At 36.9% G+C, this 72,089-nt stretch overlaps 3 protein-coding genes across 4 annotated transcripts in view; 1 reads left to right on the plus strand and 2 right to left on the minus strand.

Annotated features, from left to right (window-relative positions):
- LOC117314549 (alpha-(1,3)-fucosyltransferase C-like) overlaps positions 1 to 6,262 on the minus strand; it is a 10,771-nt gene extending 4,509 nt beyond the window's left edge. Inside the window, exon 1 of the mRNA XM_033868617.1 lies at positions 6,130 to 6,262. Within this exon, the coding sequence (XP_033724508.1) occupies positions 6,130 to 6,134 (5 nt within the window). The 5' untranslated portion in view covers positions 6,135 to 6,262. The remainder of the gene's footprint in view (positions 1 to 6,129) is intronic.
- Positions 6,263 to 14,214: 7,952 nt separating this feature from the next.
- LOC117314693 (alpha-(1,3)-fucosyltransferase C-like) lies at positions 14,215 to 25,435 on the minus strand. Its single transcript, XM_033868780.1, has 3 exons — positions 25,297 to 25,435; positions 19,820 to 20,905; positions 14,215 to 14,877 (listed from the first exon to the last, which is right to left on the minus strand). Exons 1-3 carry the CDS (start codon positions 25,353 to 25,355, stop codon positions 14,799 to 14,801), a joined length of 1,224 nt encoding a protein of 407 aa, XP_033724671.1. The 5' UTR covers positions 25,356 to 25,435; the 3' UTR covers positions 14,215 to 14,798.
- A 9,007-nt stretch (positions 25,436 to 34,442) lies between these two features.
- Positions 34,443 to 44,956, plus strand: LOC117314782 (alpha-(1,3)-fucosyltransferase C-like). Of its 2 annotated transcripts, none has more exons than XM_033868881.1 (2): positions 34,443 to 34,674; positions 43,255 to 44,956. In XM_033868881.1, the coding sequence occupies exons 1-2, from the start codon at positions 34,670 to 34,672 to the stop codon at positions 44,351 to 44,353; spliced, it is 1,104 nt and encodes a 367-aa protein (XP_033724772.1). In that variant the 5' UTR covers positions 34,443 to 34,669; the 3' UTR covers positions 44,354 to 44,956. The 2 variants fall into 2 exon arrangements, with proteins under 2 accessions (XP_033724772.1, XP_033724771.1); XM_033868880.1 differs by lacking the exon at positions 34,443 to 34,674 and adding an exon at positions 42,401 to 42,737.
- Positions 44,957 to 72,089: the final 27,133 nt, after the last annotated feature.

The following is a 72,089-nucleotide window of genomic DNA, read 5'->3' on the forward strand; positions in this document are numbered from 1 at the left end:
TAAATGTGTCATCAAAATTAATCCTTTCATCAGTACTTAACTTTGTAATTATTGATTATAAATTCTTTCAAACTTATCAACCACGGATTTGATCCTTTTCATTTTACTAACTAATTATTTCTTACAGCAATTGCTATCACACTCTACTGCACACCAATCCTTTCATGGTCAATGCCATATACGAAAATTGTGAGTGCAATGGAGTGTGGTAGAGAGTATTTTGTCAATTGTGGAAGGTGGGAAGCATGCAGTGATGCGTGGTATAAAATACACATATGACGGTGTTGAGTCCAAATTGTATATTGCATGTATGCAGTACAGACAAGAAGTGGTGTGACCAATACTACCAAGCTATTGTCTGTCTAAATGTAATGTACTTTATTTCTCATGAGCGTACAGTTAAAATATTATCTGCTCTTAAAACATCTTTTGCAAGATATTTCATACATTACATGCAATTTAAAATATTTTCTGAAAATACCAATCTAATTAAAATCTAGATGGTCATTATCACTACGTTACATGAACATCTAACAACATCCCATAAGGGGGTCACGTCAGGGTGACCTTTTGGATTAGCCAATCAAATGACTACTTCCAGAATCTTGGAAGTGATTCTATATGTCCGAATTAGCATGACAAGAGTGCATAGCTTGTATAAGCTGTCAATTTGTTTCAAGTCATTTCGTCCCAGAAAGCATATAGCTATATACTGTGCCGAAATGGTTTGCTTCAGATGTATTATGTGACGAAATGTCTTGCTTCGATGACATCGACAAAATGCCAATTCGCCCTGAAAGTGAAATACACACATCTCACAGGTCATCAGAACGTGACCTCTTATGGGATGTTGTTAGATGTTCATGTAACGTAGTGATAATGACCATCTAGATTTTAATTAGATTGTGAAAATACATGAACCTCATAATACTCCCTAGATATAATACGTGTTCCTCAAAATACTCCCTAGATATAATACGTGTTTCTCAAAATACTCCCTAGATATAATACGTGTTCCTCAAAATACTCTCTAGATATAATACGTGTTCCTCAAAATACTCCCTAGATATAATACGTGTTCCTCAAAATACTCTCTAGATAAAATACGTGTTCCTCAAAATACTCCCTAGATATAATACGTGTTCCTCAAAATACTCCCTAGATATAATACGTGTTCCTCAAAATACTCCCTTTACCTATAAAGGTGACAAAGATTAATAAATGATTTCATTAACAATTTAAAAAGGACCGATTCGCCAGATGTCGTATGTGTTCATCAAACTTGAATGTTTCCATGGTATAATGCGACACACCCTCTTAAGTAGTTTTTTAACAATCGAGTACGGGTTGATCTACGTTTCAATTTCAATTTCAACATATTTTATTGACATGATGTTAAGTCAATAGCATTGGACATCAGGCATAGCCTATCTTAGTCCTTTCCTTATACCAAAGCAAATATTTTTTGTGCATACCAATTATAAAATTCTATCAAACTAGCAGCGGATGTGTTTCTTAATGAAGTAAAGCAACGTTGCCACGAAGAAAAGTTTTTGCTATTCCAACTTTGACGATGATGTTAGTGTGATGATACAAAACATATCTGTATAATATCAGTCCTTAAACTACGCGATTCAAATGATTCACCCTCTCTTTTACATCTTTTACGTGTTTTAAATCAAAATTAAATGATCATAGTCTATATTACATGTTTTGTACACAATTCAACTTACCTAGTCTGGTATGTAGGCATTAATACATATATTTTTATTCAAATCTGTACATAGCCTGCTTGATCGAACTTTTACAGGACAATTTAACTTTTTTAGTTCCACACCTTTTTTTGACTAGGTCGAGTAGCTCAACCCTGCTTTATCCCTGTAAATGCTGGATTGTAAGAAATTGTAAGGTTCTTAAAAGAGTCCTAATTAATTAAAACTACGTTTGTCATATTCCTGACAGTTTTTTAACGTCTCACTTGAGAGATTTATGTCGGACGAAGATTTGTTTTCAGAATTAAGTCTCTTTTTTACTGTTCATAACAAGACTAACTTGATTATCTGGATGATTTCTATTTAGGACATCAGTTCTATTTCACATGTGTATGCACTTTACATACCGTATTTGCTCTTACTTTGTAATTAATTTACTCTTGTTATACTTTATCAGAGACATACATATATATCACATATGATCCGAAGATATAGATTTGAATTTCCTGTCGTAGTTTTACCGAGAGAAATATATATCACATTTATACGGTCTCTGATTTTATCAATTTGTTATCAATTTTGTGATTAGACCTTTGGGTTTTAAAACTGAAATAAATAATGAATAACTCCGTAGATCACGATGACATTCTCATTAATGTTGGAAGCCAAGTTTTATGAAGCAGTCTATATAGCCTTACCTGTAGGTCATAATTATCTCTTATTGTTCTACCTTTCACACCTAGTATCACTTGGTCCACAGAATACCGTACCTTTAGTTGACCAGTGTACAACATGCTGTGTTGTTTGTATCATCGCTGACAATTAAGTCTAACTACCCTAGTTTACCTGTGTGATACTGTCTGGACCATTTGTACCCTATACATGTAGCCTGACCAGTGCATATTACATGGAACTATTTTAAAGGTTTGACAATAGCACAGTAAAGGAAATATTGTTTATTTGACACGATCTTCATCTTAGTTTCCATCGTAATGCGTCGACTACTATAGTAGGATCCGCCATTTTTTTATCACACTAAGATCGATGGACCATGTGACTTGACTTGTTTTTTGTGAGAGTGTTATTTTTTCTAAACAAAGATACAATACAGAAAGATGTATAACCATATGTATTTAATTCTCACCTCCTTATTAAAATATTTGCTGTCGCTACTATGCTTTAGTGACGTTCGGTAAGTATATTTAACTAAATTTCGTTTCGATAAAAAATACACTCCGCAAAATTTTCTACCGAACGGTTATGAGACGGTCAGCGAGTGAAAATAGGTAAACGCAAATGCTACGGTAATGCTACGGTGAGTGGACGCAAACGCTACGGACATGCTACGGAAGTGCTACGGAAATGGTACGGTAATGCTACGGTAGTGATACGGAAATGGTACGGAAGTGACACGGTAATGCTACGGAAGTGCTACGGAAACGCTACGCTTAAATCGGAACTGCGAACGTACACGGGTCTGTACATAAAATATTATTAAATTCATTCGTATCATGCATATTGATTAAATTATCCCAATCCTTCTCTAAAATATGTCTGTTCATCTTATCAAAATCAGCATCTTGATATATAAAGATTTTTTTACGATAAGATTGTTTTTTGAAAACTGAATAGGAGATAGTGAATTGAACCAGTCAATGGTCACTACATATTGGAGGAAGTACGGATGCATTATTAATCAGACTTGTATTATTAGTAAAAACAATATCAATTGAAGTTGATGAAGTTGGGGTGATACGAGTAGGGTCCTTTATGAGATTTGAAAGATTAAATTTAGTCATCATTCTAGCCAGATTTGAATGAGGTTGAAGATTAAGCATGTTGACATTGATATCACCAGTTATCACTATGTCAAGATTTGTGTTAATGGCTTTTTCAATGATGGTGTCCAGAATGTCCCAATATCTAACTGGTGATTCCGGTCGATATAAACAAGCCAATAAAAATTTTCGAGATTCAATGTGGACCTCTACCCATAACATTTCAACTTCATCTTGTTCAAGATCATGTCTTCTTTTAGTTACAATATTATCTTTATGATATATTAAAACTCCACCACCGGGGCCAGTTTTCCTGTCTAGTCTGTGAATATTTTCATAAGATTGAATCATTAGTTCAGAATCAGGTATTTCAGGAGCGAGATGTGTTTCAGTTAGACAGATAATGTCACTATCATATAATTCAGCTTCAATAATATCTATTTTATGTCTTAGTGATCTTATGTTTAGGTGGGAAATATCAAGGTTGTGTAAGGGACCTGGATTTAGTTCAACATCACAACTAATTATTATTAACATACCAATGATATGTAGAACAATAATTAAGTTGTTAACTATTGGTGTAGAATACACGGGTAGATAACATGCTATATTGTATGCAATACTTTGTACAGTTAATTTATAATTAAACACAAATAAGTACACGTTGCCCCCGGTGATTCTACATGCCCTACCACAGAACAAGTATATTACTCTACTAGTCATTATCAAATAACCATATCTTTATAATATATTTGATAGGGCATGTGATACAGCTGGTATTCGTATGTACCTGTACGAGTGAAAATGTATACATTGAGACTGGGCAAGTCTTAAAATTGTTATAATAAAACAAAATGTGAAAAAATAAGCGATTTGTGGGCAAAGTCCACAAAAGTAATACATATATACAAGTAATTACCATACATGGATGAAAAATCATAGAAGACATCCCTCTATTTACATGGATGGACATTTTCAAAACTGTAAACAAAACGTACAGCTATTTATATACAGACCACGTGAAAGCACTCTAGTGATCACGATCATATATTCTCATCATAGTCTCTCAAACACTTAACCAAGCTTCAGTTTGCTTACCATTTACTGTTCAGTACAGTTGGATTGTATTATTTTCAAAGTATCAAACAATGGGTCAGATAATTCCTTTTGAGTAAAGAGATTAGCAATAATGAATACATGACATAAATAATTAAACTTACATTTGAGAGACTATATACATAACTAAGTGTAATCATATTCAGTTGAGAGGTGTGCTCTTTCATAAGAGTATTATGATAGCCATACGCATAAAAGCAGGCACGCCGATTTGTAACATTGAGTGTGCACGTGGATTTACATTGGATATAACTATCATTTACTTTTGGAATACATTAAATAGAAAAATAATTAATAAGAAACCTCAGGAAACGCGGTGAGGTATACAATATGAGTGTCATTTCATATGTATTTTGCTACAAGTATTATTCATATGGAGAAGAGGTATAGTATGTTCATGTATATATACGAGACACGTACGTATACACGTGTATAATTTGGATCTACAATTTTACATCTCTGATTGTAAAGGTGGAGATACAAACATTGCGTCATATTATTTTTTAAATATTACCATCAACCTACCTAGGACCTGCCTTGTGTGGAAAGTACAAAACAAGCTTATTGTAATAAGTATACTTATTTTCTTTAAAAAAATCATGTAGATACACACATTATTTCAAGCAGTACTCCGGGAGAAATCAAGTGCATGTACATTCATATGATCATTCACATTAATACATGGGTTTTTTATTAGATGTTTAGATGACACTGATTAATATGCATGTAACTGCATATCAACAATATAATATGTAAAACTAACTGTACCATTTAAAAATGAATAAAAGATTAACTAGATTAAATGTACATGTGTATCTTAGTAATTCCAATACCTGAGTATTCATATCAGTATGGGAAGCATACATGTATATACCAATTAGAAATAGAAATATTACTATATTGAGTTGCATTAGATAGAAATAAATATGGGATCTTGATTTACTTCCCATATATATACATGCACATGAGTGTGAATACATGCTAATCGTTTCTTGTATAGACTATGCTAAGGAAAAATCAGAGTAATTAGTATAATCAGGATAATAACCATACATATACACTGTACGCATTATGCTAGCAATGCAGAGCCCATTAGAATTACAATGTAGTGGGTTTCATGTGATCAGACTTAACACACATAGGGCTATATATAGTGGACAAACAAAATATACAGACAAGGAACACAGTTTATTTATTAGGTTCAATAGGTTGGGTTCTCGGTTTGGCACGTGCACCGGTATCAGGTGTACCAGGAATCCAATTCTTGACTGTACGTATTCCAGGGGTTTTGGGAGGGGGGTTCAGGATATGCCGAGAGCTCGTCAAGACGGGTAACCTGAGATTTCTCGCCACTCGAATTGCGGATAACAATACGTCCGTTATTTGTCCATGTACCAGATATGAGATCTACGTTTCCTTAAAATGAGTAAGATTACTTGTATCATGAGGAGATGTATATATAAGATCAATAAATTAACATGTTAGCAATGCGATTTGTACTGAATAAAAGAACGAGTACTTACTTCATGTCGTTCAAATGTGTCACCACTGATATCCTGTTTTCAAATACGGAACAGCATACACGAAAGGGTCTGATGCACACTATTTTTAAAAGGTTATTTCTCGGTATGATATACTTACTCGGTCTTGGTTACATGCTTCGCCGCCCACTGAAATGTTTAAACATGTCGCTTTCTTGACGAGGGGTTATGGTATTATGATGTCTCGGTCCCGGTCCCGTAGCTCTCCGTACCTTTCCTTTTTCGAGAACATACACCAAGGATTGGTTTGGTTTATTTTGTTTAACGTCCTTTTAACAGCTAAGGTCATTTAAGGACGGCCTCCCGTGTGTGCGATATGCATGCGTGTAGTGAGTGCGAATGTGTGTTTTGGGAGGCTGCCGAATGTTCGTGCTAAGTCTCCAAGTGATAGGCCGGAACTTACACCAATGAAGACTAAATGCTGTTGGTAGCAGAGTACAGCTAAAAATACCAATTCCGAAAAATAAGGCACATGTTACAGATACAATGTATATAAGTATAACCAGTTAGCCCTACATATTACCAAAAGTATATATATTTGTAATCTGTACATTTGCTTTTTTAATACAGCTGTGAAGGATAAGTATACTTATTTTTCGTCTTATGAAAATCATCGGAACCACTTCAAAAAAGCTTAAAAATTGCAAAATATCATGATTTTTGACCCTAAATGACACAATTCCAAACACGATGGTTTTTTAAAAACATATTTGAAAGTAAATGTATCTATCCCAAAGACAGAAATAATCTTGCTTTGACTCCTATCTTACCTGGTCTGCTGTAGGCAAAACTAAATATCCTGTGTAAAAACACTTTTGGAAAATCCGAAATTGAGAACAACGAATAATTTTTTTGAACAAGTGTGAAGCCTGTATATACTTCTTAATAATAACATTATTTGCTTATACTTCTTAATAATAACATTATTTGCTTAAAAATACACCCATAGCCAGGTTATCCTACTGTGGTCTGCTTCCGGTATTGAACCTACGCTTTATGTAAGGATTGCCCTATAGGTGGGGCATATAAATGATACCTGCTGTCCCCATTGTATGATATTGAGAGCCAACTACAAATGTAAATCTTTATCAAGTTTATTCTTCTTAATGTCTGCCTTGAGACTGCCTCACTTTTAGCCTTTAGTTGAGATTTCGCGCATGAGGGTAGGCTTTGGAGTCTGTTTCCTGGCCAAGACATACCGGAGTCTATTAAAAGGATAACGCTGTTCTTCCTTAGCGCATAGCATTTTAGGGAATGGAGCGACTGGTTTGGCCGTTTTCAGTATAATGTGACTAGGTGAGGAATTCATCTGGATGTCTTCGGCAGTATGCTTCATTGAGGTAGCACTATAAATTCAAAATAATTTTCATGCTATTACAGGGAGGCAGACACATAGGGGAGGCCGTCCTTAAATTTGTTTGTTTGTTTGTTTTTGTTTAACGTCCTATTAACAGCCAGGGTCATTTAAGGAGGTGCCAGGTCCTTAAATGACCAAAGCTGTTTAAAATAAGACTTTAAACAATACTAAACCAAACCATTACTGAAGGATAAAATTTCGATTTTGTTAAGGATATCGGGGTATAACTTCAACAAAATTCAAAGTTATTAATAGTTTTACGGGAACACGTCGGTGTCGGAGGAAATGAACAAGCTGACACAGCAGCCAAGAATACTCTGACAACACATGCAGCAACCAAACAGTCAACTAAATCTGCCATTGCAAGTCACACCATTCAAATTCTAGCAGAAAGGAAGATATTCTCACTCGAATTCGCATTCGACATACATTTCCCATCTAATTTAGTGAACTTGCTCGATTTCTTAGTTGGTTGTGGAGAATGTTTAGGACCATAGCTAATAAACTGCTTGTTACATATATTATTTGCTGCCATATATGTCTTTACATAATGTAGTTGGACAACTGCAGTAGCAAAATATAGATCCGGTGGAGACAGGTAAGGTTGCAGATAGCTATTTTTAAAAAAATTCAAGAAGTCATTGTTGAAGACAAAGGTGACTGGTATACCAATCTAATCAAAATTAAACTTGTAATTTCCATTCGATACACAGCAATACAATATCTTACAATACCCCGTTGATGGTAATCCTAGCATGACGTTGGAGCTTCAAGTATAAGCCAATGAAAACTACTCAATGGCAAGGAGCCGTATATGAGCCTTAAGATCATGGGTCAAACAGAAAAGTTTGCTGGGGGGGGGGGGGGGGGGGGGGGGGGGGGGGGGGGTTGAGGGCTGTGGGAGCAGTTTGCTAAATGGTGCCCTTAAGGAAGAATTCTGTGCTGTTTTCATGGTTTATTGTGTTTTCGGTTTAACATTTGCGTTGAGTGTTTGGTTTGGTTTATTTTGTTTAACGTCCTATTAACATCAAAGGTCATTTAAGGACGGCCTTCCGTGCGTGCGACATGTATGCGTGTAGCGAGTGCGTATGTGTGTTTTGGGAGGCTGCGGTATGTTCGTGTTATGTCTCCTTGTGATAGGCCGGATCTTTTGCTGATTTAGAGTGCTACCTCACTGAAGCATACTGCCGAAGACACCAAGCCGCACACCCCACCCGGTCACATTAAACTGACAACGGGCCAACCAGTCGTCCCACTCCCAATATGCTGAGCGCTAAGCAGGAGTAGCAACTACCATTTTTAAAGACTCTGGTATGTCTCGGCTAGGGGACAGAACCCAAAACCTTCCTCACAGGGGCGAACGCTCAACTAAAGGCCAAACGTGAGGCATTGTCAAGGGAGACATTAGGAAGAAGAAAGTTGTTAAGAAAGAAGAGAAAAGATGTTCATGTAACGTAGTGATAATGACCATCTAGATTTTAATTAGATTGTTAAAAAGAAGAAAGAGAAAATACAAGGAAAGAAGTCTACGGGCTTTGGCAAGTCCAGCGGCGCTGTGGGTATGCGTGGTAATTTTCCTAATTTCCAGCAGCCCTTTCGTGAACCCCAAGGCCAAGAGCCTTGGTTCAGTGGAGTCCCTATGTTCCAGTTCGGCGGTACAGGCGGCGGCACACACGCGCACGCATACGGACAACGACGAGGCCGGTATTCGGGAGCATGCTACGGCTGTGGATCTTTCCAGCATTGGAGGAACGAGTGTCCTGATCAAGGAAAAGGTGTCCCAGCCATCGGGAAAGAATGAACTGTTGACAGATGAGTATAATGGCATTTTCCTTACTGACGATTATTACGAATATGAGTTAGGTCAAGTCAATATAAGAGTAAAGGGGCGTTTGTGTGATCGTTTAGAGTATTGTGTATTGTGTATTGATAAAGGGATGGATTGCTTTTTCATACTACACGTCACAATTTACAGGACTTATGGCCATAGTACATTTAGCTTTATATTTATTGAGACCTGATGTGATATATCTTTCTCATTTATAGCCTAAGGGGAAGTAATTCCGTTCCGGATATTGAGTTGTTTATTATTTTATACGTAGGTCCGGATTAGTTAACCGACAGCCGTTTTATAATTACTTTGGTGAAGATAAATCATTTCCCAAACCTCGACATATATGTTCGACATTACATTTTAAGTTTGGTTTTATATTGTTTAACGTCCTATCAACAGCTTGGTATAAATACAAACACGTGGTGCATTCAATTAGCATGGGAAATACTGGTACTATGATTATTGCAAAAATCCCTTACAACATCAGACTAGTAATTACATATTAAAAAGTAAACTTTGTTGTAAGAATTCTTTTAATTGTGAAGATTATGTACATATACTGACCAAGGTTGAATGTTCATTATAAGCCTGTATAACGTTATATGTAGTTACTGCCTTTTCGTCAAATTTTATCGAAGTAAAATGTATGCTCCATGTATTTACGATATGTACAGTAATAATACTTTCTTAAGGAAATGGGTATCGCCGCGTTGTATAAATGTTACATCTTGTTCTAAAATAAATGTTACATCTTGTTCCAAACAAAATGTGGCCGAGTGAAAATCAAAATATTATTGATTATGTGAAGTTGAGTTTTACGTCACAACAAATTGCTTCTCCAAGGTAAAGATGTTTATCCCGACTGAAGGTGTTGATCCTAGCTATAGATGTTGATCCAAGCTGTACATGTTAATCCTAGATATTCGTTGTAGATGTTAATCCTAGCTATAAATGTTTAAGTCAACTATATGTGTTAATCTGAGCTATATATGATTATTTCGGGTGTAGGTGTTGATACTGTCTACAGATACTTATCTCAGGTATTAATCCTTTCTATAGATGTTTATCCTAGCTATATATGTTTATTTCAATTGTAGGTATTAATCCTAGCTATAGATGTTTATCTCAGATATAGGTGTTAATCTTAGCTATAATGTTTATCTGAGCTAAATGTCTTCATCCTTTAGTTCAGGTTTAGGTATTCATACCAGCTATATATGTTGATCCCAGCTGTAGGTGTTAGTCCTAGCTATAGATGTTTACCCCAGCTGTAGGTATTAATCCTAGCTATATATGTTTACCCCAGCTGTAGGTATTAATCCTAGCTATATATGTTTATCCCAGCTGTAGGTATTAATCCTTGCTATATATGTTTATCCCAGCAGTAGGTGTTAATCCTAGCTATAGATGTTTATCCCAGCTGTAGGTGTTAATCCTAGCTATAGATGTTTATCCCAGCTGTAGGTGTTAATCCTAGCTATAGATGTTTATCCCAGCTGTAGGTATCAATCCTAGCTATATATGTTTATCCCAGCTGTAGGTGTTAATCCTGGCTATAGGTGTTTACCCCAGCTGTAGGTATTAATCCTAGCTATATATGTTGATCCCAGCTGTAGGTGTTAGTCCTAGCTATAGATGTTTACCCCAGCTGTAGGTATTAATCCTAGCTATATATGTTTATCCCAGCTGTAGGTATTAATCCTTGCTATATATGTTTATCCCAGCAGTAGGTGTTAATCCTAGCTATAGATGTTTATCCCAGCTGTAGGTGTTAATCCTAGCTATAGATGTTTATCCCAGCTGTAGGTGTTAATCCTAGCTATAGATGTTTATCCCAGCTGTAGGTGTTAATCCTGGCTATAGGTGTTTATCCCAGCTGTAGGTGTTAATCCTGGCTATAGGTTTTTATCCCAGCTGTAGGTGTTAATCCTAGCTATAGATGTTTATCCCAGCTGTAGGTGTTAATCCTTGCTATATATGTTTATCCCAGCTGTAGGTGTTAATCCTAGCTATAGATGTTTATCCCAGCTGTACATGTTAGTCCTAGCTATAGATGTTTATCCCAGCTGTACATGTTAGTCCTAGCTATATATGTTTATCCCAGCTGTAGGTGTTAATCCTAGCTATAGATGTTTATCTCAGATATAGGTATTACTCCTAGCTATGTTTATCCTAGCTGTACATGTTAGTCCTAGCTATATATGTTTCCCCATGTGTAGGCTTTAATCATAGATACATATTATGTTTGTCCCACTTAGGTATTAATCCAAGCTGAGCTGTAGGTTGATATCCTACTTATAGATATAGACCTAAATCAAGGTAGAACTTTACAACCCTCCAGTAGCTATTTCTGACATAGATCCCACCTTCATTAACATCTTGCCAATGGTCAACTCCAAAACAAAACCTCAAAACCAGGTACAATTAAGGCTAGCTGGAGCAAATGTAAGATGGACATGTATCCAGAATCACTGGTTACTGATTTCCCATACGAAATCAGTCCTGAAAGGGGGGTCTGATAAATCTGGGGAAAAGCGCTACACAAAGCCGGAGAGGCCTCCATACCAAAATACAGGGAACGTATCATACTAACAACGGAGCATTTGCCGAAAATGCAAAATAACACCATTATGGAAACCCATCAAGATCCATTCTATATCTGAAGCTATCAAAAGCCACAACTCTGTAAAACGAACTGTGTTTTCAAAGATGTGTTTGTGAAATACGGTGACTTGTGCAAGTGATTGTAACATGTCTTTTATCTTGCAGCATACTCTTATTGAACCCTTTTAGCAGAAGTGAAGTTGGGAAAGTCATTGTATCAGCTCTAGTTAAAAAAGTCAGATAAATTATGCTTTATAATGTTTGTAGAGCAGAAACTACCATTTTGATGGACTCTGGTATGTCTTGGCCAGGGGACAGAACCCAAAGCCTTCCTCACAGGGTATATTCTTTTATACTATACGCATATGCTGTATTTTTAACTATTGCACGGCTAAATGACTATTGCACGGTCATATGCGAACTATTGAACACATGTGACGTAGTGGAATTTAGTCCTACCCTATCAAGCGTCTAAGTCACTCAGATGTCAACACTGCCAGACGACAGCCATGACGACTTTCAGACCTACAGGAAAGTTTAGATTTCACTGATTCTAAGTGTTTTTTTTTAGTGATTATGTAATAAAACAGGTACATCATGGGTGTCGGGGCGATAGTCCAGCATATTTGACCCTCAGTACTGGTAATCATCCGATGTTCCATTGCACTCGGCCTTGTGCAATAGAACATCGGTCGATTACCAGTACCTCGTATCAAATGTTCTGGGCTATTGCACAGCCACCCATCATATATTTGTATCATATATGCAAATGTTATAGGATATCTTAGCAAATGAATGATATGCTATCGTTGTAATCATTGTTTTAATATTGTATAGCATTTATATCAAAGTTTGCATTACACGCACGCATCGCAAACACATATATAATGTTTTCATATAATAATTTACATAAAAATGCGTTAGTTAATTGACAAAAAGTGTTACACGTGATCAGTTATTTGATTTTGTTTATCTCTACATTCAATCTTCGAAATCCAAATATAATCAGAAAGGAAAGGTTATTTAATTCCGTACATGCCTATCCTTCTTAACGAACGTACACAACATATATTGGTGGTGTTTGTCTTTTTATACCGGGTCCTGTACATACCGACATGTATGACGTATGTACCCGGGTAAATATGCAGTGATCAATCTACAACTTATTTTCATGAGTTCGTTTCAAAATATTGCTAAAAACGATGAGGCCCACAACGTTAAATTTATTTATTTCCAGAAATTCTGCGAATACAGGATTGGAATCACATACAGATTTATCAGTGTTTATCTAAGTCTTGCACGCCTGTTATAAATGTACTCTTGTATCCAGGCGAGTGTTTTTCGTCCGGGACAAATCATTAATTGGCGTGAACTCTATATTCTCCTGCCTACCCTACCCAAGAACAACACAACCACTGTATTGGATCCGAGCTGACGATAAAGCCGGTGTTAAATCAATCAAATTTTATGATGACAGGTATCTGACCATCGAAAAACACTTAACTGTCTCGCGCACTCCGTTCCCTAAAAATCAGCATGATGGGAAATCAAGCGAGCCACTCAACCTTAAAACCGTGTTTTTTAAACAGAGAAAGGAGGTGAACAGGTATAATGCGCCAAGTTTCTAAATAAATGCTGAATTGTTTAACCTAATCTCAAAACAGTTATGCCTGGTATAATGATGAAATGCCAGAACTACTCTTCTGTGACGAAAAAACTCATTATAGTAACTAACAGTTTGTTACAACCTTGAACTCTGTGACAAGAATGACAACTCTACAGTATATCTCGCCCGTGCGCCTGTGTACCTTCACGTGACTACCTTACACCTACTTAGACTCTGATTGACTGTCTTATCAGTCACACGCGCTATGTAACGCTCGTAAAATGTAAAGGACAGTGAATTTCTGCTTTTCTGCGAAACAGGTTTTTTTAAAGTCTTTTATTCACCTGCCTACCCTACCCGAGCGGACGATAGATCAGAAAAGAATGGGAAAAACGAAGCTTAACGCGATTGATACTCAAACATACATAACGTCGAGGAAGTTACCCATCTATAAACCTAACTGCTGCTGAGTATCTTGTAACCTGCGAGTTAACGAGTCTCCAAGGTAATCATCCTCCAGCGACCATGCCTCTTCCAGCATCTCTCACTGACGTCATTATTCGCAGCCTCAGAGGCGCCATCTGCCCTGAGCGAATGCAAATCCAAATTTAGGTTGCCCGTAGATTCTTAACTATGCACTCCCAATCCCGTGTATAATTCAGCGCCTTTTTTTTTTTTTTTTTTTTATATTTTAACACTTTCACGTAGATTTCCCACATACATGTCTCCGTTACACATTCCTCCGTTACACATTTGGTTATCACCAACTCGTTTCCTAACTAAAATTGATCGGTTTTCTGATCATGAACGTGATGAGTATCATGGAAGGAAATTTCACATTTTCTCGTCGCACTCAACACATGGTACCTTCAAAATCCCGTGAATTTAAGTACAATTATATCCGAGACTCAAATAACCGTAGAATCGTTATTGTCTTTGTGAATCTTACAGAGCTCCATAATGAAGGTAGACGTAACCAGGTCTTTCTTTACGCGCGGTGGACATTCATGTCGTATTTAATTAAGACCTTTACTGTAACGGTTCTCCTTTTGATCCGTCATCCAGCTTATACCATGTGCCAATTTTATCGCCTACAGAGCTGCAACCAGAACACTGTAAGACCTCCTGGCTTAATACAGTGCCACATGTATAGGCTTCACACGTAATAAAACGCTTCCATCTCAGAAAAGAGTTAATACTTAGTCACAGTCGTATCCACTCTAGGGTACGGAACGAATCCCGCCATGGTCTTAGCCAGCTGCTCCATATTCTTGGACACCGGCCCTACCGCCTGCATCTCCTCCTGTATCTGGGTTTGAAGTCCTTAACCTTTGAAATGAAAACAAACGAATGTAGACCTATAGTCAGAATCGATTTTCAATGAAAATGACAAACAGCACAGGGTATCCACGTGTTGACCAATTCAAATCCCCCTTCAACACAAATGTCACATATCTGTCTAGCTTTCACCTGCAGATCACTCATCCTACTGCCATTTTATATAATTTTAGCCACATTTTGGCTCCCGAGAACCTACAAGGCCTTTCACAAAATGCCTGAAAATTCTAACTACATCCTCAAACTCCCGCCATGCGTAGCTCTTGTTTGGTTCGCGGTCTGACCGCACACAAACATTCTCACTTTCATGTATCTGTTATACGTAACCGCCGTAGCCAACAGCTTACGCATCGGTATGAATAGCTTAATCATCATTGTATTTTTGACCAATCTGCCTTCTGTTCAAAACCCATACATTTCCTACCCAAACTCGTATTGATCCTCCTTGCTGATATACGTCAACGAATCCAAACTTGTTCTTGCCAACCCGCATGTATACGTATACATGGCTATGAAACGGACACCGGACCCCTGGCCACGCTCAAAGAAATAATCTGACCTTCAACGCCAGCCGAAACTCTCGCTTGTACAAGTAACCTTGCTACTGATACAGAACCCATAACTGCATGTAGAGAACCCTCCAATTTCGTCAAACTTTTCTCCTTTATGTAAACAACACAAATAAAGCCACATAGCCTCTTGAATCAGATCTAAAGAACATTTCTCGTCTGCTTTCGAACCGCCAAGCCTGCTTAAATCTCTGCGAATGCAAACACTAAGAACTGATGCCTATACTTTGTCATTGTGACCACCCAGTCCATCGTCCAAATACATAATGACCTTATGACCACTTGATCGCTAGTGCTTTACTATCTTCGAGAAAAAGTACACTACCTACGATGTAAGTAATCCCAGCGTCCAAAAGATGAGCTAAATACAGTGACACATGTATAGACTGTTCGGGTAGCACACAGCCTCCTTTACACGTAATAAAATACTTCCATCTTAGAAAAGCACTGTAATACTTAGCCACAGTCTTATCCCCTCTAGAGTACCTCGATCTGTGAAATGAAAAGAACCAAATATAGACTTCTAGTCAAAATAAATTTTCAATGCAAACTTACATGGAACTTCACTTCCTCGAAAACCCCCGTTATTTCGCTGGACCTAGCCTTTGACCCTTGAACCTCGTCGGTCGAAAAAACATGGCTCTTATGCAAAGTAACCTGCTGTAAAAAATGAGGCTACGTGCAGTATCATGAGTGATATCAATGTAAACAGTTACACTTGTACTCATCTTATAATCCTGCCCTTGCGTCGTCTTCAGTCTCGAGCATTCGGCTCTCCTTTGCCCTGGCTTACCAAAGCCGAAACATAATCTAGGTCTCTAGAAAGGCGTTGTTGATTTGGTGACTGCTGTCTTGGGGATCCATAGAGGTGAAAACGCCTTCCTCTGATATATCGCTGATTTGTCACCTTGCTCTGTGCTCTGTCGTGGGCGCGAATGATAATTTTTTTTCGTCCTCAGAATCGGATGCATGCGCGTTCGTTTCATACTCGTGAACCATCTTCCAACCCATTTCGGAAGAATATGAGAAACTGTCGTCTAAACATATAAGGCGCGTTCGTTCACAAACTTCGCCCACCTCTCACCTCGCTAACAAGCACCACCTTTCTCTCGCTTGATTGACTCGAAGGAAACATCCCAGGTTTTAGTTTAGAAGTTTCCAGACTACACACATGACTGTAACACTGCTAAGCGAGATTGAGGGGTATAATTAATTCAATCAGTGACTGTTATTTATTCTACCTTCTACCTAATGTCTCCCCTGACATTGCTTCACATTTGGCATTTACTTGATTGTTCCCCTTGTGAGGGAGCTTGGTGTTATGTTTCCTGCTACTCCTGCTTAGCGCTCAGCGTTTTTTGGGAGTGGGGCGACTTGATCGTCCGTTGGCAAAGTAACGTGACTGGGTGTGGTATTCGCCAGTATTATTCAATAATGTAGCACTACAAAGTCAGCATCAGTCTCGCGATATCACGAGGATGCAAATACTTAAATATCAAAACCTACCAAGACACGTTTGCACTCATCTCTACCGGTAACTACCCCCCCACCCCCCCACCCCACCCCCCATAACGATTTTCCTCACTATATAATTCCTTGATAAATTTGCCACCTCGCATATCGCCATTCTAACGTGGCTGATGACGGCCATTTCATATTGTTGCTTTGTCACGTTCAGAAACTGCGCCAACTCGAGATTAACTAGATAAAATGTCGTCTTGATGCGTTTTCAAACCGCGACAATACAACATGGCAAAGCGACAACACGACATTTTGAACACTCTAATTAGCGTGTATAGAAACTCGAGTCGTCGCGATAAGATCTCCTGTTGTCACCTTGTTGAGTTGTCGTATTGTCTTTTTCGATGTTGCCTCCGTGGTTGATTTCATCTGGTTTAATCTTAGAAGTATGACACCAACCGTTGATATTTTTGAGTTAGTTTGTTCCAAATTTTGCTTATGTTATTTAGAAAACTTTAAAACAGATGAAAAGGCAATATTGGGACTATGATGGTCAATATGCTATCTTCTTATACGCCAGATCATATCATGGTATTTCATAATCTGTTGATTCACTCTTCTTCATTAACTGCCTTTTGTCCACAACCTCTGAAAAAAGTTTTTGACCAATCCATTTAAAATTTACGATTTGCATAACTTCAATTCATGGTGTACGTTTTATTTTGCTGCTTTTTTATTCTTTAAATTATCTATGATCCACGTACATTATTCTGTCATAACAGTTTTAGTCAATGTTCTTAGAGAACATTTTCCTTGTGTTTCTTTGTCTTTAGTATCCTTTTTAAAGACTTATACATGTATCATTAATTTTTACAAGATTTCCTTTAATTTTTCCGTTGCTTCAATGAAAGAGAAGCTTATTCGGTTATAATTTCTTTTAACTTCACACAAGAAAAAACTACATGAAATTTCATTATCTTTTTAAAAGAGTTATAAAAATAGTAACGATGACCTTTATAATCTTTACATTCAAATGGTTGAGAAATTCCTGCAAAGAATATCGGTACGGAGTTTAAGAAAATTTCATTTATTGCTTTTCTTAGAAAGCTACGGACAAGGTAAATGTTGATGGACGGAAGGAATGATTCGTTGCGTGGAACGGACGGACAAAGTTGTGCCAATATTCGCCCTGCCTTGGCGGCGAGCATTTAAAAAAAAGGCTTCCTCGACAGTAAATTCTGAAGGTTGTATTGATATGTTTGTGATGACCTAAACGAATTTTTGAATAAATTGAAAACAGTGCAAAGTCTTCATCAAAACAAGACAGTATTTTAGTGTAATAATAGTGCAATACAAGTTTTGTGGTTCCTTTGCTATTATTGCCTGTATTGTTTAGTAGAGAAAGCCCTTATTATGTAAACATGTGCTATATAATATTAAATGACTGTTTCTTTTTTTTTTTTATTAAAGACTCTCTTAGCTACCACTTAATGTCCTTTGACAAAACGTGCATACTATATATATAGTGGCGACTTTTACATGAAATCATGATTTACACATGTGTAATGTGAAGGCGACCGTACGAAAACGCAACAGCACAACAACGTGACACAGGCGACATTTTACTGCGCCAACCAGAAATTTCGTACGTGCTAATTAGCGTGTTCAAAATGTGTTGTGGCCTGTAGCGGTTTGAAATCGAAATAAGCGACAAGAGGACACGTCAACATCACGGCAACACGCGATTGCCGTTATAAGTCACCTTTCTATTCGCCATATAATATACCAAAGTTCTCAATCACTACTTCTTTCCCTCGATGTTATCGCCAATTTGGTTGGCGGGTACTCCTGAATGTTTTAATTTGAGAGACGGAAAACCACGTTTCTACTGACACAGAAAAGCAGTTACGCTTCGACGATTTCGTTCCCTGAAGAGATGGATACATATTCAGAGATAGAGTCACAAAGTTTTCGTAATAAATCAACTGGTGCTTTCTTATCATATTATGTTTGTATTGTATATCTGAGTGTCAAAGTTTGGCTTCTGATATTTGTTAATAGCCAGAAATCAACAATTATCAGTTTTACCAGTGAAAAATCCAGAGCCTTGCAGCAAGAACTTACAGAGAAAGCGTACCGGTATATCTTTCCGGACATACTTTGTGATTTCTCAATGTATTTTAACTAAATAAATTAAGGATTCAGAATATAATTTTTTTATTATATTTCATCACATTTTGATACTACCACCTTCCTTGCTATATCGCCGAGGACAAAAGGTAGCAGTGTAACGAGTGTAGATAATAAACATAATCGTCTAGAGAGAAAGCATGAATCAATGGCCTCACACCCACACAATTCCGTATATCCCCTTTCAACATGTACACATATAGTTGCCTGACTTCTCCATTATTTCCATTAAGGCATTGATTGATATTGCAAATACAATATGTATTGTGTAATCCAATTACTAAATCAAACGAAGTTCTGTTCATTAAAAATGAATGTAATTAATACAGATTTTTTATCCAGCATATGTTTCAAAGAGAATACATTTAATAATGTTCACGAGCCTGTTTGAAATCGTAGCATTTTTCGTAAAGTAACAATTTGAGATATATGTGGCCAATTCGCAAACGGTATCTCTTGTACATTTTGTAACCATATTAGGTTAAACCTCGCGAATTTAGTTCAGCGCTTGAGGCCAGTTATTGAGCAATTTATCAATGTTTAAAATCTGAATGAGATTTGAGTTGAAGTGCCATCTTGGCAGCCTATACTATATTTGGAGTGTAGATAGGATAGAATGTAAATATAATGTAAGCAACATATGCCCTTCAAATATTTTGGTGATGGAAACTGAATCCTTTTAACATGGATATAAAACAAAATAAATAAGTTACCTCAAATCGCTTGGAGATTTACATCCCGGTCTTAGATTGTCATTTAACCAGTTTTTGATATTTGAATATAAACGTTTGTGGCTCTCAGCATGATGAATACGTTCACATAAATCGCACCAAATCTTGTGGTCCATCGTGTTTGGGGTTATGGAATGAGATTTTGTCCATGAGAAAAACTGTTCAATTTTCGTATTTTCCATTACACTTGCATTCATACTGATAGTTTTTCCTAATGTAAAGGCGCTTTCAAAGTCTTTTGAATCAATGTATGAACCGGGTGGAAAGAAGAGGGAATAATTTGATCCACCTCTCATCACCGGTATTGTTGATGGAGAAAAAGTGTATGTTTTAAACCCTTTTTCTGTTACATAATCTACACACAAAGAATTTTCAAATGCCAAATAATACCGATAATGCTTTCGAAGGATTTCCATACAACCACTTTCTTTGGCGTGTGAACATCTATATGTTCCACAGTTGCCGTACACGTGAACATCAGCAGATTTCCGGAGACGTTTTACGTATTGATCTCGTTTTCCTGGGGTTCTACAGTTAGAGACCATCCAGGCTGATGATCTGTCTTTTGTTTTCCACTGGACAGATGGTGTTATATCTAGTGGAGTATGTTGAAAACCCGAATAAAGTGATAAAACGTCGGAATCTCTTCTATACGTAAATGTCCAATTAAACATATTACTCCATTTTGATAAGTCAGCATGATAATGATACGGGGACTCCATACCATGCATAATCCAAATCTGACCAGATGACTTCTTTGGTGGTTTTCCAAAACCTATTCGTGGTCCGTGGAAAATAACAAACTTTGCAGAGGAAAAATTTGTTGATCCAGAGATCATTTTACATGGGTATTGACAACCGTTGAACTCCTTCCCACTCACCCATTCAGGCTGGTTGTAGTATAGAACATGTAACATTTCAGGACTTGACTTCACCAGAAAGGACGGTTGATCGAGGTTCTTATGGTATCGGGGCCATCCGACAGGACTCATTGTTGCGAGTAAATACATCATCACGATACAAACTGTAAGTAAAGTTGTACCTTGGACTTTATATTCGGACAAGTGGCTGAAAACAGAAACAAGAGAAATTATAAGTTTTAGCAGAAATACATAAGTGATTATCACCATTACATAATCACAGAAACGGCCGAGATTCGAGTCCCTGACCGGACTTGAGAAGAGACGGGGTCATCTACCCCTCAACTTGTTTTTTTTTTCGGTTACTTTGGTTTCCTCTCACAGTAATACATCGAACACACTTTCATCATGGTCATCAAGAGTGATTTATATCAGTTTGTATATCTTTTTTTACAACTGTCTAAAATAAAAAAAAAGTTTACAAAATCTTTCTGTGTAGATATTTTGTTTGAAAAATGACAATATCATAGGCTCTTAATAAAAATCGAGGGTTTCATAGAGTACAGCAAAGCAATTTAAATAAACTGCATCATTTCGTCCTCTTGGGGAAGTTATGTTAAAGCGTCTGTGTAGACAGTCGATGTTTATTGACGTGCTGAGAGAACCTGTCATTAAAATTATTCAAAAATACTATGTTGATTAAATTACGGATGATTTGCATTTCTAAATTACGTAAGCGGCATTTTTTGGAATGACGTAAGGAACACCCGGCAAAAAACAACACTTCCGGTTATTGTCCGACATTGCGATGTCAACATGGTAAAGCATTTTGTTGCTGGGATAAATGCCGGGCGACAACACGTATGTAAAGATGATAAGTTTTGCATGGCGTGTTTTTATATATTTCTCTAAACCCATCACACAACCAGAGATAATGTAGGATATGAGCGTCGTTGTATGGGGGTTAAACTGAGACACGCCTGTGCACCAGTATCGGTCAATGATTGGGTTAGCTACTGTTGTAGAACAAAAGTGTCAAATGCTTTCCTGCTACCATAGTAGCTTACTTTATTCATATATTTGTTCTATCATGTACATTTCCGTTGTAATTTAATATTTTAATATAACAGTGTTGTGAAGGAAAATAGTAAAAGTTTATTACTAAAATTGTCGAAAAAGTCAAAGAAAAACACCGTCTGCCACATCTGCTCATTCTACTCTGCCAATTAAGAAACAATGCCTCAAACCTAAATTTAGATTTTAATAATGATCACCTAGTTGAATCAGCAGTATTTGTATGTAACTGTGAAATTGAAAATATTCAACATTTCATGTTTGAATGTCCTTAATAATAATGCTAGAAAATATCTAATTCAAAGCTTAGCACAAATAAACACTTAAGATTATCACAATCACTATAATATTAGCACAAATAAACACTTAAGATTATCACAATCATTATAATATTAATACTCTTCTAAAATTGGTTTGGTTTATTTAGTTTAACGTCCTATTAACAGCTAAGGTCATTTAAGGACGGCCTCTCGTGTGTGCGACATACATGCGTGTGGTGAGTGCGTATGTGTGCCTTGGGAGGCTGCGATATGTTCTTGTTAAGTCTCAGGGTGTAATCTATGTAACAATAATGTCAATATTGACACACTAAAATGTGTAACACAGTACATACATGTATATGAAACTGGAAGATTTGATATTTGATTTGCATCATCCCCTATTTTTATTTCCATTCTTTATTGAAACTTAGTTATGTAGCATATACAGTACACATCTAACACCCTATTAATGCACACATGTTGGAGAATGGACTCGATGGAAATTGGAAAGTAGTTACTTTCTTCTAATGATGTAAAAATCATTACAAACTGAGAAGACACCTCCCTTTTTATTGTATAATCCATATGGGTTGTATGTAAATATGTTTAAGTTTGTTTACCTGTTTTATGTAAGGAGAGGACTTATATAGGCTCTGCCTGATGTCCAATCCTATATTGATATAACATCAGTCAATAAAAATATGTTGAAATTGAAATCTGCTCATTATTTGACAGCTCCACATAGTCGTAATGAGTGTTATTAAAAAAACAAAGACCCAGCTACTATAATAAAGTTTAATCCTCTTCAAGCATTTTTCTACGTTCCAATGTTGAAATTTTCATACCAGTCAATTTGGAATGAAGTAATCTCATTTCACGCATTTTTTAATGCAAACATTTTCAATAGAAGTGTTATTTACTCTGGATCACTTTATATATTGTAATCGGAGGTGCATTCCTTATTACAAAGAGTAAATTAGCAAGTATATTAGACTTCTGAGCGTATCATAAGAACATATACAGTCACAGCGAGAAAAGTTCACTTCATTGTTTTTCCCGAAGTCAAGTTGTGTAGGGTCAGGACCATGATTAAGTTCATTGCTGAGTAAGAGACACAAGTGTTAAGCAAGATGAGGCGCGTTCAATTTTGTCTTGTCACTTCAATAGCGATTTCTCCAATGACCGATACATTACGGCTACGGATAAGGCTTCTTCTAGACTGGCCACTAGACCCTTAGTTTATTTTTATCAAGAATTAACAAGCTTATTTCTAATACTAGCTTACCCCAACCCCGTAGTTCTAGAATCAGACATATCTTACCCCACCCCCTAGTTCTAGAATCAGCCATATCTTAGAGTCCCGAGTGACGAGAAATCATGCAATAACTGACTTGCAGCATACTGTAAGAGTCGGTCCCCATACTCCAACTCTTCTATGCTTTCTGTAAAATTCACCTGTACCTGTACCGAGTACTTCTCAGTACCAGAATCTATACTAATAATACTAACAATGCAGTATGTCATTATGCATCCTAATGGACACAAGTATATTTTCAAATGGAGTAAATTCTTCGCTTAAGCTATATTTCAACATGTGATATAACGAGTGGTTTGGGAATATTTCACAATAGGACATTTTTGGATTACTATCTAGATACGATATTATCAATCCCAAAGGAAGATATACATGCATTTGAATGTATAATTTTGTATAAGAGAACTGCTCCTGCGGATTTAAAACTTTTTTTCAGGAAATAATAATTTCAAATTTTACTGTTCTTAACTTTAAATGTGTCATCAAAATTAATCCTTTCATCAGTACTTAACTTTGTTATTATTGATTATAAATTCTTTCAAACTTATCAACCACGGATTTGATCCTTTTCATTTTACTAACTAATTATTTCTTACAGCAATTGCTATCACACTCTACTGCACACCAATCCTTTCATGGTCATGGCCATATACGAAAATTGTGAGTGCAATGGAGTGTGGTAGAGAGTATTTTGTCAATTGTGGGAGGTGGGAAGCATGCAGTGATGCGTGGTATAAAATACACATATGACGGTGTTGAGTCCAAATTGTATATTGCATGTATGCAGTACAGACAAGAAGTGGTTTGACCAATACTACCAAGCTATTGTCTGTCCAAATGTAATGTACTTTATTTCTCATGAGCGTACAGTTAAAATATTATCTGCTCTTAAAACAACTTTTGCAAGATATTTCATACATTACATGCAAGTTAAAATATTTTCTGAAAATACCAATCTAATTAAAATCTAGATGGTCATTATCACTACGTTACATGAACATCTAACAACATCCCATAAGGGGTCACGTCAGGGTGACCTTTTGGATTAGCCAATCAAATGACTACTTCCAGAATCTTGGAAGTGATTCTATATGTCCGAATTAGCATGACTAGAGTGCATAGCTTGCATAATCTGTCAATTTGTTTCAAGTCATTTCGTCCCAGACAGCATATAGCTATATACTGTGCCGAAATGGTTTGCTTCAGATGTATTATGTGACGAAATGTCACATCTCAGAGGTCATCAGAACGTGACCTCTTATGGGATGTTGTTAGATGTTCATGTAACGTAGTGATAATGACCATCTAGATTTTTATTAGATTGTGAAAATACATGAACCTCATAATACTCCCTAGATATAATACGTGTTCCTCAAAATACTCCCTAGATATAATACGAGTTCCTCAAAATACTCCCTAGATTTAATACTTGTTCCTCAAAATACTCCCTAGATATAATACGTGTTCCTCAAAATACTCCCTAGATATAATACGTGTTCCTCAAAATACTCTCTAGATAAAATACGTGTTCCTCAAAATACTCCCTAGATATAATACGTGTTCCTCAAAATACTCCCTATATATAATACGTGTTACTCAAAATACTCCCTAGATATAATACGTGTTCCTCAAAATACTCCCTAGATATAATACGTGTTCCTCAAAATGCTCCCTTCACCTATGAAGGTGACAAAGATTAATAAGTGATTTCATTAACAATTTAAAAAGGACCGATTCGCCAGATGTCGTATGTGTTCATCAAACTTGAATGTTTCCATGGTATAATGCGACACACCCTCTTAAGTAGTTTTTTAACAATCAAGTACGGGTTGATCTACGTTTCCTTAAAATGAGTAATATTACTTGTATCATGAGAAGATATATATATAAGATCAATAAGTTAACATGTTAGCAATGCGATTTGTACTGAATAAAAGAACGAGTACTTACTTCATGTCGTTCAAATGTGTCACCACTGATATCCTGTTTTCAAATACGGAAAACAGCATACACGAAAGGGTCTGATGCACAATATTTTTAAAAGGTTATTTCTCGGTATGATATACTTACTCGGTCTTGGTTACATGCTTCGCCGCCCACTGAAATGTTTAAACATGTCGCTTTCTTGACGAGGGGTTATGGTAATATGATTTCTCGGTCTCGGTCACGAAGTTCGCGTCTCGCTTATAAACATGCTGCTTTCTTGGGTCTCGTAGCTTTCCGTACCTTTCCTTTTTCGAGAACATACACCAAGGATTGGTTTGGTTTGGTTTATTTTGTTTAACGTCCTATTAACAGCTAAGGTCATTTAAGGACAGCCTCCCGTGCGTGCGACATGCATGCGTGTGGTGAGTGCGAATGTGTGTTTTGGGAGGCTGCCGTATGTTCGTGCTAAGTCTCCTTGTGATAGGCCGGAACTTACACCAATGAAGACTAAATGCTGTTGGTAGCAGAGTACAGCAAAAAATACCAATTCCGAAAAATAAGGCACATGTTAAAGATACAATGTATATAAGTATAACCAGTTAGCCCTACATATTACCAAAAGTATATATATTTGTAGTCTGTACATTTGCTTTTTTAATACAGCTGTGAAGGATAAGTATACTTATTTTTCGTCCTATGAAAATCATCGGAACCACTTCAAAAAAGCTTAAAAATTGCAAAATATGATTTTTGACCCTAAATGACACAATTCCAAACACGATGGTTTTTTAAAAACATATTTGAAAGTAAATATATCTATCCCAAAGACAGAAATAATCTTGCTTTGACTCCTATCTTACCTGGTCTGCTGTAGGCAAAACTAAATATCCTGTGTAAAAACACTTTTGGAAAATCCGAAATTAAGAACAACGAATAATTTTTTTGAACAAGTGTGAAGCCTGTATATACTTCTTAATAATAACATTATTTGCTTATACTTCTTAATAATAACATTATTTGCTTAAAAATACACCCATAGCCAGGTTATCCTACTGTGGTCTGCTTCCGGTATTGAACCTACGCTTTATGTAAGGATTGCCCTATAGGTGGGGCATATAAATGATACCTGCTGTCCCCATTGTATGATATTGAGAGCCAACTACAAATGTAAATCTTTTTCAAGTTTATTCTTCTTAATGTCTGCCTTGAGACTGCCTCAATTTAAGCCTTTAGTTGACTTTTCGCGCATGTGGGTAGGCTTTGGAGTCTGTCTCCTGGCCAAGACATACCGGAGTCTATTAAAAGGATAACGCTGTTCTTCCTTAGCGCATAGCATTTTAGGGAATGGAGCGACTGGTTTGGCCGTTTTCAGTATGTGACTAGGTGAGGAATTCATCTGGATGTCTTCGGCAGTATGCTTCATTGAGGTAGCACTATAAATTCAAAATAATTTCCATGCTATTACAGGGAGGCAGACACATAGGGGAGGCCGTCCTTAAATTTGTTTGTTTGTTTGTTTTTGTTTAACGTCCTATTAACAGCCAGGGTCATTTAAGGAGGTGCCAGGTCCTTAAATGACCAAAGCTGTTTAAAATAAGACTTTAAACAATACTAAACCAAACCATTACTGAAGGATAAAATTTCGATTTTGTTAAGGATATCGGGGTATAACTTCAACAAAATTCAAAGTTATTAATAGTTTTACGGGAACACGTCGGTGTCGGAGGAAATAAACAAGCTGACACAACAGCCAAGAATACTCTGACAACACATGCAGCAACCAAACAGTCAACTAAATCTGCCATTGCAAGTCACACCATTCAAATTCTAGCAGAAAGGAAGATATTCTCACTCGAATTCGCATTCGACATACATTTCCCATCTAATTTAGTGAACTTGCTCGATTTCTTAGTTGGTTGTGGAGAATGTTTAGGACCATAGCTAATAAACTGCTTGTTACATATATTGTTTGCTGCCATATATGTCTTTACATAATATAGTTGGACAACTGCAGTAGCAAAATATAGATCCGGTGGAGACAGGTAAGGTTGCAGATAGCTATTCTAAAAAAAATTCAAGAAGTCATTGTTGAAGACAAAGGTGACTGGTATACCAATCTAATCAAAATTAAACTTGTGATTTCCATTCGATACACTGCAATACAAGATCCAACAATACCCCGTTGATGGTAATCCTAGCATGACGTTGGAGCTTCAAGTATAAGCCAATGAAAACTACTCAATGGCAAGGAGCCGTATATGAGCTTTAAGATCATGGGTCAAACAGAAAAGTTCGCTGTAGGGTCAAAGGTCAACATTTAAAAAAAAAAACTTTTTTATTTTTGAAAAATTACGTATATCCATGCAGTATGTCATGTCGATAATTTTGATGCCCTAAATCTTTAAACAACAACTTGGAAGAAGACTACTTAATTTGTTCAAATGAATGACATTGACCTTCATTCAAGGCTTGGTTTATTTTGTTTAACGTCCTATTAACATCCAAGGTCATTTAAGGACGGCCTCCCGTGCGTGCGACATTCAAGGCCACAGGGGTCAAAATGGTTAATGTGTAGACAATAAAATACTCAAATTCCGTTAAATGAAACAAATAATGTTTAGTGTATCACTCTTAAATTCGTACCCAACGCTTTGATGGCATTGGATACATGAAGTGGTAGAAGTCTTCATAAATACGATACGTCTGCAGGTCACCTTGAGCTGTCACAGAGAAGTGCGCCGGTTGGTGACGTGTCAGCTGGGAGCTGGTAGCTGGCATAGCATCAGCCAATCAGCGTTGATCAATGTCATACTGTGAAATCCGCCAAAGTGTAAACAAACGCGGAATTCGCTCATATAATTTCGCAGAATAATCCACGTTTTCGATGTTTAAACTGAAATATAATTGACAGTTATAGATCATCGTTTATTAGACGAAAGTCTACAAATAGCTAAGAGGTTTACGGAAAATATGCGGGTTGTCAGCAAACATGAAAATGAATGCGATGACCCCAAAACGTGACCTGGCGACAGCCGACCATACAAACGCATTACCTTTCAACCTCTTATGTAAATGAGGAGTGTGGGCGGGCTGAGGGAGCAGTTTGCTAAATGGTGCCCTTAAGGAGGAATTCTGTGCTGTTTTCACGGTTTATAGTGTTTTCGGTTTAACATTTGCATTGAGTGACATGGTGGGATAAAGATGAATGACGTTCGTTTAGAGCATGCGCCGTGTCAGTGTGAATACATGAAATTGTGGTTTTTTATCCGATTGAAGTGAGTTGGAGGTGCAGTTTCGCACGTAGCGGAGTTGACGGCCTTGTGCTGGCCGTGTTGCCAATGCCATATCATTTTTTTATTCACATACTTTTATGCAAGCGCCTGTGTTTGGGACCCGTTTCCTTCAAGAATCACTTGTAAGTGTTCACGTAGGAAGTCTCCTATCCAACTATGTATGTAACTGCATACATGTATGTGTCTGCTCGAACGCACTGGACTTACAATGATTGTTGACGATAGTATACTGATAATGCACTGAATTGTTTCCATTACACACTTGATCTCGCAGAGATAAAATTGAAGGTATCTAATCGTCATTTCCTTCACCAACACTACTCGTAACAGTCTGGTTACCATACAGTACTGAATGAATATGTAAACCTGGGAAAAAGGTAATAGAAAAGATAAACTTAAACAACCTTCCATATATTTTTAGAAACTTTAGATAACGACCATACGTTCATCAACTACGTAAAATAGAAATCGACATATGATCAATATTGTCCGGGACATCGCTACCCTATTGTATCAAATTTTAGGAAAATATACGGGAGCATTCATTCATTTATTGAATTAATGCTCATGTGATTAAAACACATTGACTTGTTAATCAATTACATCATGTGTGAGGAGCTTTTGACATGCACATACAGATAACTTGGTCTGACGATGCTGTCGAGGCATGGCGGTGTGATTTTGTAAGTTTCTTGATTTATTTTTCTCATTCTTCTAAAGTTCAATGTACTGTCAAACTTCGTTAAATCCAACTCGGATAACTCGAAGACCCTGCTTAACTCGTAATAGTGTTATTCCGGTCCCGGCCAAAATCCTTGTTTTTTTTTCTTTTTCATAGTAACAAAAATCAGATAATTAAAAAAACTCAGTTTTCACGAAGTGAAATGGTGTTTACGATATCATTAAACCTATGTAAAATGTACTATTATCTCGAAGTTGAAGGGGCCGTGCTGGCTGAGTAGTTAAGGTGTTCCGACATTTCATGTTCCCTATATCTCAGTTTTTGGCCAAATAAAGGAATTGCGTACGCTATTAATTGAAATTGAGTAATCCTTTTTGGTGTAGACCTTCAATAGGCTATGTGTCGATATACAAATTGAACGGAAACAACAGTAATATGCAAAAACTTACTTCGAAACGAGCCGTGGAGACGCCATTTCTGTGTTATAGAGTCCATGCATATGACGTAGTTCTTACCCCTGTTATGATCGTACAAGTCGGTACATGTTTTATCGTACTCGAGGATGTAGAACCTATCCGACACGGCTGGAATCAAAACCTTGAACGAGTTACGTAGTTAATGTTTTTAAATATTATGCTATGTATACTATCCAACACAGTGGTTGTTCTAAAAAGATCGATGTGTACTTGTATTTCCGGCTGCCACGTCAACCAACACGTGGCCTGTGAGGATATATTTATGAATTTAATACTTGTCGCAGATTTTGTATATTTGTTAAAAAAAAATATGTATGTACCACGATAGAAATGAATAAATTTTAATAATAAACTGCTGAAATTATGTGCTATCTTTTGGTCTTTCATTCACATAGAAATGACAGGTAAGAAACGTCTCCAATCATAGGTATACGCCTATTGGATTTCAAAACGATACAACAGTACTGCATACAATACGATATATGTATTAAAATATCGCTTTTAGTTAAAATAAAAGTAGTGAGAATGGCCATTTAGATTTTAATTAGATTGTATAATTGTAAATTAAATTTTGACTATCCTTCAAAACCATACTGATTACATAAATAGTTATTATCTGAATCAAAAGTAAGATTTATATTAATCTGATGTGAAATGGTTTCATGCATTACATTCATTTCAATTTATATTATTTAAATCTGCTTAAATCTTTTTTCCCGATAAATGTATATTACAACATTACATTATGGTACCGTTTATTTACTGCTAGTCCAAATATTTAGTGTGTTGATTAGTATTTTCACAGGCTCGCCTGTCCGTCACAATGTACATGTAATCAGAAAAAGTTCTTTGTAAAGATACACAGGTAATCTGTCTTGTATGTATTTTACTATGTATATGTATACTGATAATTGTACATCTGTATAGTATTCAGTATTTAATGTTAAAATTAACCGTAATACTGTATGTCCGTACTTACATGTACCTGGATATAGTTCATACCTCATATTATAAACAATAAGCTAAGAACGCATTATTCAACGAAATACCTTTATTTTATAGTATAGCACTGTATCTGTAGTGCAACGCATATGCATGTAAAGGTTATGATAGTCTATGCTATACTAGTTGTAGTGTATAACATGTATTTGTAGGTAATATATACAATGAATATGTTTTACGTGTGTGATACTTGTCATATGGTTAACGTTGGGCGCAATATATTTCTATTGTTTTGTTATTTCAAAGGTCTTATATCGACATATACTAGTCTGCAATAAAAGGTCTTGAGATCTCGCCATGGTCTCGTGTTATATATTCATGCACAAATCCAACCATGTAGCACAAAAAACACGCTGTGGTGACGGTATCTATTCACTCTGATAATTGGAGGTAGAAAAAAAAGTACAGAGAAGTAGCTAGCTTTATTGATTAGGTTTTCTATTGTTGAACGTCCTATTAACAACTGAAGTCATTTAAGGACGGCATCCCTGTGTGCGAAATGCATGCTTGAGATGTATGCGTGTGTTTTGAGAGACTGCGGTTTGCTCGTGTTTGGTATACGAGATATTTGGTTTGGTTTGGTTTATTTTGTTTAACCTCCTATTAACAGCTAAGGTCATTTAAGGACTGCCTCCCGTGCGTGCGACATGCATGCGTGTGGTGAGTGCGTATGTGTGTTTTGGGAGGCTGCGGTATGTTCGTGTTAAGTTTCCTTGTGATAGGCCGGATCTTTTGCCGATTTATAGTGCTACCTCACTGAAGCATACTGCCGAAGACACCCAGCAGGACACCCCACCCGGTCACATTATACTGACAACTGGCGAACCAGTCGTCCCACTCCTAATATGCTGAGCGCTAAGCAGGAGTACAATTTGGGACGTCGCTGATTAGAAATAAATATTTACTGGTATATGGGATGTTTCGAAGCCACTGTTTAGAAATAAATATTTATTGGTGTGTGAAATATTAACTTGTTCTGACGTGACTGATTAAAACATATATTCACTGATATATAAGAAAAACAGGGACTACAAATTGATTGTCTGATAATAGATCTAAATTAACTGTCAAGCTTCCTTTTATAGTCTAACAATGATTTTCGTTATGTTGTTGCGGCGGGTGTCTGTCAATAGCCCACACGTTCGCTGTGTGATTGAATAGGTTTGTATTAGATTGTCCCCGGTGTTACAATTTGCCTTTCAGAGCATGGAATTGACAACATTGGATGGGCACACAACAGAGATAAGATTTCCAAGTCGAGGATATCATGTAATAGAAGAAAGAATAAATTCACGATCAAAGAAATCACAATACAATAAATCAGTTTTACAGCTGTCGAGTGAATCATCAGTGTTATTTCTTCAATAGATAATCTCGGACAATACCGTCGTCCATGCACATACGGGGCACCACATGTGTAGAACAGAAATCTATCTTTCATGTAAAACTTGTCACTTCAAGTTATAAAATATGCATGTGAAAATCACACACACATTTTTTTAAATTTTGTTTCGATGACGAAGACCCTTATTACACGTATTTTGGAAACTTAAGTTTTCGGTATCTATGAAAAACACGTCAAAAACGAAGAAAATATTTAAAGCATACTATGTTTTCAATTCAAAATCGATAAAAAAGGCAGACTGATCGACAAGACCCACTGGGTGTCATGTTCTCGATATAAGAATCGGGAGGTGAACATGGAATCAACAGGCATATCAAGAAGCCCTGAACACTTCTAACTTTGTATAGAACAATGAAATAAAAGTTTCAGAGAGGTATCATGTAAAAATACCATGTATGGTAACTATGATAATGATTGTGAATCAAAGATACTGAGCACGAATCTAACATGGTGGTATCAGAAATATTTGATGTGCTGATGAGCCAGTGCATGAGTAGTATTGACTCACGTTTTTCAGTCATTGAAATAAACACAAAGTCACTAGATTAGCGAAGTGCCAAATTCCGCTCCATGGATCTGAATGTTAGCAGTCTTGTAAAGTTAAAAGTTTTTAATTCGTATGTCTAGATTTGAGAACTCGAACCATTGATGAGGTTAATGATATCAAACCCAAAACGATTACAGAGAAATATCACTCAGATGAAGGGAGAATGTTCTAGCAAGCTTTCTTATTTGGAGAGCGATTTCAAGATTGAGAAGGAACGTTTAAGATAAAAATCCTCAAATAAATTTCCAATTTCAAAATTCATTTTGGTCTCTTCAATTCAATGTCCATTAAATAGAAAATACGAAATAAAATTAGTCACCTCTTACTACATGCGGTCATATTCTTTCCCGCTCCTGTACGGGTTCTTTCACTTAATCAGAGGCGTCCTTTGAATGTTTTAAAAACAATTACCCCAAATTTGTTCTGTTTTCAAGGCGACTTGTGGGGTGTAGACCTTTGTCGACTTGTGTGGTGCACCCTGCAAGTCGATCCATATTTCAATAATCTGTTTTATTGCCGTTCAATCCGTCGCTAAAATGCACATACACAGTGAGATTTATGGTGAATAATGAGTAAAATCGGAAACTTACTTTAAAATGTGTTTACTAAAGGCGACGAATATATCGTATTTGTGTTTATAAGAAACACAGCAGGACACCCTACCTGGTCACATTATACTGTCAATGGGTAAACCAATCCTCCCCACTCTCACACATACGCACTCAACACACGCACGGGAGGCCGTCCTCAAATGACCTTAGCTGTTAATAGGACGTTAAACAAAATAAACCAAACCACTCTCACACAACTTGTGTGCTAGCGTGGACGGAACTTTTTTGTTGATTTTGATGTCTAACAGCTTACAAAGCATTGAAATATAATAATCTTCTGCATTTTTTGTGGTTTCGATGTGTAGTGGTGGATGTTGTAGAGTTGAATAAAGACGAAGTCGTAGAGTTGAGGTTCCTCTGTTTAATGATGCAGGTATGTGTAGGTATTGTCCGTTCGCAGACGGGTAGGAATGACCATAGATTCAATGGAAGGCTACTCTTTTATATGTTCATGATGTGCATTGGCCGGACAGATAGATTTCCCCTAACTTAATATGGTTATGGGGTTCGTGACCTGAAGTCTACATGTAAACACCACATTAATTATAACTACACAAAGATAATTGGATACAACCAGTATTACATGGACATGGTATAGATAATATCCAAGTTGTTTAGAGAACCGAGGTCCATCTAATTATTGGCAAATTAGCTAACATGTGTACATGTAGATATGATTATTTACAGGTTCTATAATTATATAAACTTCTACTGAACATATAACAGTACATTTCGTTTCTATGCAATTTAAAAGATTTCAAATTAGATATAATTTGACATCAAGCGTAAGCGAAATAGTCGAAATTAACATTTATTTTTAACAGGTAAATTTAACAGGTTAAATAAAAACTATGTAGTACATGAACGCTACTGAACATATAACAGTACAGCATGTATTATTGCATAGACATAGATAACACATAATACTATTTAAACAAATGCAAAACATACTTTTGTTGTAATAGTATCCCCGTTATGGTGCAGTTGTGAAGCAAAATATGAAATATCTATCCGCAAAACACATTTAATCAAAATTATACTATGTAATGATTTTTCATTAACTGTAGGCTGTCCAATAATAACCTTAAATAATGCGTAGGCTTAATCCGTGTATGCTAACACTACATCATCTCGTTTCGCTTGGTGTACGTTGTCGGGGATATGTGTGAAAGGAAAGGCACAGAGAGCTGTGAGGCCCTAGTCTTCTCGTTCAGACAGCAACTTGTTTAATATGTGGGACGGAAACTAGTTGACCGAGACCGAGTATGCATAAACAACCGAGAGAAAGCCATATAAAAATATTTTGCGTAAGATCTTATCGCGTACGCTGAATTCCTCACTTATAAACAGCCTACCAGTGGAGACACATAATTTCAACAACATGAAGTAAGTACACGTTTTACTGAGACCTAATCGCATTGCTTGTTTAATAAGTAAACATTTTTCAGTCTTAATATGTAGACGTCTTTTCATGTTAAGTAAGATAACTCATTTTAATTAGATAACGTAGATTTCAAACCCTAATTCGATTGAACAGGAAAACGTCTTAAAACTGTGTCGTAATATAGCATTGAAATATTTCCGTTTAATGAACATATACATCTGGAGAGTCGGTTTTGGTTTGGTTTGGTTTACTTTGTTTAACGTCCTATTAACAGTTAAGGTAATTTAAGGACGGCCTCCCGTGCGTGCGACATGCATGCGTGTGCCGAGTGCGTATATGTGTTTTGGGAGGCTGCGTTATGTACGTGTTAAGTCTCCTTGTGATAGGCCGGAACTTTTGCTACCTGAAGCATACTGGCGAAGACACCCAGCAGGACACCCCACCCGGTCTCATTATACTGACAACGGGCGAACCAGTCGTCCCACTCCCAATATGCTGAGCGCTAAGCAGGAGCAGCAACTACCATTTTTAAATTTTTGGTTTGTTTGTTTTTGTTTAACGTCCTATTAACAGCCAGGGTCATTTAAGGACGTGCCAGGTTTTGGAGGTGGAGGAAAGCCGGAGTACCCGGAGAAAAACCACCATTTTTAAAGACTCTGGTATGTCTCGGCAAGGGGACAGAACCAAAACCCTTCCTCACAGCGGCGAACGCTCAATTAAAGGCCAAAAATGAGGTTTGGTTTGGTTTGGTTTATTTTGTTTAACGTCCTATTAACAGCTAAGGTCATTTAAGGACGGCCTCCCGTGCGTGCGACATGCATGCGTGTGTTGAGTGCGTATGTGTGTTTTGGGAGGCTGCGGGATACCACTAGGAAGAAGAAAGTTGTTAGAAAAAAAAAGGGAAAAGATAAGATCCCAAATTTAGTCGCCTCTCATTAATTAATCTTGGTCACCTTAGTAGGTAAAGGACTCCCAATCACCAGGATGATAAATATAATATTTCAATATTGCTTCATCGATATAATGGTAACCAGTCAGATAGTTTCTGTTCAGTTCCTGTCATGACCTCACGATGTAGATAATTTGCTACATCAAAATATAATGGTAGACATCCAGATAGTTACTGTTCAGCTCCTATCTAAAAGAGACTGATCTGAAAACAAGATGACTGACAGGGGGCCAATTTGTGTTTTTTTTTCAGTTGAAATTTATTATAACTATTTCTCAAAATGTTTACCTCTACATCGCTTTTTCTAAGAAGTTCGTGTTGGATATTTTTTGAATTCCATTAAGATTCCTCTTGTGCCAGTTAAATACCTTTAACTAGCCGATATAAAACTAGTATTTGTGTGTGGGAAAGGGGATATGGCAGTTTCAGCTCAAATTTATATGAGATCCACCTGAATTCTCGTGAAGATTTTTCTAGTTCAAAATATTTTTTGTATTCATGTAGCTTCTTTGTGCGACACCCGACGCTTTACGTGCCTCTATATCGAGTCATATTAAATGAAGTCTAGGACCTCTGGTTGTTTACAAGCCGTTGTTATCTTGTTGATAAAATGATAGCATTACATTCTATTGTCTTATATAAGATGGATACGCCGACATATATACATCCATGAAAGGGTATCACAGAGACTATTTTTATACTCTACTGGTATTGTACCAAAAGCTGTTTTTAAAAATTGCTTTGCTTGCCTTCACTTTTTTATCAAGCTATTCATGCTTTCAGTAATGTCCTACCTGTTTTTGTGTCTCACTTGTCAGGTGGTCCGGATATCGGGTAACCCTGGAGTAGTGGATCCACACTAAATTTACCTGTCTATACATACAGGGTGTCATCCTGTTTCTCCCAAAACTGAAAATATATATCCTGTTTCTCCCAAAAACTTATGTAAACACTATAGGGAGAGTGTTGTTTTAACAGTTAATTTAACTGCTACCTGTACAGGTAAATCAATGTTCCGGTTACCTGTACAGGTAAATTAAGGTGTCTATTACTGAATGTATCAGTTGACAAATAAATAAAATAATATATTTATCCATACATTCACAGATGGTTTGAATTTAAAAATTAAACGTGTAATTTAATAAGAAATAGATACAAATAAAAAGTTATGTATGTATACATGTATATTTATGATAAATTTATGAATATATGGATAAATCTAAAAGAAGTCAATTATAATCACTTTTATAAATTTATCATAAATATACATGTATACATACAGTGTACATAACTTTTTATTTGTATCTATTTATTTCTTATTAAATTACACGTTTAATTTTTAAATTCAAACCATCTGTGAATGTATGGATAAATATATTATTTTATTTATTTGTCAACTGATACATTCAGTAATAGACACCTTAGTTTACCTGTACAGGTAACCGGAACATTGATTTACCTGTACAGGTAGCAGTTAAATTAACTGTTAAAACAACACTCTCCCTATAGTGTTTACATAAGTTTTGGGAGAAACAGGATATATATTTTTCAGTTTTGGGAGAAACAGGATGACACCTTGGGAAACAATTATACACAAATAAATGTTTGTGCAATTCGTGAGAAAATCCAAGCAGGATGCGGTTTTAATTGAGATTGGTCATGCACATACTAAACTTTGTTTTTGTTTCTAGTGTGCATACCAATTATTATATCTAATTATGTTTAGAGAGTAATTTGAGTTACGTGTATTATACCTAGAGTGATTTCATTAAGACGTATTATATCTAGGGTTTTATAGTTGCATTTAGCTTTTGAAAATACCTTGAATTGCATACATTGTTTCTAGAGCATTTGGAGTTACACGTATTAAATATATATCTTTGAAAGTATTTGAGTTACATAACTGGTATTTTTAGAAAGAATTTCGACTTGAATGTAATGTGTGTAAAATATCTTGCTTAAGATTTTTTTAAGATCATCCAGAGTGAATATTTAAATTATAAGCTCATCTGTAATATAGTATATTATCTTTCGAGTTTCTTTCGTGTTTCATCGTATACATATAATAAGTCGGCAGTGATTGGTTACACCATCTGCTTACATATCATTTACATTTGTACAATATACGCATTATATAAATTCAATATAATCTGTAGCTGTAGCCGAAATGTATCGGTCATGGGTCATTATTGAAGTAATGAGAAAAAATGTGAACGCGTCTCATCTTGCTTTACACTTGTCTCTTATTTAGTAATGGACTTAATTACGGTCCTTGCCCTACACAACTAGACTTCGGGAACAGAAATGCAGTGAACTGTTCTCGCTGTGCCTTGTCTGTTCTTATGATGCGCACAGAAGTCCATTGCACTGGTTGATTCGCTTCTTGGAATAAGGAATGCATCTCCGATTACAATATATAAAGTGGCCCGGAGACTATCTACGTATGGTTTTGTGGCACTTTTATTGAACATTTTTGCATTGAAAAATCTGAGAGTGCCATGCTTGAAAATTTCAACATGAATCGTGAGAAATATCATTAATTTTTGGTATTAAGCTATCGACAAAGGCTGTCTTACATGTGGTAATTTCTTGATTTCCGCAAGGCTTTTGACCTAGAAAACCACTTATACGATTTTTAGCTCACCTGGACCGAAGGTCAGGTCCGGTAAGCTTATGTCATGGTGCGGTGTCCGTCGTCCGTCAACATTTGCTTCAAATCGCTACTAGTCTAAAAGTTCTCATTGGACTTTGACTAAATAGTCGGAAACATCCTTGGCAGAAGGGGAACATATTTTGCATAAACGGTGACGCTGACCCACCACTGGCCAGAGGGACAGGGTAATAGGGTAAATAGAGGTAATTTTTTAAAGAGCTACTTGTCATGCAGTTATGAATTGATTTTGACCTTATTTAGTCAGAATCATCCTTGGGGGCAGGGGATCAGATTTTGCATAAATGGTGACTCTGACCCCCAAGGGGCTAGAGGGGCGGGGCCCAATAGGGGAAATTGAGGCAATTATTTTAAATCGCTACTAGTCATAAAGTTATGAATTGATTTGAACCCAATTTGGTCAGAAACATCCTTGGGGAAGAGAACAGATTTTGCATAAATGTTGACAATGATCCCAATGGGGATAAAGGGGCGTTGCCCAAAATGGGAAATAGAGGTTATTCCTTTAGATCGCTACTTGTCATAAAATTAATAATGGATTTGAACCAAATTTAGTCTGAAAGATCCTTGGGGAAAGGGGAACAGATTTTGCATAAATGGTTCCTGTTACTATCCATCCCATAACAATGTATAGCATCGCTAGACGTTAAGGGATAAACACAATTCTGATGTAAAAATAGGCCCACGGGTCTATCCCCACCCTCCAACCTAAGGGACTTAGTTTCTTTAAACATAATCATGATGTAAAAACAATCCTTGAGGTCTTTTTACACCCTTAGAGAGCCTGGACTTCGTTATTTCTTTAAGGCAGTTTTGATCCCCACATTATAACCGTATATAGCATGGTTCAAGATTGACAAACATGAACATTATTTGGCAGTTGGTCAAATCCAACCAGGTGAGTGATACAGGCCCCATGGACATCTTGTTTTTACATCGGAAGATACCTAATGCGGGTTATCTGTAGGTGGCTTTACCAAATTAACAAACAAATTCGGGCAATACGTTATTGAATGATCAAAATATGTCATCCATCACGAAGTCACCATCCGTCAAAGTCCTATGGCTCAGAGTCACTTTTAAATATATCTAGATTGTCCTGGTCTAACCGAGCATCTTTGCCTGAATAATGAAAAAAAGTATAATCTGAATATCATCGGAAGAATCTAGCATACATACGTTATAATTTTGAATAAAGCATTACAGCTATCGAAGTGTGATGTTGAATACCCCTACCGCTGAATAGTGTACTTTAAATTCTATTTAGTTATGATAGAATCGTCTAATTCATTGAAGACTATCTAAAAATCAGTGTTAAATAGGGCGTTAAGCTACATACACTTGGTCATTATATACGGCAGGTATGTATGTCGTGTATTTGTTTATCAAAGTAATTGTTAAATGCATATAAACATAACTTACCTTAAACTCTCTGTTCACAATCAAGGCAAGTGGCTGTAGATTTTTTGTTAGGACTCTTGGAATGATTGCGATCTCCGTGCTCATTTTCTTAATTCAGTTTTCACAATATTTTGCTTGTGTGCGGTCTTACTATCCATGACAAGTAAATCCTTATTTTGGGCCTTTATACGCCAGTACTCGTTGATCGAAATGCCCATTTCTGTATCATTCATCCAACCCTTTTGGTTGCAGCGGACAATTATACCAGGAGGTAAATTTTCTCTTGGGATGGTAAGTCTTTTTAAAAATGACTATGGGTTGAAGTTTTGATTCATTATCCATACACGATAGTACTACAGTAATCATTGGTTCTTCGTCCATATTTCAAAATCCATTTGATTTCAAGTCACTGAGTTGTTTTCCTAATAAAATCATGAACTGAATCCACCTTTTTCCTCCCGATCTTTAGGTGGAGAATGATCAACAGAGGTGCGATTACGAACGGTTTGGTTTGGTTTATTTTGTTTAACGTCCTATTAACAGCTAAGGTCATTTAAGGACGGCCTCCCGTGCGTGCGACATGCATGCGTGTGGTGAGTGCGTATGTGTGTTTTGGGAGGCTGCGGTATGTTTGTGTTAAGTCTCCTTGTGATAGGCCGGAACTTTTGCCGATTTATAGTGCTACCTCACTGAAGCATACTGCCGAAGACACCCAGCAGCACACCCCACCCGGTCTCATTATACTGACAACGGGCCAACCAGTCGTCCCACTCCTAATATGCTGAGCGCTAAGCAGGAGTAGCAACTACCTTTTTTAAAGACTCTGGTATGTCTCGGCCAGGGGACAGAACCCAAATCCTTCCTCACAGCGGCGAACGCTCAACTAAAGGCCAAAAGTGAGGCATTGTCAAGGGAGACATTAGGAAGAAGAAAGTTGTTCAGAAAGAAGAGAAAAGATAAGATCCCAAATTTAGTCGCCTCTTACGATCATGCAATGGGGGCAGCAGGTACAATTGAACGGACAAATCGTTGCATTTCATGAATCTAGAACACCAACTTGGTCCACCGACGATACAGAACGACCGTTCTCCCGTTGACAAGTTAAAAGTTCCTTTTCTAAATTGGGCCACGATGCTTTACCGGTTCGTTTTGCCTTTTTGGCGGCCAGTTTCCCTATTTCCTTTAATTACAGCAAATTCTATAACTTTCAATTTGAATTCCATGGTGTATCTTTGTCTCTTTCCTTTTAACAGGGATTCACCACTTTCATGTCGCTTGCGTATTTTTCAGTGTACATGGGCTGTTCATCTTAATTAACCGACGGTTCAGAAATGACGACCACCAAACAAACCGTGGAATTTTGTTATCAATGATAACAATAATAATTACAATTGTTACGATCGACTTTACCTGTACAGTTGTTCTTGTCTACACAAACAAAGTACACCTATACTAACAAGGATACAATCGACCAAGATTTCAATATTGTATTATTCACTCAATCCCATTTTTTGATGTGTGACAAGAGGTCATACATATTACGTAGTTTAAATACATGACCGGCAATAGCTTAGATACACATAAATATCAATTTTACATGATGATATGCAAAAGGTATTGTAATTCCATCCAGCTCTAACGTAACGCATTCTAGTGGTAATAACTTCACCGCACAATAACAATAGTCATATACGATAGTTTCCTATTAACAGAGTGGGCATATCCTGTCCTGCTGCTGTATTCCTCGCCATCTTCTACTTCTACTGGAAGTGTAGTATTTGAAGTTCTAAATGTACAAATATTTTTTTTGTCTTTTTTTTTTATTCAGAAGTAGCAAATATTCTTACATACTGAAATTATTTCTAACAATATTATATACACGTCCCCTGGACGAATTTTCAATTACATTTATACAATATATAAATATTCCTGTACAACTTATAGTACATTTTGCCTCCTCCCCAGGGGGAATGTGATACCCAAGGGTTAAACATTTCACATTTGTTTAAGGCACATGAAGACTCTTCCATAATTAAATTATCTGCAGAGTATTTGATTCTGACATATCTGTATCTGCAACAAGCCAGTCCCTTGGAGCTTGGGTCAGAGGGTAAATCTCTCCATATAATTAAGATAAAGACGTAATGCATATAGTCTATGACAGTCTAGCAATTACTGTAGTTGGTATTTTACCTGCCATCAATAAATACTTTGTAATTAAGTTCACAAATATAGAATGCAAAGAAAATTACAGTATATTGAAATTGAAAAATACATAAATTATAAAAGACCTGAAATTTTTAATAACATAATTTTTATACTTTACTGACAACGGGCGAACCAGTCGTCCCACTCCCAATATGCTGAGCGCTAAGCAGGAGCAGCAACTACCATTTTTAAAATTTTGGTTTGTTTGTTTTTGTTTAACGTCCTATTAACAGCCAGGGTCATTTAAGGACGTGCCAGGTTTTGGAGGTGGAGGAAAGCCGGAGTACCCGGAGAAAAACCACCATTTTTAAAGACTCTGGTATGTCTCGGCAAGGGGACAGAACCAAAACCCTTCCTCACAGCGGCGAACGCTCAATTAAAGGCCAAAAATGAGGTTTGGTTTGGTTTGGTTTATTTTGTTTAACGTCCTATTAACAGCTAAGGTCATTTAAGGACGGCCTCTCGTGCGTGCGACATGCATGTGTGTGGTGGGTGCGTATGTGTGTTTTGGGAGGCTGTGGTATGTTACCTGAATTTTTTAATAACATAATTTGTATACATAGATGCACCAAGTCACAGATTAGCTTCATGTGAGTATTATATAACATCAACAAATCTAGGCGGGTAATTGTAAGATTGATTACAAACTACAAATCATTAATAGATTACCAGATGATTCAAAAATGTTTCCTGAGAAATTGTTGTATGACTTATCAAAATATAGTAATCATAATGTGTTTTGTGGTAGACAGGTAAACTTCACATCAATTAGCTTCTACCTGAGTCATCGGTCAGGTGTGGCCCCACTCTACTGTTATGCAAGAATGCCAGACCAGGTAACTAATTATTACCTTTACAGTTACATTAACACTTGTGAGTGTTTATGGTTAATTTCCTAGATGTCTATGTGATATTTTCTCTATAAATTTATAAATAAATCATCATGTCAAGGGGGATACAAATACTATAGGAAGGATACTTTTTTGATGGCCAGAAAAAATCCGAATACTTTTTTTGACGGGGATACACATATTATATGACACCGGCACTTACCCCAACAACAAATTGCTTCACCGTGTTGAAATCGCCGTCAGCTGTGTCGGGTGTTCCTTACGTCATTACAAAAAAGGCTTGCGTAACTGTTAAGTATGGCATGTGCAGGTGCGTTGAACTGTTATGCAGTTCTTATCTTTTAATAATTTTAGAAGGGAAGGTTGTATCAGTACGTCAAGTGCGTGAGATGTACTATGGGAGATAAACGGAATACCCGGCCGCCTCGATGAATATGTAATGGTGAAAATCATGTATATATCATCTGCACAAACCTAAAATTTCTCTTGTTTCTGTTTTCAGCCAAGTGTCCGGATATAAAGCCCAGGGTGCAGCCTTATTTGCAGTGTGCATCGTGATGATGTATTTGCTCGCAACATTGATTCAAGTCCAACCTATCGGATGGCCTCGATACCATAAGAACTTGGATCAACCGTCCTTTCTGGCGAAGTCAATTCCTGAAATGTTACATGTTCTATACTACAACCAGCCTGAATGGGTGATTGGGAAGGAGTTCGACGGTTGCCAATACCCATGTAAAATGATCTCTGGATCAGTAAATTTTTCCTCTGCAAGGTTCGTTATTTTCCATGGACCACGACTAAATTCTAGAAAACCACCAAAGAAGTCACCTGGTCAGATTTGGATTATGCATGGTATGGAGTCCCCGAATCATTATCATAGTGATTTATCACAATGGACTCATTTGTTTAATTGGACATTTACGTATAGAAGAGATTCCGATGTTTTATCACTTTATTCAGGATTCGAACATACTTCACTGAATACGACTACATCTGCCGTGTGGAAAACGAAAGACAGGTTGTCAGCCTGGATGGCTTCTAACTGTAGAACCCCAGGAAAACGAGAACAATACATACAGCTTCTCCGTAAATCTACTGATGTCCACGTGTACGGTGGCTGTGGAACATATAGATGTGCACGATCCAAAGAAAATAGCTGTATGGGAATCCTTCGAAAGCATTATCGGTATTATTTGGCATTTGAAAATACTTTGTGTGTAGATTATATAACAGAAAAGGGATTTAAAACATACAGTTTTTCTCCATCAACAATCCCGGTGATGAGAGGTGGATCAAATTATTCCCTCTTCTTTCCACCAGGTTCATACATTGATACAAAAGACTTTGAAAGCGCCTTCACATTAGGAAAAACTCTCAACATGACCGCAAACGTAATGAAAAATACGAAAATTGAGCGGTTTTTTTCATGGACAAAATCTTATTCCATAACCCCAAATATAATGAGTCATTTGACTTGGTGCACTTTATGCGAACGTATTCATCATTCTGAGAGCCACAAACGTTTATATTCAAATATAAAAAACTGGTTAAATGACAATTTAAGATCGGGATGTGAATCTCCCAGCGACTTGAAGTAACTATTTATATATTTGTTTTATTACATATCAAAATTATTCAATTTCAATAACTTAATTATATTTCTGATGTTGATATAAACCCGACAGTCAGTGACCAGCTTTTCTTTGAAACTTCACTTTTTGAAATTAAAGGACTGTCTCCATAATATGCATCACATGAATAAAATAATAGAAATATATTAGAAAGTAAACTGAAAGAAAAAATAATTAGAACAACATTACACTGACAGAATCATATGATTTTGATCATATATTCTTGAACTTGAAAATAAAAAAAATCGAAAATATTAAGAAAGAAACATTTAATAGAAATATGATTAACAAATAAGATCAATAGCAAATTGAGTGGAAGAGGAAAAAAAGATCATAAACTTCTTCTGCAGTAAAATACCGAAAACCATATAGAGACTTGAAACAAATAATTAAACAAATCACTCAAAATAATAAAATAGTGAAAGAAATTGAACTAGTTTATAAAGATCTTAAGAACCATAAAAACAATGAAGATGCAAACCTAATTTTCTAAATGATGATGAATTAAATACATGTATATGGTAAAACTCACTTGTGTCGAACACGCTAGATTACATCGGTTGAGTCGAATGTTTCGTTTGGTTTGGTTTGGTTTATTTAGTTTTTCGTCCTATTAACAGCTAAGGTATTTTAAGGACGGTCTCCCGAGTGCGTGCGACATGCATGCGTGTGGTGAGTGCGTTTGTGTGTTTTGGGAGGCTGCGGTATGTTCGTGTTAAGTCTCCTTGTGATAGGCAGTCTGGAAGGATATAGACAAAAATGGCAGATGCAGTTTGATAAATCCGATAAGTATTATATTAATTCATACTCGGCAGAAAGATGGATTTTTAAATCACGTTATTTTTGTGTTAAAAAAACAAATTATGGTCACTATTGCCTGTATATGATATTTCATCCTAGATGAATCTGGTTAAATTGCAATCTAGGACGCAGCTATAATGTGCTGTGTTTTACAAACATTCCGAGTTAAAATGTCTCTCCAATTTGTATCGGTATAATCAGAGGGTTAAAGTATAAGCGGAGGGGTGTATAGCAGGTTTCAGATTTCCAGTCTTTTTCTTGTTCGACTCACTTTAATGGATTTGGTTATATCATCAGAACCTTTCAGATTTAAATTTATTTGATCACCGCATAATTAAATTTAAATCAAACCGGGCGTATAATAAATGGACACTTCTGAATGAAAGACACGGTGTTCGAGGGGCTACCAAGAAATGTAAAATTCCTTATGTAGGTACATATTTGTCTTACAGCCGCGGCAATACTGACATTCATCTATTTGTGCGGCATTTCGTTAAATAGTTGAAGAGAGATCATAAACATTTTAAATCACACCATTATTCACAATATACACTACAGGTAAACAACTCACCTGTGTGGTTAGTGATGTATGACGATATATTGGAGTACAGTAAGAGCACGACTGTGGGGTATATATGAACTGGTTGATATTGTAAACATTGGTGATGGCCGATATAACGTCTTCACTGGAAAGTGAAACGGATGATAGTGAAAATATACAATAGCATTGACCAATCTGTTCGAGATCAACTTGGACAATATGAGACGAAATCTTTCAGAACAACCATTGCTAATACATGTACACATTTAAATTATTTACGCAGTGTTCGTAAATCACTATTTGATGTATTTAAAAAGAATGCAGATACAAAAATTCGAAAGGAAACGTTATTGAACGGGCTCAACAAGAAAATGCTCCTCTAGCCGAGGAAACACTAGGAGATGACATATACAATGTACGAAATATTACAACATCTGCAAGGTGAATCGTTGATATAAAGTCATGTATCTCAAAAAAGGAAGGTACCAAACAAGAGTTATTGAAGTTTTTTTTAAGAATAGACGTCTGAAGCTCTAAAAAAATACTTAGTCATTCTTATATGGCGTCTGATGACATAAATTACAAAGTCAGAACAACACTTGTTATGCGCATATGGTGAAAACTCAAAAACAAACCAAAACAAAGGAAAATAACAGACGAAACTCCTGATAAGAGTGAGTAATCGACCAAGTAAAGAAGAACAATACGTAACAAACAAATCAAGTCCTTGAAACAACGTGAAAGCCTCTCTGGAGTTACGTAAACTTTACAGCTGGCCTGAATGAGTATATTGGCGGGATTGGAATCCGCAAATCTGACGGGAGAACATATTTTCCTTCAATTTTTAGTAACTTTGATTCTTGTAAACAAAATGTATTCAAGATGACTATATTATGTCATTTTGATGACGTCACTTTGTACGCTGCTTTGGTTTGGTTTGGTTTATTTTGTTTAACGTCCTATTAACAGCTAAGGTCATTTAAGGACGGCCTCCCGTGCGTGCGACATGCATGCGTGTGGTGAGTGCGTATGTGTGTTGTGGGAGGCTGCGGTATGTTAGTGTTAAGTCTCCTTGTGATAGGCCGAAACTTTTGCCGATTTATAGTGCTACCTCACTGAAGCATACTGCCGAAGACACCCAGCAGGACACCCTACCCGGTCACATTATAATGACAACGGGCAAACCAGTCGTCCCACTCCCAAAATGCTGAGCGCAGGAGTAGCAACTACCATTTTTAATGACTCTGGTATGTCTCGGCCAGGGGACAGAACCAAAAGCCTTCCTCACACCGGCGAACGCTCAACTAAAGGCCAAAAGTGAGGCATTGTCAAGGGAAACATTAGGAAGAAGAAAGCTGTTCAGAAAGAAGGGAAAATATAAGATCCTAAATTTAGTCGCATCTTACGATCATACAATTGGGGCAGCAGATACGATTCTTACGCCCAACCTGCAGGGCAGAGTAGAACTTGAGAAGCTTAAAATGTGAAAAGTTTACGACCTGCTAGTTCCTGAAACCGGAATATCATGGCGGTAATGATAGAGGCACTCGAGCGACTGCCACGACATGTAATTGTCTGTGTTCCATCAGGAGAATTCTGTTTCCTAGCATCCAGTTATATGACATATTAACAAGGATTATATCTCATCCCCCGCCCTAGTTAGAGGATAGTATGTGTTGATTGATTTTCAACAAAAAGTGCAAGATGAGTTATATAATAAAAGTAATGGATCTGATCATTTACGTAAGAAAATACAGGACGTTGTAAAGTACTACAGTATGTTCAAAATCAGCTAATTTATTCAAAATCGTAAGTGTTTTAGGTAGTAAACGGAGCCAATCTACAAAGCATTAAATAAGGCAATGGAGAATAATCGATCAAGGTGTCCTGTCAATTCGTTTGCTGAAGCAAAAATATTGCGAAAATTCAAAACCGAAAGTAGACAAGGAAACACGAATACGAAACTACGACTCTTTCGAAATATAATTATAAGTTTTTAATCGCTCACATACGTTTCATAATTATTGGACATGAAGTAATATCGTCCATTATTATAGAGGGTTTTAGTATAAATCGTCTGGTAACTTTCAAATCATAACTACGTTGTTTATAAAACACACCAACACATTGATAACAACGATTCACCGATCGCCATTGAAACGAAAAACAGTCATGCCTCTCGTCATTTTACTGTTTCACAATTTCTACACAAATAACCACATACATTCATCTCTCGTTATTTCATATAATAGTTTGCAGTTAAAAAATGAAACTTTCCGATATCTGAAGCACCGCAGAGTCGCAAATCAACCTCGAATGTAACTCATTCAAAAGCACATGGCCGACACATGTGCTAACGATCGGAACTACATCACACTTCGATATGCGCAAAGGACTAACCCCAAAACCGGGAGCGACCGCGAGATTCAAGTGAGTACGGAAAGAGTTAATGTAGTGTATGTGACTAAGACCCTTGGACCGTAGAATGAAAAAAATATGTTAGTTCCCTGTGCTTTAATGTTGAAAAGAACACAAATATCATTTGTTAAACAAAATCATCTTTTCTCAGCTGCAGCATGGATGTTTGCAGAATTTACAAGATTTGTTTAACAAATGACGTTTGCATTATTACATTTTGCCACATATTTGTATGTATTTTGGTTTTGAAATTAAGTTTAATTTCAGATAAGAACAGGTTATTCATCAGACTACAGCCAACATACCAAGACTTCAGAAGATAAATAACTCTCAAAATACAATATGCCAAAGAGCAACGTAACGGGCAGTGAGGCACAATGACAGACAGAAGAAAGCTCAACAATGGTAAAGCTCCTTCACCAACTTTCTACACAGGGAAAATGTCTTCACCTATCTATTATTCATCTGCATTTCAATCAAAACAATAAAATTGGGATGCTTTATATCATATTTATTAATTTTATTTAACGTGTACAGTATTCAATTTCTATATTTTTTTCAATAGGAGTGATAGTTATTAATATTTTAACATGTGCAGTATTCAATATTTCTATTTTTAGGAGTAAAAAACTGAAGATCACTTCAATTTCTCGAACTTCCGACAACCATGTACCACCTATGGACTCTACGCAGCAGTCTCTACCACATTCTGTTCAGGCTTACATGAAAGTTACCAGAAATTTCCCTTTTCCGCTATCTCATGTAGTTCAATTCAGTGCATGCTGCTGAAGGAGGAGCAGCATATTCTTCCTGCAAGAAGCTACATATCTTTAAGTTTTTACGGCAATATTCATAATATATTAGATGTAACTGACAAGTTTGTTGTTCGTCAAAGGTATGAGGCGTCGTAAGCCAGTCAGAGATTCACGTCTTCCTATAACTATCGGAAGTTGGTAGGGGTTGTTTGCCGATCTGACTACAAAGCTATTCTTTTTTAGGCATCATTTTCACTAGCTTTTCATGCCTTTTTGAGTGTTGGGGAATTTACAGCCGATACCCAGTCTAATAGGGTGTGACATACGAGAATACAATTATCGTAACTAAGACTACTGTTGATATTTTTCTCCCTCTTTCCAAGACTGATCAGTATGGTAAGGCTGTTCATATTCAAGTGACTACGAATGAGAGAAACGTATGTGCTGTGAGTTTGCTTAGACAATATTTGGCGATTCGTCTCAAATGTGGGTGGTCCCTTTTTGTCATTTTGGGGGTTCACTTCTCCCTCAGTTTACATCAGTCTTAAAGAAGTCAATAAGCATTGTAGGGATCGATAGTACTGGTTACAAATATCATTCCTTTCGTATTGGGGTGGCAACTATGGCCTGTGTCAACGGGGGTGTCCATTGAGGACATTAAACGCATGGGACGATTGGTTAGCGATGCTTATAAGGGCTATATAAGGACATTGGTATTGTATTAGGATAATTACAGATTAAGTATGATCACAATTATATTACGCTCGTTCGTGTTGCTAACAGCATATAAGTTTCTTAAAGGTAACATCAGAATATGGATCTTGGGGGTCGTCCATAGTTAAGCGTGGATGATGGTATTCATTTGGGACTAAATGATCCATAGGCATTTATTTGGTAGCAAAGTCGGAGTGGCTTATCCGCTACAAGATTATCAGCAACCTTCAACAACCTTAGAACATTTGTGGACGACCCAAATATCTTGGTAACTTATTGTGGTGCTAATGATTTGGGAAATGTCCCTTTGAAAGAATGGCGCAAAAAACTCAAAGATTGTACGTCCTATTGTCACAGAACCTTCCCTAATGCATTGTTAATGTGGTCACAATTACTTCCTCGTCTTACATGGGGTCACAGCAGCAATCAGAAAGCATGATTTTATTTGGTATCCTGACATAAAGCTATGGCCAAGTTATACCAAAAACAAGTGGTTTGTCATTTGTTCCATAGAATAGTCTTTGATAACATGTACAATGTATTACAAACCCTCACACTCTATATCTGCATCCATATTATGTATACATCAATTTATGCTGTTATATTATCTAACCTACATAAAAATAATGCATGAAATATTTCCCCATAGAGTGTAGGACAAAAGGGAAATTTAATTTAACATTTTGATATTATAATATTCATATAATAGTATTTACTAGTGTATAAATGGCTAACGTTGTTTAAATTTTATTTCATTTCTTTGAAAATACCATTTGAAAGAAAGAAAAAATAATGGAATTAAATCTTAACTATAGGCAGCAGAGTATACATAAAAATGTGTTTTTGCTGTGATATATTATTTTAATGCTTTATTATAAGTGGAAACATACCTGTGAATCAGATGTTGTTTAGTGTCAAGGTTAACCTTGCAGAAATTACATTTACCAGAAGATTTTCATTATAAGTTTATAATTTGTAGAGACTTCGATGTGTAAACATTTCAACTGGATTTCTGCTAAAATGTTGAATCTTTTTTGTTTGTTTTTTGTTTTCGTTTTAAATTTATAAAATTTTATGCAAATCCAACTGATTATTAATATACATTTTGTACACATTATACTGACATTAGGATAAGGCACACTGGACTCCTGAACAGCTGACCAGGATATGTCCAGACATTCATATTATAATTGAAACAGGCTGTAAAATTTAATTGAAAACTATAATGCAGCTGTCTGCAATTCTTTCACACAAAAAAAAAATACCATGTGAAAGAAACTACCATATCAATTTGATATGCAGCTGTTAGGCCCTATATTGTTCAATCCAATATACAGTTGTAATATTTGTCTTGAAAACATATTTATTGGGGAAACAAATGGATGTATAATTTCTGGGCAAATATTGAAACCCTGTGCATAAAATCTGAATGATCACTGAATAGAACACATAGTGATATAATTTAAGTTCCGTCAAGTTTGATGAAGAACCATCTGTTGACATAGAATTTAACTTATATTTTTAATTACGAGATAAAATGATTAATGTGTGTGTTGTAACGCCTAACTGATGGTTATCATATACAATGTAGCTATATATTACTAAGTCAAAGCTGGTGTGTGGATAGCATCGATTATTAATCTCCGAGTGTCTCGGGAAGAGAACAATTACACGAAGGGCCTAAACGTAGCCAGCCAGAGCTCATGAATATTTACCGTGACGCTATCGGTCGGATTTTTTTTTCCCAATCGCGGAAAGGGCGTCGGGTTTTGGGACGAAATAGCGGTGTTTTCGACGTAATAACAATACATTCAAAATGTATAGAAGATGTAACTGAAAGGTAATTAATCGATCTTCCAACGATCATCAACATATTTCTCTACACATAACAGAAATTGATTTTTTTTATACTCAACATAAATGGGATTTTTTCTCGAGAATCGTTTGCGAGGTTGATTTTTTTTTGTGTGGGAGTTCTTATATACACTAGGAAAGGTTCAGGTACACGAAGGCTTAAACAAATTGTCAGGTCCTTGTGTTTTTGTTTTGTTTTATATAACTCATTGTAGTACATAGCCGACAGACCGAAGTCAGAACACCACGTCTGGTTATGCTGACAACTGTAAAAACATTGTACTTTTTACTCTTCACTATCAATATGTGGATATGCAGGAAATGTCTTTAGCATTAATAAAGTAAAAAAATGGGTTACCGTATATGATAGGAAAAGAGTCTTTGTAAGATGTAAGAAGCATTTATTAATATTACAAATGTTATATGTATTCTGTTATCACAAACCAAGAGCGAAAACGGTTTTATTACCGAAATGATTTAGTGTAAACAATGCAGACTGCTTGGTCGAATAAACCCTTCAAAGTGACTACGTTAAGTGGGACGACTGGTTCGCCCGTTGTCAGTATAATGTGACCGGGTGGGGTGTGAGGCTGGATGTCTTCGGCAGTATGCTTCAGTGAGGTAGCACTATAAATCGGCAAAAGTTCCGGCCTATCACAAGGAGACTTAACACGAACATACCACAGCATCCCAAAACACACATACGCACTCGCCACACGCATCCATGTCGCACGCACGGGAGGCCGTCCTTAAATGACCTTAGCTGTTAATAGGACGTTAAACAAAATAAACCAAACCAAACGTTAAGCAGCTGTACGGTGGGTCTGTTCGGAGAAAATCGGAATCGGAGAAAGCAATCATGAACATTTTCACAGTAGAAGTCATAAGCATGAGAAAACAGATTTTTCTGAGAAGAAATGAATGTTTTAAATCCCTTTTTGGTAACAAAGTCCACACACAAAGCATTTTAAATTCCAAATGATACATATAATGCTTTCGAAGGATTTCAATATAGCTAATTACTTTTGATCAGGCAGATATGTTCCGCAGCCGCCGTACACGTGTACATCAGTAGATTTCCGAAGACGTTCATCGCATTGTTCTAGTTTTCCTGGGGTCCTACAGTAAGAAACTATCCAAATCTGTCTTTTGTTTTCCACTGGACAGATGGTATTATAATTAGTGGAATTTGTTGAAATCCTGAATAAAGTGGTAAAACATCGGAGTCTCTTCTATACATACCTGTAGATGTCAACTTAAACACATAAGTCCAATTTATTAAGACGATCAAAAAATGATTCGGAGACTACAGGCCATGCATAATTCAATTTAACTAGATGACTTATTTGGTGGTTTTCTAGGAGTTAATCATGGTTCATAGAATATTACGAACTTTGCAGAGAAAAAAAAAATGCTAATCCAGAGTTAACCCATCAACACTCATCACAATACACACTGCGAATAACAATCACTTATGTAACTTCTGCACAAACTTATAATTTCTGTTGTTTCTGATTTTAGAACAGAAACAAGAGAAATTATAAGCTTTTGTAGAATATACATAAGTGATTATCATCATTACATATTCATCTAGGCGGCCGGGGTTCAAATTCCCTGATCGGACGTGAAAAGATATGGGGTAATCTGCCCGACCACGTGGGGTTTCTCAAGGTACTCCGGTTATCTCCCTTTGTTAGACATCTCCGGCACTTGATTCTCAATTCTTTTTTAATAAACTAGAAATTGTTACAGAAATCTTGACGGCTTTTAATGTACTTAACACCTAAAGGCTTTATATTTCCAAACATAAAAACTAAAGGATGTGTTTGGAATATTTATTAGGCATCCATTCAATTATAATTTTCTTTCTAATCCCCAAAAAGGCCGGCAGATATATCGTGTCAACGAAGGAGTTGGGAATGGGGAGATAACTCGTACATGTCGTATAACTATCATTCTGAAATTGTGTTAAAATTGATTTTCCGAGCCCAAAAAATTGCAACACATTGTAGGTTATTGTTTCTCAACATCCTACCAATCACCAGCTCAACGGTATACATGGAACTGGAAAGAAAGTTTAAGATGTGTTTTCAAGATCGTGGCAATGGCGGCTATCTTGGATTTAGGACCGATCTGAAAATAACAAACTTGGTCAAGATCGTCTCATGGTCATTTCAAGCAAATATGAGCTAACTCATACTAGTGCAATTTTAGAGGTTTTAAATGACATTTCATAAGATCAAAGGGAATATTCAAAATGGCATACCACGTTAACGGCAAATGTCACTAAAGAGCTAAAGACATCAAAATCACGAAAACATCAGGATGACATTCTTCAAGGATCTATGGGGATGAAAATCTAAATATTTGAATATTGAATATATTCCAAGATTATTAACTAAGACCATTTCTTACTGAACAAATTTTATATTATCTTGAAGAAGACGAAAGTCAGTCCGAAATGTTTCCTTCAATAACATAGCTTCGAAAAAGCTGTAAATCTAAAGGTATTTGAATTATGGCTATTAAAAAAATGTTATTGATGACGTCATGGCGGCCATATTAGATTTTTGACGTTATTATTAATAATAGGTGACTTTTATTCTTTTTACATATGCCATAGATTGTAAGAAAATGTCATTTAATTACCCCTTACCATTTTGGAGCAGTTATTGTCACGATATAGAATGCAGAAGAATTAGAATATTAGCAGAAACAATGGGTCTTTCACCAGTTTGTGAAATGCCCTAATAAAGTTAACATCACATCACCTTTCCATATGGATTAATGATTTTACAAAAAAAAATATTAAAATCTTGTTAAGTGCATAACTGCATATACATGCTATATCGTTTTCGCCCTCCAGGTAGGGCGTAAGAATTGTACCTGCTGCCCCCATTGCATGATCGTAAGAGGCGACTAAACTTGGGATCTTATCTTTTCTCTTCTTTCGTGATAACTTTCTTCTTCCTAATGTCTCTCTTGACAATGCCTCACTTTTGGCCTTTAGTTGAGCGTTCGCCGCTGTGAGGAAGGTTTTGGGTTCTGTCCCCTAGCCGAGACATACCAGAGTCTTTAAAAATGGTAGTTGCTACTCCTTCTTAGCGCTCAGCATATTTGGAGTGGGACGACTGGTTCGCCCGTTGTCAGTATAATGTGACCGGGTGGGGTGTGCTGCTGGGTGTCTTCGGCAGTATGCTTCAGTGAGATAGCACTTTTAATCGGCAAAAGTTCCGGCCTATCACAAGGAGACTCAACACGAACATACCGCAGCCTCCCAAAACACACATACGCACTCACCACACTCATACATGTCGCACGCACGGGAGGCCGTCCTTAAATGACCTTAGATGTTAATAGGACGTTAAACAAAATAAACCAAACCAAACCCTCCTTGGGCACGACAGTGATACTAGAGATACCTTACAGCTGTTGTGTTCCCCCGCCAAACCTTGGACACGGCAGTGACGCTTTGGGCGCCATGCAGCTGTTTCGTTATGCAGGGCTCGTAAGTGATGTTAATGACATCATATAGCTGTTTCCGGTATTTGCCGGTGGTATTAATGTCTCGCAGTATTGAGGTGACAGGTAACGGATAAATGAAAATAAATGTCTGAATGAAAGACGAGTGGAGTATGAAAGCCCTCCAGTGGTAGGGCATTTACTGTACTGGGGGCAGTACCGAGATTCTCTCAGACCTTGCAATCCTTTGGAAGTATGTACATCTATGTTTTTGCTACATATCATGCACTGTTATTACATCGTTTTAACTTACACGCTGTTACATTTTATACCTTTTATTAAGCTTTCTATTAAAGCCATTTGTTCACTACCTGAAGATGTTCTCTAATTATTTAAAATAAGCCTTCTGCGAATGAATATCGTATATTTCCCCAACTGAAGGGATAAATAACGTGTGTGTGCTATATAGAGTCCCTACACATTTTACATTGAACCCTTAAAGTTATAGCTCTGCCAAAAACTCATAATAAAGTTTAAAGGACATTTTACGACTCAATCGTAGAGCAAGATGCGACGTCAATTAAGAATGTTGAAACACGTTTTCGTATCAGGACCTCGCCAAGTAAGGGTTTCAAATTTTCATTATTACCCATCGTAAAAATCATCTTCGATATTACTTGCCTTTTGTAATAGACTCGATCGGAGATCATCATACAAATTACATTCCAATAAAACATGCCTCTCTGTTTCTACCACTTTTTAGCCCAATATCATCAGATGATGGGCTATTCCGTGGTCCTTCTGTCCGTCCCTCCGTAAACAATTGTTGTTATCGCTATTTCTCAGAAAGTACTGACGGGATCCTTCTCAAATTTCATCTGTTGGTTTCCCTTGGTCCGTAGTTATGCATATTGCATTTTGGGACAAATCTGAAAGCAATATGGCCGACAGGCAGCCATCTTGGATTTTTACAATTGAAGTTTGTTATCGCTATCATATGAAGGTTCTCTTTGGTTCCTAGTTATGCATATTTCATTTTGGGCCAGTCGGAAAACAACATGGCCGACAGACATTATCGCTAAATCTTAAATTTCACATATAGGGTTCCCTTATTTTAAAAGTACTGGAGGGATGTTTCTCAATTTACAAAGACTAGTAAGAGGAAGGGAAAAACAAAGATCAATCTGACATGGAACCTATAATTCAATGCTGGGCACCAGGATCCCTCTGGGATCCCTTGTTTTACACATACAACATTTTCTTTCACTCAAAGGCAATATCACATTACGGCGTGGACCGATAGGGATCGGTGCAAACCCTCCCATGAACTTAGCAAGCGCACAAAGATGGGATTTTAGACATTACTGAGGTATAGTATTCATCTCCTCGTGATTGATTTAAATAACCTGTACATACGTTATATATTACCTCCAGAAACACAATATCTGAGCTTTGCCAATATACTCATAATAATAATAAAATCACATTATACAACTCAATAAAAGAAGCGGTTTTTGCACAGGACCACATCAAGTAAGGGTTGTGTTGAATCCCCCTGAATTGCAAATATAGTCATAATTGATTTGCCAATATACTCATAATTGACATTAAAGGACACTTTACGACTCTATTAAAAAGCAAGTGTGACGTCGATCAAGGATGTAAAAAAAGGACCACGCCAACTAAGGGTTGCTTTCAATCTTAGCAAATGTTATATCACTTGTCATATTGCAAAAACTCCCTTGGATATTACTGGCCTTTTGCAAAAAACAAAAACAAAAACGATCGGAGAGCTGCGTTCATGTTACATTCCAATATTTCCAACGTGTTTCTCTGTTTCTACCACGTTTTGGTAATTTAACTTAAATAACCCGCACAACACATGTAATCTATTACCTCCAGAAACTACATATTTGTACCAGGACGATGAAGTTATCTATTCAAGTTGTCGAAAGACAATTCCAAGCCACTAATCTTAGCGTCCTTAAATAAACAGGTTACTGTTAAGGACCTGTACTAAAGTTATCCGAGTCCATTTCACAGAGTCCGGATGTTACTCTTAGGTTGTAATTTTTATTCCGGTGACCACCTGTATGTCCGCTCAAAATAAATACAGCCTTATTCAATCTAATCTAGAGCCCGGTAGATTATGGAGGCAACTCCAGTGACTAGCACTGGTCAACTCATGTCCCTACTAACAGCTACGTTAGGGGCATACCGACCAAGACCTAGATAAAATCTACATTTTTGAATAGTCCTAAAAGTTTTATATTTCAAGCAACCAATTGATTAAGCTATTACAGTTGTGGCATCGCTCATCGTGCAGACATCGTGCGGAAATGGTGCGCAGATTGTGCGATATGCGATTGAATGACACATATGTGCGGTTTCGAAAGATCGGAGATTAATATTGCAGATTGCGTGTACAGTTCGAATTCAAATAAGTTTATTTATGGGTCACATCAAAAGGGTACAATTATTACAAACTTTATATGAAGTCCGCTTACTCATCCTTACATCCAGTTTACTATTAGATTTATACGACACTCAGTCTTCACCTATTACTTTAGGCTTTTATCATATAATAAATGTTCATGCTCATAATTTATAAGTAATAAGTAGCATACATGTACTACATTATTATAGTTATATAAATTGACAAAATATATAGGGACAAACAGAAATATGTAATATATGTTTCCCCCCAAATGAACGAATAAATAACGTGTGTGGTATATATAGTCCTTACACGCTTTAAATTGAAGCATTAAACGTTAAAGCTTTGCCAATAATCTCATAATAGACATTAAAGGACAATTTACGAGTCAATCAAAGAACAAGTTGCGACATAGATTAAGAATGCTAAAACATGTTTTCGCCACAGGACCTCGATGAGAAAGGGTTTCTTTGAATTTCTGCCAAATTTTCAACATTACACATATTGTAAAAATTATATGTGATATTATTGGTACAACGATTTTTGAAAAAAAATCCTTTCAAACACTATAAATCGGCAAAAGTTCCGGCCTATCACAAGGAGACTTAACATGAACATACCGCAGCCTCCCAAAACACACATACGCACTCGCCACAAACATGCATATCGCACGCACGGGAGGCCGTCCTTAAATGACCTTAGCTGTCAATAGGACGTTAAACAAAATAAACCAAACCAAACCAAATCCTTTCAAACAAAGGCAGTCTCTAATCACGACATGTTTAGACTTAGCTATTACAGCTATTGGATCGTACAACGCACCAATACCATCGTTTATTAACTTGCGCACAATTGAAAATGCTGAAAACTAAAGCCAAGCCATGCTGCGAGAAAAGGAATGGATATATCCGAGTCAGGAACTACAGTCTCACTCAGCAATCTTTGGCAAACGGGTCTCCAAATGACATTACAAGCAAAATTTGACCTGCTTGAAATAAAGAGCCCGCTGTCGGGGGAAAAAGGACAAGTTTGAAAATATTTTGCTGCAGAACAATATGATGTAGTTCGTGTTGAAAACACAAAAATCATTTGAAAGCCAAATGTAACATTCTTGTTCGGTCCCCTGCAGAAATATTTTGCATAGGATCCCCTCTCGTATGCTGAATTCCTTATTTGAAACAGGACACCAGTGGAGACGAATCATTTTAACGACATGAAGTAAGTACACGTTTTATTTATTACTAATCGCATTGCTAACATGTTAACTTATTTATCTTATTTATACATATTCTCATAATATAAGTAATATAAGTCATTTTAAGCTGAAAAAGTACATTAGCATGCATAATGACAGACTGTTGTAAGTATAGAGCCGAGATTCCATGGTACTGAGAACTACTCTTAAGATACAGTTGAATTTTACCGAAATCAATGAGATAAGTTAGGTATATGATTCTTTTAACTCCGGACCTATTACACTCTCGCTTCGCTCCGGTGTTATAAACCCTGTGTAACTCGAAAGTCATGCAATACCATATACTTATATAATTCAATATTAGAATCTAGTATCATTAATATCAATACAATATAAGCATCATTAATATCAATAGAGCCAATGGAAGAAGCCTTATTCGTAGCCGTAACCGAAACGTATCCTTCATGGGAGAAACCATTATTGGAGTAATGAGAAAAGTTGAACATGTTTCATCTTCCTTTACACTTTTGTCTCTTACCGAAATTAATCAAGGTCCTGGCCCTACACAACTAGACTTCGGGAAAAGTAATGACATGAACTGTTCTAGCTATGACTTACGTGTACTTATGGTGCATATAGAAGGCTATTGTACTGCAGGCTGTATTTGTTTTGTAAAGAATAAATTTAAAATTAAAAGAATTGTGATGTCTAAAAAATATTAATGTTACCAGAACAATACTAATAGCAAGTAAGAATTAAATTATGATATAAGAAGTTACACAGAACAAAAATATTACCACTCGCAACATCACTCCGTAGGAAGATCTACATATAGGTCAAATCTCGGCAAACTCGCTCCCAACTATCGTAAGAGGCGACTAAATTTGGGATCTTATCTTTTCTCTTCTCTCATCTTCTTATGTCTTCCTTGACAATGCCTCACTTTTGTCCTTTAGTTGAGCTATTGCGAGACATACCTGAGTCTTTAAAAATGGTAGTTTCTACTCCTGCTTAGCGCTTAGCATTTTAGGAGTGGGACGACTAGTTCGCCCGTTGTCAGTATAATGTGATCAGGTGGAGTGTCCTGCGAGGTGTCTTTCGTAGTATGCTTCAGTGAGGTAGCACTATAAATCGGCATAAGTTCCGGCCTATCGAAAGAAGACTTAACACAAACATATACGTGTACAGCAGCCTCCCAAAACACACATACACACTCGCCACACGCATGGGAGGCGAATCTTAAATGGCCTTCGCTGTTGATAGGACTTTAAACAAATAAAACCAAACCAACTTCTTCATAATTGCCGCAACCGTTTGAAAATGTCTGTTATACTACTGTCCTGACAGTAATTCTCCATATTTTTTCTTCCATCCAATTACTGCGTCTCCGTTTGGTATGAGACCCGTAATCCAGTTAATATCCGATAGCGGCTGCAAATGCAAATTTACGTTGTTGACAGTCATACGACGGGCTTGCCCTTGCTCACAAGTTAAACCGTGCAGAGACGGTTTGCCTTACTAATCGTATGGTTATGCGATTAAGACCCCTTTACAACCGATTAAAAAGAGTGCATGCAAAAAATAAGCCTGTAACAATATAATGCAAAGGATACCTATTAAGGAGTACTCCAGTAACCTTAAATAAAATAATTTGAGATGTTAAAAAAGAAAACTAACTTGACTAAATCGTTCCTTTAGTCTTTATTACGTTTATAAGTTTATATATATATACCTTTATGCATGCTCCACATAAAACTAAAACCAATGATTAAATTGAAAAATTTATTATAGAAACATGAAAATTATTATCATCAGAAATATTTTGAAAAGCTCATCATAAGATGGCTAATTCCGCATCAATATTAGAACAAAATACAAATTGTATGACAATTTACATCCTTAGGTGGGGTATTCGACAGAATTACGCCAAAATACAAATCGTATGACAATAATCTTAGGTGGGTATTCGACAAAATTACACCGACATAGAAGAAAATACAAATTGAATGACAATTTACATCATTAGTGGATATTTGGTAGAATTTTATTACGTTTATATATATACCTTTTTTTCGACTTATTTTGATTTTTGATGTTTATTTCCATTGGTTTGCTCTAGTGTATCCAACTCGCAATTTTTATTTAGAGCTGATCATATATTTGATAATGTACCACCTTTCAATCCATGTAGAAAGGTTTTCTAAACTATATTTATTTCCATTGCGAATTCAGTTATACCAACTATTGACGCAGAAAGCGCGTGATATGTCCTGTGAGAGTGAACCAAAGTACCAGGAAAAAAACCCTAACGTGGTCGGGTAGATGACCCAATCTATTTCACGACCGATATGGGAATTGAATCCCGGCCATCTAAGAAAATATTTAATGATGATAATAACATATATTTCTGCACAAAATGATACTTTTTTGTTTGTTTTGCTTTCAGGCGAATGAGCAGATACAAAGTCAATGGTATAGCGTTAATTGCATTGTGTATCGTGATAATCTATTTTCTCACAACATTGGTTCACCTACCGTCCTTTCAGGCGAGTTCCTATCCCGGAATAGTACATGTTCTATACTACAACCAGCCTGAATGGGTGAGTGGAGAGGAGTTCGACGGCTGTCAATACAAATGTAAAATCATCAATGGATTCCTAAGTTTGTCCTCTGCGAAATTTGTTATTTTCCATGGACCACGACTTGACACTCAAAAACCACCAAAGAAGTCATCTGGTCAGGTTTGGATTATGCATGGTATGGAGTCCCCGCCTCACTATTGGAACAACTTGCCACAATGAAATAATGTGTTTAACTGGACATTTACGTATAGGAGAGATTCCGATGTTTTTTCACCTTATTCAGGATTCCAACATACTCCACAGAAAACACCTTCATCTGTCGAGTGGAAAACAAAAAACAGATTGTCTGCCTGGATGGTTTCTAACTGTAGAACCTCAAGAAAACGAGAACAATACGTAAAAAGTCTCCGGAAATCTACTGATGTTCACGTGTACGGCCACTGTGGAACATATAGATGTGCACGATCAAAAGAAAATAGCTGTATGGAAATCCTTCGAAAGCATTATCGGTATTATTTGGCATTTGAAAATACTTTGTGTGTAGATTATGTTACAGAAAAAGGGTTTAAAACATACAATTTTTCTCCGTCAACAGTCCCGGTGATGAGAGGTGGATCAAATTATTCCCTCTTCTTTCCACCAGGTTCATACATTGATACAAAAGACTTTGAAAGCGCCTTTACATTAGGAAAAACTATCAGTATGAATGCAAGTGTAATGGAAAATACGAAAATTGAACAGTTTTTCTCATGGACAAAATCTCATTCCATGACCCGAAAAACGATGGACCACAAGAAATGGTGCGATTTATGTGAACGTATTCATCATGCTGAGAGCCACAAACGTTTGTATTCAAATATAACAAACTGGTTAAATGACACTCTAAGATCGGGATGTAAATCTCCCAGCGACTTATAGTAACTATTTATTTTGTTTTATTACACAGCAGAATGATTCAATTTCTATAACGAAGAAATTTATAAATGTCTGGCTAATTATAGGGCGTAGGAATTGTACCTGCTGCCCCCATTGCATGAGGCGACTAAATTTGAGATCTTATCTTTTCTCTTCTTTCTGAACAACTTTCTTCTACCTAATGTCTCCCTTGACAATGCCTCACTTTTGGCCTTTAGTTGAGCGTTCGCCCCTGTGAGGAAGGCTCTGGGTTCTGTCCCCTATCCGAGACATACCAGAGTCTTTAAAAATGGTAGTTGCTACTCCTGCTTAGCGCTCAGCATATTTGGAGTGGGACGACTGGTTCGCCCGTTGTCAGTATAATGTGACCGGGTGGGGTGTGCTGCTGGGTGTCTTCGGCAGTATGCTTCAGTGAGGTAGCACTATAAATCGGCAAAGTTCCGGCCTATCACAAGGAGACCTAACACGAACATACCGCAGCCTCCCAAAACACACAAACGCACTCACCACACGCATGCATGTCGCACGCACGGGAGGCCGTCCTTAAATTACCTTAGCTGTTAATAGGACGTTAAACAAAATAAACCAAACCAAACCAAACTAATTATACATTTTTTTGGATATCTTTTCCCTTGATTAGTTTTTTTCTTACTCTTCTCCATTTACGAGTTGGTGTGTATACTGGTACACCTTATTAATTTCCGGTATCTTCCAAATTCTGAATTAGCCAAATAGCTGTATGGAAATCCTTCGAAAGCATTATCGGTATTATTTTGCATTTAAACATTCTTTGTGTGTAGATTATATAACAGAAAGGGTTTAAAACATACAGTTTTCTCCATCAAAATCAAACATCCCAGTGATGAGAGGTGGATGAAATTGGTCCCTCTTCTTCCAATCCGGTTCATACATTGATACACAAAAACTTTGAAAGCGCCTTTTCATTAGAAAAAACTCATAAATGCAACCCAAATGGAAAATACGAAAATTGGGCAATTTTTTCATGGATAAAATCTTATTCCATATATCCCAACATAATGCATCATAAGAAGTGGTGCACTTTGTGAGAACGTATTCATCATGCTGAGAGCCACCAACGATGTATAAAAATATCAAATACTGGTTAAATGGCAATCTTAGGTCGGGATGTAAATCTCCTATCGACTTCAAATAATTGATTTATTTTGTCATTATACATATCAAAATGATTTAATGTCAATCACCAAGAATTGTTTGTGGATAGATTTTGCTGAAGGTAACATCCTAATACAGGATAAGCTGCTAATACGGCACTTCGATTGTACAACAAAACGATATGAAACTGTCCATTCAGAGCAAAACCATTTTTAACGCATATGATTAAATCTAACCTGCTATACAAATGGCCTGCTATACAAATGGTCTCAAGCGCCTGCCCTGCAGGTAGGGCGTAAGAATTGTACCTGCTGCCCCCATTGCATGATCGTAAGAGGCGACTAAACTTGGGATCTTATCTTTTCTCTTCTTTCTGAACAACTTTCTTCTTCCTAATGTCTCCCTTGACAATGCCTCACTTTTGGCCTTAGTTGAGCGTTCGCCACTGTGAGGAAGGCTTTGGGTTCTGTCCCCCTGGCCGGGACATACCAGAGTCTTTAAAAATGGTAGATGCTGCTCCTGCTTAGCGCTCAGCAAATAAGGAGTGGAACGACTGGTTCGCCCGTTGTCAGTATAATGTGACCGGGTGGGGTGTGCTGCTGGGTGTCTTCGGCAGTATGCTTCAGTGAGGTAGCACTCTAAATCGGCAAAAGTCGCGGCCTATCACAAGAAGACTTAACACGAACATACCGCAGCCTCCCAAAACACACATACGCACTCGCTACACGCATACATGTCGCACGCACGGGAGGCCGTCCTTAAATGACCTTAGCTGTTAATAGGACGTTAAACAAAATAAACCAAACCAAACCAAGGTCTCAAGCGCTGAACTAATTTCACGATTTTAAACCTGATGTGGTTACGTATGGTAGAAGAGAAATGATTCGCGGATTGGCCTTGCATATCTCAAAAGCATATTTTACGAAAATCCCTCTTTTCGTTCTAGCTGATGACCGATGTTTCATTGTCAAATATTTCATGAATGATAGCTACGATTTCAAACAGACAGCATGTTTTAACTGTTTCTCTTTGAAGGATATACTCGATAAATAACGGGTCTTAAGTGAGGTAGCAAAAACAGGTGAATACGGATACGTTAAGAAAATTGTTAATCCAACAGAAAATCGATAAAACGAGGATAAAATTAGAAGACAAATCTCGATTTGCATGGAGATCCTAAAAGGTACAAAACTAGTACAAGGTGTTTCAAAAGAGTTGGTCTCTTCTGTTTCATGGATGACGCTCGCAAACCATCGTAAAATCGCATTCGAGAAACAAAACCTACGGTACGATGGTGACAACGGAACCACCAAGCATCCATAATCATTTAACACGTCGGACTACATATTACACAGAGGAATAAAGTTTGTCAAATCAGATCAAGTTAAAAAAGATTTTCATGGTTTTTATCACCCTGCATCTTTCAAAACCTATAATTAACGGTTTTTTGTAAGTGATAATGAGAATAAACCGGGATATGTACACGTCCTAAATGAAAATCGAAAGATAAGATCATGAAGTTGCCAAATGACAGCAGTGAAATCTGAATGCTAAGAAATCCATTGATATATTGAAATAAAGTTGTTGCTGTCAAATGATCATTTGGTTTATACTTGGAGTGTAGTACCTCCTAGAGGCTTTACGTAGTGGCCATGGAAATTTAACAGACAGTTTTCTTCATCAGATGAAGGCGATCCGTTGCTGTTCTGGAAGGTATAGAAAATTGCAGATTTAGGTTGAAAATTGCGATAAAGTGTTACGTATTGAAAAAGTAATAATGCTGAAAATGAATTTGGATTTGCTACGAAATCATGATTAACATCAACGACAATTTCTTTGCCAAGACAAATCCTAGGTCATTAAGTTATTGTGATTAAAAACATGAAATCAAAAGCCGCCATTGCCTGTATATTTAAACGCTTCCTGTAAGGATTTGGTTCCATTGCATTTAATCTAAATTACAGGACGCAGTTATGAAGCCCGTGTTTTAACCAAATGTTTTAATCGGTGTAATGAAATGGTTTTTGGTTGAAGGATAAAAAGCAAGTTTAAATCAAACCGGGGCGTATAAAAATGAGCGCTTCTGAATGATATTTTAACAGGTATGTGCTGTAGTTTTAGGGAAGCAAACCATTGAACTAAAATTAACAAGCTATTATTGACGACATAGATATTTACAATATAAAAGTATATGGCCACAGACAACAACATAGGCTTAGCAATAGAACAAGGACCCTAGCTTTACCCCTCAGTTCCTACGATCTGACTAGAGGAAACTAAACCTAACGCCCTTAGATAGTAACCACCTGCTAAGACCTTAAATAACCTAACCCTCAAATATTACCCGAGTCGAAGACAGCACACAGGAAACTAGTCCACCAGACTGCCCAGTTAACGATACACCACCCTGAATTTATCGCACATTTGACAATACAAAACTAAAGGATCAATCATAACACAGCATTCACAGGAGCACACAGTCACGGCAGACACTGACTAAAATCAAAGCGACTACGGCGATGCAGAAAGAAATAATTGACTAGTTCAACAATATGTTTGTCTGTGTAAAAGATTTGGGTTTTGAACACTTACATGTTGTTTATAACTCCGTATTTACATCCTGTAAACCAGAATGCGTGTTGTTGTGATCATCGGTCCATATTGTTAATCCGGGGTATTCTCGTTGGGGAATCTCTTCCGGTTGTATCTGTCGACGTTTCTGATTGTCTAATGTTCGGGGTATGTGTTTATTTATAATCACCTTACCTGTACATTTACGCTACGCTCAGGTATCGGTCTATCTATAGTCTTAGGCCAAACTCCACGTGTATTTCGAGGCATACAATTAAATTTAGCTATATAGCTGGGAATTTTAGTATTATACGACAGTCTGGCAGAGGCTTACATTTAGCTGGCCGGCTCGTCTTTTTCTTTCATAGAGTCAGGTATGTAGTATATTTCGGACTTAGACCTCTAAATTATCCAGGGTTGAGTGGTATTTTTCTCTCAATTATAGGCATGATATAGTCAGTAGTTGTTATTTCGGGTGGTCTTTTCCCGTTGTAGGCATGTTATAGTGGTATTTTGTGTACATTTATCCCCAGGGAAGGACAGGAGGGGATATTTTTCATAGGAAATATGGGCCGGACGCACGATTAGGTTACGTGAGCATTGTGTATATATTCAGTTATCATGTTTCATCACTTCTATATTCTCCATATAATAAAATGTTGAACTTTATAAACTGTTGTCATTCCATTGATCTGTCTGTAGCCAGCCATAAAAGTCGAGAGAGAACCACAGAGCTGACGAACTAAAAATCACTATACGAGGATACACTGGTCTCAGGAGCCAGACGCCGTGACTCCTTAGAACTTTTACATCTGTAAGTCAGCATGGCTTGCATTTATTTTTAAACACCTACTCTATGACATACCCTCTTAATCCTCCCCTGTTGACAAAAAATGTCAGTATAAGATATGGAAAGATTGTGTGTGTGTGTGTGTGTGTGTGTGTGTGTGTGTGTTCCGATCTGCTCAAAGACAATAAAGTCTGCCATTTAATCCAACGTTTATTTTTCGATGTCTCTTCCAAAAAAGGTATCCTACGTGCTTGTTGTATTGGATGAGAAGCTCCAGCATTAATATTTAAGAAATAATTAACGATGATTCGTGTATTATTGCAGAATATACAACGAGGACATTTTGCAATTAAATTAATAACGAAGGCCGCAGGCCTTCGTTATTAATTAAAATTGCAAAATATCCGAGTCCGAGTTGTATATCGTGCAACAATACACGAGTCAAAGTTGATTATTTCTATTCTACCATGTACTGTTTAGTTCTGAGATCGACCTCTTTCTAATAGAAAAACAGCAAAGAAACCCCGGGAAAACCTTGTAATTTATTTCTCGAGTATTGCATTATTTGTTGATGAAATATACAGGCAATACAGTACTACGATCAAGAGCATCTATCATATGGCATTGATTTTGAAAATTAAAAAAAAAAAAAAAAAAAAAAAGTGGGGGCCTCCGTAGGATTCGAACTCGCGTCGTGATAAAAATATATTGAAAGACTAACCCATTAGCCCACTCGGCTATAGTAACCTTTGATGAAACGGGTGAATATTAGATATTTAAAATTGTAACAGCCGTGACTCACGAGCGTGTATTATTGGCACGAGCGTTGGTTATTGGAAAATAATACATGGTTTTTAACCAATCAAAACTGGCGTTACATGGCAAACATGGTAGAATATGTTGTTATGTTGTGTTCGGCTAGATGACCTTGGGAAGACATCCCGATATTAAGTCAGCAATAATGCGAATTATCCTCTTTTATCTGCTAGATTATGTTTTGAGCTGTTCTCCAACATCTTTGTTAAATGTTATGGAACTTCCTTGTCACTGGAGTTAGTGTCATTACACTCTGCAGCGGTCACAGTATGGACGACCTCCTGAGACCCACAAGTTCCAACCGAATGTTTGGATACGGGGTCATAGGATGGCTATAAGCTTCCTCTCTGACCGAGTGTCAACTAAAAATTGAGGTAAGAGTACCTCGAGGTAAATGAGACTTTTTCTCTCACATCTCAATCAGTCCAGCATCGACAATTGGTTGAACATGAGCAAATCATCTTAAAAAAAAAAAAAAAAAAAAAAAAATCGATTGGCCGTAAAACAATACAACGCTATACCACATTCGTCTCCGTTACTGGAACTTTGCATACCATGGGTGTCTCTTCGCCAGGTCATCAAATGATGTCGCGAGTGTTAATTTCTTGTAATCGATCCAAGTGATGCCTTTGAGCAGGAACTCTTGTCCGATAGCATCTCCATTTTTGTAAACATTTCTCGCATAGGAGATTTCCTTTTTGTTTGGATCATTATAGGGTGTTTCTCCAATGTATTCTGTTCAGGAGATATGGGACAGCCCAAGATTAAGGCTCGCTGTATCAAACTGCATGGGTATCTGCTGCCCCCATTGCATGATCATAGAAGGCGACTAAATTTGGGATCTTATCTTTTCTCTTCTTTCTGAACAACTTTATAATGTCTCCCTTGCCAATGCCTCACTTTTGGCCTTTAGTAGAGCGTTCGCCGCTGTGAGGAAGGCTTTGGGTTCTGTCCTCTAGCCGAAACATACCAGAGTCTTTAAAAAATGAAAGTTACTACTCCTGCTTAGCGCTCAGCATATTTGGAGTGGGACGACTGGTTCGCCAGTTGTCAGTATAATGTGACCGGGTAGGGTGTCCTGCTGGGTGTCTTCGGCAGTATGCTTAAGTGAGGTAGCACTATAAATCGGCAACTGTTCCGGCCTATCACAAGGAGACCTAACACGAACATACCACAGCCTTCCAAAACACACATACGCACTCACCACACGCATGCATGTCGCACGCACGGGAGGCCGACCTTAAATGACCTTAGCTGTTAAAAGGACGTTAAACAAAATAAAAAACACCAAACTAAACCAAACCTTAAATAAAAGTGATGATAAACCCTTAAGGATTGATAACTAACGAAGCAGGCCCCTATATACCAGCGTCTAAAAATATGATAGTTGCTACTCAAGCTTAGATCTGAGCCTTGTGGCTGAGTGGTACGCTTGGTTTGCCCGTTGTCATATAACTTGACCGGTGCGGTGTCTGCGGCAGTATGCTTCAGTGAGGCAGCACTAAAGTCGACATCGGATCCGCGCTTACACGAGGAGACAAACATGAACATACCACAGCCTTCCAAATTACACACACAATAAATGGTCTTAGCAGTCGGTATGACGTTATATCCTACAAAACTAAATCATTTCTTCGGAACTTGGACCACTGTTCGCTGGAAATGGCATCAGCCGTGACATTTCGTCATATTAAGTTTTTGTGTTTGAATTAAGCCCCAATATCATTTATGCTAATAGGCGAATTACTTACATCACATATCTAGATTTCAAGCTTTTCTTATCAAAAATTGTAGCCACTGCCTCATCTGCACGAAATAACACTATTTTTGTCTTGTAGCATGTTGACATGGTTATATAAATTGAAAAAAGTCTCCAAAGGTATATCGTCTTATGACCCTACATTATCTCAGTATCACAGGGGATAACCTGATGCGGGTAACTGTAGTTACCCACATCCAATATGGCGCAGAGCGGAAACGGCGAGTATTAACTGATGTGAATTATCAATGGTCAATGGTATATACGATACGCCCGTTGTCAGTATAATGTGACCGGGTGGGGTGTCCTGCTGGGTGTCTTCGGCAGTATGGTCCAGTGAGGTTGCACTATAAATCGGCAAAAGTTCCGGCCTATCATAAGGTGACTTAACACGAACATACTGCAGCCTCCCAAAACACACATACGCACTCACCACACGCATGCATTTCGCACGCACTGGAGGCCGTCCTTAAATGACCTTAGCTGTTAACGGGACGTTTAACAAAATAAACCAAACCAAACCAAACGCAGTGAAAATGACCATCTAGATTTTAATTAGATCGCATAAAATAAACTAATGGGATGGGGATACAAAAATAAGATAATATTAATGTACTACTAGAATTTCCAGACAGTAATTATCCCATGCTATAAAATTTGACATATGCGTTTCGCATTCAAGCTTAAAATTTGGTGGGTTTCGGCACTGCCTTACCTTCTCCGGTAACACATTAAATGTGTAGGGCTATTGAATGAAAATGAGCTTCTAAGTTTATTAATCTTGTATTTGGTTACGGCATTTCCCTCCATATTTGTAGCAGATTTTAATCCTTTGAAGACAAAATTACGAAAGTATACATCAGAACATGGCCAAGTTATTTCTGTTTCACTAAAAATGACTATTGTATGAAACAAATTTGAACCTTATTTGGAAAGTGATACTAACCAGCAACGTATCAATCTATCCCCTAGTATTGGTAAAGAATTGCAATCAGTCGTTAGTGTGGTACAACAGGTTACGACAGATACGGTTACTAAACCGAAACAGTTGTGGGATGCCGGCTTTCAATTAATGCTTCAAAATACTCTGCAGAAGCCTAGCCTATTCACCACACAAATGGACGCAATAGAACTAATATTGTATCAAGAGCAATGATCTATACTTTCGGGTTTGTCTTACTCCGTCTTACAGTCTTAGCAAGAGAAGTGTGGACAAAATATCTATATCCAAAATGCTTATTTTACTACATCATTTTACCTAAAATTTGCTGGGATCATAGACATACGGAATAACTGATACAGTTGTTGGATTGCTTAACGTTACACGATGTGAGCAAGAAGTCTGCACGATAAAATAACTGCAATTGTATCTTGCAGGCGTATATGCGTACGATTATTGTTTCAATGAAAAACTATTTTGATTCGAATATTTCTGGAACCGTAATTGTCCTTTTTGATTTGAATATTCGATTTTGACCGATGTCTTTGAAGCTTGCAATGCTTTATAATCCTGATATAAATTTATGCTGATGCATATACGCATTCACCATACACATGTATGTCACACGCCGGGAAGCCGTCCTTAAATGACTTAGCTGTTATTAGGACGTTAAACAATAATATTTACCATTGTATGGCACTGCCACTATATAACCCTACCAATTCAGTTGCGAGTTCACCAGCTTATGAACTGCCAACTGAAATTTGAATTTGAAAATTTCAAGAAAAAAATCGCTCGACAAATAAAAAATCGCAGCTGGTAAATATAAGCATTGAACAGCTTCCAGTTGGCATTCATATTGACTATGAATGCCAACTGAAAGCCGTTCAATGCTTAAATGAACCAAACTGTGAAGCGGTATATTTGTATTGTATAATTGTACTCTTGATATCGTACGCAATAGTGTTATACTTTTTCCGTCCACAGAAAGTGTTCAAAAGCAGTAAACATCAATAAAGGAGACGAAATGAACCAAAATAAGCATTGATTAATATAGCAGTTTTGTTTTTGTAAATGAATTGATGTAAACATACAAAATATTTTGTCAAATAAACCTTTCAACGGGAATACGTTAAAAAATTGTTCGCGATTATGTTTGAAATCAGAGCAATCCTTCATGAAATAACAGTAAAAGAACGGCAATAACCATGACATAAATGATTTTTCATGAAAAATAACTAAGAAATGTATGACCAATGCGCAAACGTATTATCTTGATAGGTATGAACCTCATGAAGGTTAGCGTTTTTTGACCAGTTTTTGTAGTAAGTTGGATTAATTCCAATTCGTTATCAATGGTTTAAATGCAGTCTATGTTATATCAGGAAGGTGAATAAGAGATGTATGTCAGCAAAATCTATTCACGAAAATGTCTTGGTTATGGAGATTGAATCGTTACATTACGTAGATACATATACATACAAAAGGAATCAGTTACTTCTTCAAGTCGCTCGGAGTTTTACATCCCGATCTTACATTGTCATTTAACCAGGATTTGATATTTGAATACAAACGTTTGTGGCTCTTAGCATGATGAATACGTTCACATAAAGCGCACCACTTCTTGTGATAAATGTGTTGGTCTATTGAATAAGATTGTGCCCATGACAAATACCGCCCAATTTTCGTATTTTCCATGACACTTGTATTCATGCTGATAGTTTTTCCTAATGTAAAGGCGCTTTCAAAATTGTTTGTATCAATGTATGAACCAGGTGGAAAGAAAAGAGAATAATTTGATCCACCTCTCATCACCGGGACTGTTGATGGAGAAAAATTGTATGTTTTAAATCCCTTTTCTGTTACATAATCTACACACAAAGAATTTTCAAACGCCAAATAATACCGATAATGCTTTCGAAGGATTTCCATGCAGCTATTTTCTATAGATCGGGCGCATCTATATATTCCACAGCCGCCATACACGTGAACATCAGCAGATTTCCGAAGACGTTCTAC

This window comes from Pecten maximus, chromosome 16, assembly GCF_902652985.1.
Source record: "Pecten maximus chromosome 16, xPecMax1.1, whole genome shotgun sequence".
In the NCBI taxonomy this organism is placed as follows: domain Eukaryota; kingdom Metazoa; phylum Mollusca; class Bivalvia; order Pectinida; family Pectinidae; genus Pecten; species Pecten maximus.

Bases quoted from the DNA above. Each gene is read 5' to 3' on its own strand.
- LOC117314782 (XM_033868880.1), top strand. From the start codon at position 42,718: ATGCAAGAATGCCAGACCAG. The intron at 42,738-43,254 runs GTAACTAATTAT...TTCTGTTTTCAG, and splicing joins ATGCAAGAATGCCAGACCAG to CCAAGTGTCCGGATATAAAG.
- LOC117314693 (XM_033868780.1), bottom strand. From the start codon at position 25,355: ATGCTGTTTTCCGTATTTGAAAACAGGATATCAGTGGTGACACATTTG. The intron at 20,906-25,296 runs GTAAGTACTCGT...TTCTGTTTTCAG, and splicing joins ACACATTTGAACGACATGAA to CCACTTGTCCGAATATAAAG. The intron at 14,878-19,819 runs GTAACTTATTTA...TTCATTTCAAAG, and splicing joins AAATCTCCAAGCGATTTGAG to GTTAAGGACTTCAAACCCAG.